General features: G+C 40.0%; 1 protein-coding gene, 1 long non-coding RNA gene and 5 pseudogenes across 3 annotated transcripts; 1 reads left to right on the top strand and 6 right to left on the bottom strand.

Moving 5' to 3' along the window:
* Positions 1–13,569: 13,569 nt before the first annotated feature.
* On the bottom strand, positions 13,570–14,495 carry LOC113036575 (odorant receptor 131-2 pseudogene; annotated as a pseudogene).
* A 3,983-nt stretch (positions 14,496–18,478) lies between these two features.
* LOC113036574 (odorant receptor 131-2 pseudogene) lies at positions 18,479–19,449 on the bottom strand (annotated as a pseudogene).
* A 640-nt stretch (positions 19,450–20,089) lies between these two features.
* LOC113036572 (odorant receptor 131-2 pseudogene) lies at positions 20,090–21,061 on the bottom strand (annotated as a pseudogene).
* Positions 21,062–24,829: 3,768 nt separating this feature from the next.
* Positions 24,830–25,981, bottom strand: LOC113036570 (odorant receptor 131-2 pseudogene; annotated as a pseudogene).
* A 2,251-nt stretch (positions 25,982–28,232) lies between these two features.
* LOC145419980 (uncharacterized) lies at positions 28,233–35,226 on the top strand. The gene is made up of 2 exons (XR_013901255.1): positions 28,233–28,430; positions 30,602–35,226. It is a non-coding gene; the product is annotated as an uncharacterized LOC145419980 (long non-coding RNA).
* Positions 35,227–35,542: 316 nt separating this feature from the next.
* Positions 35,543–38,196, bottom strand: LOC113037026 (odorant receptor 131-2 pseudogene; annotated as a pseudogene). The gene has a single exon (XR_013901254.1). The product of XR_013901254.1 is annotated as an odorant receptor 131-2 pseudogene (transcript).
* A 1,539-nt stretch (positions 38,197–39,735) lies between these two features.
* LOC113036475 (odorant receptor 131-2-like) lies at positions 39,736–42,605 on the bottom strand. Its single transcript, XM_080288587.1, has one exon. It carries the CDS (start codon positions 41,930–41,932, stop codon positions 41,000–41,002), a length of 933 nt encoding a protein of 310 aa, XP_080144713.1. The 5' UTR covers positions 41,933–42,605; the 3' UTR covers positions 39,736–40,999.
* Between the last annotated feature and the right edge of the window lie 8,467 nt (positions 42,606–51,072).

The raw sequence follows: 51,072 nt of genomic DNA, 5'->3' as shown, positions 1-51,072 counted from the left end.
CAGATTGGCCAGTTGGTAGGTTTAAATATAAGTGGCTACCTCAGATCATCAGTAATCCACCCAGCAGAGACTTCATGGTCCCACTGCACACACTGTTTGTACGGTATGTGACTGTCTGTACTCAAGTAAACTACTCCAACACATGCATTTGTGACTAACATGGGTTAAAAAAAAAGTCATTTAAGACACCTTTGGCATAAAGACGGGTAGGTAGATCGGGGTCATTGACCCAGTATTTCAAGTTTCTGTTTTGGACACTTGCAAGACTTGTACTTTCATCCAAAATAAATGGTAAATGGCCTGTATTTGTATAGTGCTTTACTAGTCCCTAAGGACCCCAAAGAGCTTTACACATCCAGTCATCCACCCATTCACACACACATTCACACACTGGTGATGGCAAGCTACATTGTAGTCACAGCCACCCTGGGGCGCACTGACTGAGGTGAGGCTGCCAGACACTGGCGCCACCGGGTCTTCTGTTCTGGTTCTGCTCATTGTGAATGTTACTGCATTGATTTCTTAACTGAAGATAAAAACATTGAGAGTTAATTCTGTAACTGAAAACAGAAGTGATAAATAGTTATATGGTAAAATAATAAATGAAATTATTATTTTAGATGTGCATTATTTATTCAACTGGAATATGACTATATAATTACAAAAAACTTAGTTTTATCATTGTGCATATTTTGCTTAAATGGCATAGATACACTACACTAAAGGATATAAACCAAAAAATTACAAGATCGCAATCGTTTGTAGATATTTGTAAATTGTCCCTTACAAAAAGGGGTGGGTACCGGTATCCGGTGCCATTATGGCAACCGGTAGTAACCAGAACGAAAAAAGCAGCGCACATTTCGGTGCTTTATTTCGGTGCTTTTTTTTCCCCTGAGATGTCATACACTTTGGATTCCAGCCAATCATTTTACCTTTGCAAGCGTAGTAGGCGGGCCCAGGTACATACGTTCTTTTAGAGCAGAGCTACAGATTAAAAATGCCCAAGGCGAAGCAGTCAAAAGTTTGGCTGTACTTCACAGCAAAAGATGCAAACTTAGCAGCCTGCAACAAGTGCTTTAAGGTGATACTGTGCAAAGGAGGTAACACCTCGAATCTGATGAAAAACACCTGCCGATGCATAGCGGGGTTTTTTTAAAAGCCGAGAAATGCGCCGTATTTGATCACTTGCTGCGAGACCTCACACCGTGCACATCTACTGCAGATGTGGTGCCTGTTATCGGACCCGGAGTTAGCAACATCCCCCAAGAACCCGAAGAGGAGAGTCCTGGCCTGTTGCCCTGCCAGTGTAGCAGAAGTGATGACTGGTGATGATGGCAGCAGCAGCTGTTCTTCTCTGGGCGAGTAGCTTAATGTTGTTCGTGTGTAATTTACGTTGAGTAGGCTAACCACGTTATTACATTAATGCATGTAAGGTGAACAAGCAAACACTGTCGTAGTTACATGCAGCTCTCTTCTTGTTTGATGGCAGGTACTCCCTTCACCCTGGCCAAAAAAGCTAAAATGACCAAAGAAAAAGTGGGAAACAGCTAAACATGAGAGGTTTTTGGACAAAGTTTGTGTTTTCCCATTGTTTAAGCACTGCTTCCAGCCCAGAGTGATACCATATATACAGTGTTGGGAAGGTTACTTTTAAAATATATTCCATTACAGAATACATGTCCCAAAATGTATTCTGTAACGTATTCCGTTATGTTACTCAATGACAGTAACGTATTCTGAATACTTTGGATTACTTAATATATTATCATCTTTTTTACAACTACGTGAATATACTATTGCTGTGATTTATTACTGTTACTGAAGGTCCGAACCGTAGTAAAGGGACCTCTGGCTAATACGTCGGGTTCTGTGTAGGGCTGTAGCCGAAAAATAGCTTTACTTTGTTGTGTGGAGAGGCGTTGAAAGGCTGTTCCAACGGAACTTATTGTTTTGGAGGAAAACACGAACACAGCGTACAGTCGAGTCTTAATAGCTTACTTACAACTGGGCTCGTCAGGCACTCTTCTTGGCTGCAGTGGTTATTATTATATTTACATGCTTCCAGCTCCCGTTTCTGCTCGATGACAGCTTGTACTTTTCCACTCCCCTTTTTCTCCCTCCTCGTGCTCACAGACACATAACGTGTATGGCAGTCCATTCTCCCTGCAGCACGGACTACAATGCCCATGATGCTACATTCTTTAGAGCAGTAGCATTCTGTTAGCATTCAGCTTAGCACAACAACAACAACAACAAAAAGACGCTCTCTCACCCAGGAAACACACAGAGAGAGAGCGTCACCCTGTAATCATGGCAACCGTAACGCTGCCGCCTGGAACAACAGAACATAGCTGTCAAACAAAACCCAAACAGTCCTGACCCGCCACAATATGAAACAGGAAAGTACCGCCGTGTAATCCATTTATTTCAACAAAGTAACTGTATTCTAAATACCACATTTTTAAATGGTAACTGTAACGGAATACAGTTACTCATATTTTGTATTTTAAATACGTAACAGCGGTACATGTATTCCGTTACTCCCCAACACTGCATATATGCCCTATAGCTGCAGAAAAGGCTAACGTTGTTATCTTTTTACAAAAAAACAGCTAAACATGAGAGGTTTTTGGACAAAGTGTGTGTTCTTCATTCTTTAAGCACCGGTTCGAGCACCGTTTAAGCACTGGCAGAGTTTCAAAAGTACCAGTTTGGTACTGGTATCGGATAAAACCTAAACAATACCCATCCCTACTTACAAATAGTTTCTGATTTAAAAGTCAGATGCAAAAGGGTTTCCTCTTTTTACAATATAAAAAGAGGAAACGGGCATGATCTTTTGGCCAGGATCTTTTTTTACGTCAGCCAGCTCGGTTCCCATCAGGCGCCGTTCTGTGGAAGTGGCCCCCACAATGGGAGTAAATACCTGGCTGGAACATTCTGTCAGGTTGGAGGGCAAGAAAAAGACCCAAAACACAGGGCTTCCTGGTTAGCAACAGCAAATTTATTTATGCTTGGACACATCTTTTGTAAATACAATATTCAGTTTCACTGTTATGCTGATGACACCCAGCTTTATCTGTCTACTAAACCTATTTTTGCTTTCCCTCTGTCCTCTCTCACCCTCTGTTTAGCTGAACATCATGGTTCAATAGTACTAAACTCAATAGTAACAAATCAGAGCTTCTCCAGGTAAATTAGCAGATGTTGGTTCTCTGAGAAAGGCAATCTCCAAACTGTATTATGTGCTTCTTCAGGCAAGGAAGCATATTAAATGGGAAGGGTATAACAAACAAAAGCTGAGAGAGGATTTGTAATTTTCATTGGTACTCAGCAAGTTCAATATCTTGGAGAGACCACTGCTGGAAGAACATTATTAGATTTTTCAAAACCCCTCATCAAACTAGATATAAAAATGGGACAGTGGAATGCTGGAGAAGATGTGTATCACAAGTGGCACATCATTACCATATCTTTTGGGATTGCCCTAACTTAAAAAATTACTGGCTGGCGATTCATAAAACTCTGTGTGAGGTCTTAAATATAAAATTTGATATTAATTTTGTAAATTTGTACTTGGAACTGGTTGCTGGTTCGGTCCGGGGAGGGAACACATAGCTCTTACAAGCACTATTAGCGGCCAGCTAAAAATTAATAACCAGAAAGTGGCAAAATCCAACTCCGCCAACACTTGAGGATTGGTTTCATGTGATTTTTGAGATATTTAAAATGGAAAAATCGACATTCTCCATAAAAATTTGAAAAGACCAATTCTACAAAATATGGAATAAATGGACTTGCTTGTCCCCCCTCCACCCTGAATTTAGATAATACCAGCCCTGAATTGGTGTATCTCCCATGCACTGTACAATGTCAGGTCAACCCTCTACTTCACAATATGTATTAATTGTACTTTATGTAAATAAGTTAAACATGCTGCACTTTGTATACACTGTCAAGCCACCGAGTTCACTTTTTGTTATTTGAATGAAAAACAAAAGGACTAAGAAAAAATTCTTTTTTTTTGACTAAATAATATCAATGCCCTTTATTGTAACATGTTCTTTTTCAATAAAAATATAATTTAAAAAAGAAGGGGCTTTTTATTATTATTATTATTATTATTAGTAGTAGTAGTAGTAGTAGTAGTGGTAGTAGTAGTAGTACAGTGAGCAAAGAACAGTGAAGTTTCAAAAATGTGATCCCTTCCATGGCAACTCCCGACTCTGTTCAGTGTTCTTGATCTGTGGTGTGTGAGGTGAAATCCAAAACACAATATTTACAGCTGTGCACTGCTCCTGCCAGCCCTCTCCTTCCCAGGTTCCTCACAAAACAAGACACGACGATTAGTTAAATTTTTTTCTTAGGCAAGGGATAAAGACAGACTCACCCTGGAGCTGGGGCTGTACTCATTATGTCACCCAATGAGCCAGCATTGACGAAGTTCAGCCTCTCTGTCAAGTAGTAGGCTAGATGATGAAGATCATCAGCAGAGGCCGGTGAATCTTGATTGGCTTTAGCGCAGAACCTCCAAAGGCCTGGTATGACTCATACACTGGCACACAGACCACACACACACATACCCACATAAAAGGAAGCAGGGGAGCGGGAGAGAACATAACAAAATGGCAGGTCAACCAGAAAGAACTGATGGACCATTACAAAACCCTTATTCTGAAAGTTCAGAAAAAGTGGTTGAATGTTGAATGTAACCAACTGCCATAGTTACTGCCAGAGAAAAAAACTATATCCTGTTGATTTAGATTTTTATAAACTCCTACCCTGATAAGTCTGTGAAAAATAAATGTGCTGATTTTTTTTCCCTACGTATTGCATCTTTTAGGTATTTATTGCACAAAATAAGTAAAAGTTTGTCTTCTATGTTTCAGATCCTAATTCTTTTTTTTCTAATTATTCTGTTATATTGGGACAAATATGTAATAAAAATCATGCCTCATGCCACGGCATTCCAGTGGATTTGTTGCATTAGCCAAGTAAAACTCAAGATCGCAACCCTGAAATGTTGACATGATGTGACGGGACACCTGCAGTGTTTAGTCCATTTAAATTGAAAACTGGTTCATTTTTCCCATTGCTTAGAGATGCTGGGAAATGATCTTCCAGGCAACTCAATATAACCCCATGGCAGGGCATATGGGATATGACAAAACTGTGGAGCAAAGAATGGCACAATTTTATTGGCCTGGCCTCTGCGCAGATATGTGTCGATGGTCCGCATTCAGCCGCATTGTCAACTGGTTAACCAGCCAGCCATTCCAAAAGCTCCTTTGTGTGAGTTACCATTAATTGATGTCCCATTTGGCCACATATGCATGGACCTCATCGGTCCATTTCACCAGAGTGCACATGGATATAACTTTTTATTAGTTCTGGTGGATTAGCAATGCTATACCCTGAAGCAGTGCTGTTGCGCTTCATTTCTGCAAAGGTTGTGGCGCAGGCTCTGTTTCATGCCATCTTCCAAGTTGGCATCCCAAAAGAGATACTGACTGACAAGGCCACATTGTTCATGTCTTGCAAACTGTATGAATGTACAGCTGTATTAATTATTGGTGCAACGGTTAAATCTAAAAGAAAAGTGTCTGGACTTCTTTAAGTTCCTTGAAGACGTTTCACACCTCATCTGAGCAGCTTCTTCAGTTCTTCAGAACTAAGAACACAGCAGACATCTCAGTGATTACAAACATTTACGTGACTCAGTTGCATGTGGAAGACCCACAGAAACTTTTGATGGCTTTAGACAAGAGGTTGTCTGTAACTGATTAAAAAAAGATTAGAAGATGGAAAAGTATGCTGCCTTTGTTTTGTAAGGCAATGAGTATTAGTGATGGTAAATTTGATTCTTTTTACTGAATCGAGTGTTAATGAGTCACTCACCAAAGTGAATCGGGTTTTTTGAGTCATTTGATTCACTGAGTCAGTTGACCAGAGAGTGCAAAAATTTTACATTTTCACTCAAACTTAATTTGTTTCCCTTTTCATGTAAATCCCACTGCTAAGATGAATGATTAAAAAAACAACAACAGCAACTATTTTATAGAGAAAAAAGAGCAAAAACATTTCTAAAATTAAGCAATTTCCTATCAAAATTGCTTAATAAACATTTATTTTGTTTATTTATATTTCATTAGTATTTTCCTTAAGTGTGTCAAATATATATTTTCTCATCTAAATGTCCACTGCGCTGTGAGCCAGGGGGCAGTAATGCGCCTTAACATTGGTTGCCAACCAAGAAGAAGAAGAAGAAGCTGTGAGCCGGGGGGGGGGGGGGGGTGAGTGAGTGATTCGTTAGCTCGCTCGATGATTCAACACAGGAGGGGAGGGGGTTAGTGAGTCCTGAGTGATTCGTTCGCTCAGTCTTTGATTCAGTACAGGAGGGAGGGGGTTAGTGAGTCCTGAGTGATTCGTTCGCTCAGTCTTTGATTCAGCACAGGAGGGAGGGGGTTAGTGAGTCCTGAGTGATTCGTTCGCTCACTCTATGATTCAGCACAGGAGGGAGGGGGTGAGTGAGTGAGTGATTCGTTCACTCTATGATTCAGCACAGGAGGGAGGGGGTGAGCGAGTCCTGAGTGATTCGCTTATGCTTACGATTCAGCACAGGAAGCGAGGGGGTGTGTCACTACCCGATCCGTACCGGAAACCCGATCGGTACCCCGCATGCGCAAATCTTACGTCACTTCCTCTCTTTGCCAACATTGCGACATTCAATATATTTGACTGATACGGTTAGCGCCCAGTTAGCTCCTAGCATTTCTCAACAGCTCTGCCTCCTTTTCGACTGCCCGGGACATTTAAACAATGGATAATCCGTATACAAAGAAATTCATGCTTTTCTCCTCAACAGAGAGCATCCCCCGATTGAGCAACAGCGCCGTAAAATAAGAAGAATGGCGCCTAATTACAGAGTTAATAATGCAGACTTTGTAATATCTCACGTGTAGATTCATCAGCCAGATGAAGTGTTTACTGACAATTGACAGTGATAGCGCACATCATCATCACTATTCCAACAATCCTCTCCTCACAGACAAGCATAAACACACTCGACTATCGCTAAATCAAATTTAACACACGTTTGTAATGACGCTAATTCAGTTTACAATAGGGTTTATTCGCTCGGTCAGCAGGTGGCGGTATCCTCGTACACTGGGGAGTAAACTGCCATTAAACGAACAGAAGAAGAAAAAAAAAACATCTGCACATGCGCGGTACGGATCGGGTAGACCCGATTTGTACGGTCAGACTTTACACATGCGCAGTAAGGATCGGAGAGTCCTGATCCGTAACTTTCTTTTTATTTTTCGTTTTTGTCTACATTGTACTGAAATGCTTCATTATTGCAAACATTTTAAGATATACTTGTTATTCTTAACATCTTAACAGATACTCTGACCCATAACTATCGTAAAACGCTACGAACGGAAGTAGAGACCTTTCGCGCATGCGGGGTACCGATCGGGTTTCCGGTACGGATCGGGTAGTGACAGGGTGAGTAGCTCAAATGTGTTGTTAGCATGTTAGCAGCGCAATGCTACTCTGAACCGAGGAGCTATTTTCTTGATGTGAGCTTCTACTCAGGGTTTTTTCTTCCAGTTCAGAGGGACATGCTTTTGTTATGAAACTGGCTGTTATTCCCCCCCACAATTTTAATTATAAGCTAGATATATTTCTACTAATGGAATTATTTTGCTAACAGCAACAGGGATGAGTCAGTGAGTCAGTTGGGCTTGTGAATCATGATTCACGAGTCAGTAAAGTGATTCTCGAGTATTGAACGATTCGTTCACGAATCGAACATCACTAATGAGTATGGAGAAAAGCATTAGGTGCAGAAAATGAAATTATTTTTTCGGGAGCCACTCTTCATGTGTTCTTCAGGTGGCCGCTCCCTGTGATTCTGCATTTATGTTGGTCACTCGAATATATGTCACACTATGTTTACTTTGTTAAACGCTGCAAAATGCGCAAATGCTCCCTGACCAGCACCTTTGCACTGTGCTTTGCTCAGGGCAACAGGAAAATGTTTTTGCGTGGTAGAAGCTGTAGAAAAGAATGGATTTCAGAGAACAGTTTTCTGAGACTAAAATAAACACAGAAAAGAGGAAAAAATGCAAACACTGCTGATCTCATAGTTATATGTATACTCATTCAATGACATACTTTAATAATAATGATGGCTTTCTTATTGCGTTTAAATGATATTTATAAGTTTGCATTTACATGCAGAAATAGCATGTCCCTCTATAAACCACCACTTTATATACATAACATATATTTTTTATTTATATTTGTACATTTTATATATTTTTTCTCTTAATACTGTTCATTAGTATGTAGTGCTGCAGATTTGTGCAACTGTGCTGTCCCCTCTCCTCTTCACCCTGTACACCTCTGACGTCTGCAGTAACTCTGAATCATGCCATATTCAGATGTTTGCGGACGAAACAGCCATCATGGGGTGTATCTGGGATGACCAGGAAGAGGAGTAGTCTGGTGAGGAACTTTGTCACATGGAGTCACACAAACCACCTGCAAAAAAAAATCAAAATTCAAAAATCAAAATTCTAATTTTATTTGTCACGTACACAGTCATACACAGTACGATATGTAGTGAAATGCTTGGACAACTGCTCGTGACCTAAAGAAAACAAAAAAGGAAAAGGCTATGAATAAGATAGGAAATAAATATGAAAAATTTAAAAGGGTAAATTTAACTAGGAAGGAATAAAATATAAATTAAGGTTAAAAATGAAATAACTGTACAACACAAATTAGAATGAAGGGTAAATTTAACTGGGAAGAATAAGATAAAATATATAAATTAAAGTTGAAAATAAAATAACTGTACAACAAAATACACAATACACAATATAGAACTATATAAGAATGTATGAAGAAATCTAAATCTAAATAAATATATACACAATAACAGCAGCTGTACAAGTATTAACCGGAAATGAAGAATATAGTGACCAGTGTTGTGCAAAACCAATGTCCAGAATGTCCAGTGTGTGTGTAAGAACCATATGTGTGGGTCAGTACTGTGTGGTGGTGTGATTGAGAGACCGTATCGCCTGCGGGAAGAAGCTCCTCCTCAGTCTCTCTGTGTTGGTCTTCAGGGAGCGGAATTGCTTTCCTGACCTCAACAGAGAGAACAGTCTGTTGTTGGGATGGCTGAAGTCCTTCACGATCTTCCTGGCCTTGGTCCAGCACCGCCTGCTGTAGATTGAGTGCAGGTCAGGGAGCTCGGAGCGGATGGTGCGCTCAGCTGACCGCACAACCCTCTGTAGAGCTAGTCTGTCCTGCATGGTGCTGTTCCCGAACCAGGTTAAGATGTTTCCCGCCAGGATGCTCTCTATGGTGCACGAGTAAAAGTTCCTGAGCACCTTGGAGGGCAGTTGGAAGTCTCTCAAGCGTCTGAGGTGGTAGAGACGCTGTCGGGCCTTTTTCACCACGGTGTTGATGTGACAGGACCATGACAGGTCCTGCGTGATGTGAACTCCGAGGTATTTGAAGCTGTCCACTCTCTCCACTGGGCACTCGTTGATGACGGGGGTCTGGTAGTTCCTCTCCTGCTTAGTGCTGAAGTCCACTATCAGCTCCTTTGTCTTACTGACTTACTCAACACCTCGAAGACCAAGGAACTGGTTGTGGACTTCAGGAGGTCCAGACCAGTTCCACTGCCAGTTCGGATAGAGGGAGAGGAGGTGGTCAACACATAAGTACCTCGGGTTGCGGGTGGACAACAAACTGGACTGCTCATGCAATACACAGCACCTGTATAAAAAAAAGGTTAAGGCAGACTGTACTTCCTCAGGAGACTGAGGTTCTTCAACATCTGCAGGAAGCTCCTGAGGATGTTTTACCAGGTTGCCGGAGTACTGCTCTATGCTATGGGGGAGCAGCACAGCAAAGAAGGACGTGTCCAGGCTGGAAAAACTAATCAGGAAGGCTGGCTCTGTGGTTGGCATGAAGCTGGACGCTCTGGTGACAATAGGAGGACACTAAAGAAACTGTTGGACATTATGGACAATGCTGGGCATCCTCTGCACATGGACAGTCTGTTCAGTGACAGGTTGCTTTTCCCAAAGTCAAGGACCAACAGACTTTTTTTTTTTTAACATTTATTTATTGGTTTTAACCGGTTTTACATGGTGCACTGTGAATATTACAAAAAAAATAAAGTAAAATTAAAAAATAAATAAATAAATAAAAAACAAAACCACAACAACAACAGAAACAACATAGTAATAGAAACAAAAACAAAGAAAACCATAACAGAAGGGAAGGACAGATATACAAATCAAGTTAGAGTCTCAGGCTGTTAAGTCCACAGTGTATACGTTGCAGTTCTCCAGAAAGTTGTAGAATTTTGACCATATAGCCCAAAACTTGTCCAGTTTATTTCTTAATGTATAAGTTATTTTCTCCATAGATAGTATAGATGTCAGTCCATTAAGCCATTGCGATAGTCCACATATTTTTTGATTTTTCCAACACAGCAATACAGCGCTTGGCTTCCAAAAGTCCAATCGTTAACAGAGGTCTATTGTTTGCAGCAGGTATAAAATTATTTGGGTATATATTTAAAATACATATTTTAGGATGAAGTGGAATCACATCACCAATAATTTGACTCAACAGATTTATTAGCTTTTCCCAAAAGATTTTCACATGTGGACACTCCCATATACAGTGGGGCAAAAAAGTATTTAGTCAGCCACCGATTGTGCAAGTTCCCCCACCTAAAATGATGACAGAGGTCAGTAATTTGCACCAGAGGTACACTTCAACTGTGAGAGACAGAATGTGAAAGAAAAATCCATGAATCCACATGGTAGGATTTGTAAAGAATTTATTCGTAAATCAGGGTGGAAAATAAGTATTTGGTCAATAACAGAAATACAACTCAATACTTTGTAACATAACCTTTGTTGGCAATAACAGAGGTCAAACGTTTACTATAGGTCTTTACCAGGTTTGCACACACAGTAGCTGGTATTTTGGCCCATTCCTCCATGCAGATCTTCTCAAGAGCAGTGATGTTTTGGGGCTGTCGCCGAGCAACACGGACTTTCAACTCCCGCCACAGATTTTCTATGGGGTTGAGGTCTGGAGACTGGCTAGGCCACTCCAGGACTTTCAAATGCTTCTTACGGAGCCACTCCTTTGTTGCCCGGGCGGTGTGTTTTGGATCATTGTCATGTTGGAAGACCCAGCCTCGTTTCATCTTCAAAGTTCTCACTGATGGAAGGAGGTTTTGGCTCAAAATCTCACGATACATGGCCCCATTCATTCTGTCCTTAACACGGATCAGTCGTCCTGTCCCCTTGGCAGAAAAACAGCCCCATAGCATGATGTTTCCACCCCCATGCTTCACAGTAGGTATGGTGTTCTTGGGATGCAACTCAGTATTCTTCTTCCTCCAAACACGACGAGTTGAGTTTATACCAAAAAGTTCTACTTTGGTTTCATCTGACCACATGACATTCTCCCAATCCTCTGCTGTATCATCCATGTGCTCTCTGGCAAACTTCAGACGGGCCTGGACATGCACTGGCTTCAGCAGCGGAACACGTCTGGCACTGCGGGATTTGATTCCCTGCCGTTGTAGTGTGTTACTGATGGTGACCTTTGTTACTTTGGTCCCAGCTCTCTGCAGGTCATTCACCAGGTCCCCCCGTGTGGTTCTGGGATCTTTGCTCACCGTTCTCATGATCATTCTGACCCCACGGGATGAGATCTTGCGTGGAGCCCCAGATCGAGGGAGATTATCAGTGGTCTTATATGTCTTCCATTTTCTGATGATTGCTCCCACAGTTGATTTTTTCACACCAAGCTGCTTGCCTATTGTAGATTCACTCTTCCCAGTCTGGTGCAGGTCTACAATACTTTTCCTGGTGTCCTTCGAAAGCTCTTTGGTCTTGGCCATGGCGGAGTTTGGAGTCTGACTGTTTGAGGCTGTGGACAGGTGTCTTTTATACAGATGATGAGTTCAAACAGGTGCCATTCATACAGGTAACGAGTGGGGGACAGAAAAGCTTCTTACAGAAGACGTTACAGGTCTGTGAGAGCCAGAGATTTTCCTTGTTTGAGGTGACCAAATACTTATTTTCCACCCTAATTTATGAATAAATTCTTTACAAATCCTACCATGTGGATTCATGGATTTTTTTTTCACATTCTGTCTCTCACAGTTGAAGTGTACCTCTGGTGCAAATTACTGACCTCTGTCATCATTTTAAGTGGGGGAACTTGCACAATCGGTGGCTGACTAAATACTTTTTTGCCCCACTGTACAGTGAAATAAAGTGCCCCTGTCCACTCCACACTTAATACAGGTGTCTGGGATGTTTGAATTAAAATAATGCATTTTTGACGGAGTAAGATATTGTCTTGTTAACCATTTATATTGAAGTAGTCGAGATTGCACATTAACTGTCTGACTCTGGGCCAAGGAGCATGATTTATACCACTCATCATCAGATATATCCATTTGCAAGTCATTCCTCCAAGCCTCTAAAATAGACTGTGTTGATTCTTTGGAATTTTCCATAACAGACTTAAAAACTCCTTTGTCCCACATGCCATCAAACTGTTTAACTCCTCGCTGGAGGGGAGAGGGAGGGTAAACGGGTACAAAGGAGGGTGGGAACAACTAATCTTTAGTGCCTTTTTCATTGTGCAGTATTTATATATATATTATATATTATATATATTTTTATATCCAACGGTGCAATTGACTAGCAATAGTTGAAAGCTGAAATGTGCAATTCCCTGGTATTCTTATTCCTATTTATTCTTATTTATCCTTATTGTATACTCTGTATATGTGTATGTATGGTATATTTCTGTTCACATTCCGCAACTTCTGTCGGTGCTGTGCTACTGGAAACTGAATTTCCTGGAGGAACCCAACTGAGGGATGAATAAAGTTTCATCTAATTTAATCTAATCCAATCTAATCTAATAATCAGTACCAAAGCTGTTTTCAAAATAACATTATTCCATCTTCATCATTCTTCCCCATTCACATAACAGCAATAAAATAAAAGTAGTATTTGTTGTCATATATCATTTGTTTGTCACATAATCCTGATTAATAATTATATTTTTAGGTCTTGTCATGTTGCACATACTCAATCATTTATAAATTTCAGTTAAATTATGTTGCAACAATTCATAACAGATAAAGCTAAATCAATCAAGTTGCAACATTATAAAAACTCATCTCCTATCAGGAAAAAAAAACTATCTTGGACAAATTGTGTAGATACACTTAACATTTATTTAAATTTCGTTCTCTCATTTTAAACTTATGTGTACACTCTACCTGAAAAGTGACATGTAACTACAAACGGAGAGTTGTTTTTAAATGTATAACAATATAGCATCACTGAACATATACAGGAAAGCAAGTTGCAAAACTACTAATAATTTAAAATTAATCATTATTTACATAAGATTACTCCTGCATATTGAAGCAGTCATTTCCTGTATGGTCTGAGGAAATATGAATGGCAGCATTTATATTTCTGATGTAACTCAAATTATGTTTATTTTGAACAGGATGAAGTAGGCATAAGATTTTTTAGTACAAGAAAAATTTTTTTATCCCTGAGGCCATAGATCAGAGGACTCAGGCACCTTGGAGCAATATTAAACACAATGTAGTTAGAATATCTGACATTTTTAAATAACCTGACATCAATCTGAAGTACTGCAGTTTCAATGAATGGGCACCACAGCTGAATGAGACAGAGCAACAACTGGAAAGCATGAAGGATCACTGTTTTGAGTCCTTTATGTGTCAACTTCTTTTTCTCTCCTGATGCAGCTTTGGCCACTTTCATTATTTGAACATATGAGTATGCAATAGTGATGCCCATAATCAAGAAATAACATTGATACACAGCTGATCGAACATGATCCTGCCATCTGTAAAGAGTAAATGCCTCTACATTACATATCATGGATTGCTTGTAGAACTTAAGTGAGGCAGAAGCAAAGAACATGGACAGAATAATTATACAAGGACCAGAGCTGACACCATGAATGATCAGGATACAGTACATAGTGCTGCGTGTGGAGCAGAGCTGTCCATGATGCAGGGGCATACAAATGGCCACATAGCGCTCCAGAGTCATTGCTGTCAGAGTAACTGGTGTGACAATGAAGTAAAGAAGTACAACAACAGAGATAGTTATACACAACCACACTGACATTGTAATTTCAAAATAGGTCAATATAAGCAAAACATTTGACACCAATAACAAAACACTGTCTGACAGCAGTGTTACAAAAAACAAGATGTAACGTGCAGATGTGTGAAAGGATTCCTTTTTAATAAAGATCACAATGAGCAACATGTTGATGCAAAGAAAAATTATTACCAGGATCTGTGCGATAATGACCCGGTCATCGACTGGTCGCTGCAAAAAAACATAATTCACTGAGTTGTTACCTGCCATAGAGAAGAAACATGTGTTTGAAGTACTTCTAAGAGTTCATTAAAGTTTTGTTAATAAATGTAAGATTTTCCTTTTAAAAATCAAAGTTCAAAATCAAATCCAGTGGAGAAACCTTCCATTCTGTTCCAGAGCCAAATGTCTTCTCCTGTGTTCCCTGCAGTTTTCTGAGATATGACTGCATCATTAATTTGAAGCTTACAGCAACTAAGAATAACAATAACACATGAAACTTCTTTCTACTGTGTTGTCATCGTCCCCTAGCACCCATTCTCCTCAGCATCGATGCCTCTAAGTAGGTAATTGATGGTATACTCAGGAGACTTTGTAGTAAACTCAACATAACTGACCTAAAAGAATTGAAAAGTTGTTGTTTGCTGAGGAGGCAATCACCTGTAGTTAGTGCAACAAGTGAGACTACATCCCATTATTTTGGCTCTATGTCTTAAAAACTCCTAAAGTGATGTGACTGTGACAGGTACTAGGTCTGTTTGTGAGGTATTCAGTTAAGTGAAAACTGTCCTTTCTTTACTAAGCATTGTCTCTTAATTTTCCATAAATGAGAAAGTTAAAAATAGCAGAGTTTTGTATTTTTTTTCGGCCTTTGATTATATCAAACTGTATAGAGACAAGTGCATAACACATGTAAGAAAGACTTGAAAAACATCAGACATTTATATCCTAAAACTGATCACACATAGATTGACCAGTTGGTAGGTTTACTGATGCTAGGTGTATTTTAAAGATATGTGGCTACTTCAGCTCATCTGTAACCCACCCAGCAGAGACCTCATGGTCCCATTCGTGGCTAATATAGGTAAAATAATTTGCTAATAACTTACAATTCAAAACGGAGAAGAGAAGTCAGATGCAAAATGTATTGTTTTTTCTTCAGGTATTTTTCCTCATTATTCTCTCTTTTAAGTGCACATATCAATTTTTGTTGTATTTTGTCTTGCTAAAGCAGTTAATGAAAAGTGGGTAACTGTCACAGCTGGAAGCCAGAATGTGGAGTGGACCCAAAAAACAAATTCGAGCCAAGAAACAGAACTTTGACGTGAACAAGGGTTTTATTTACGGTGGCATGAAGGTACAAGAGGATAAGAACATGAACTGTGAAATACAGTGAATGTGAACTAAGAACAAACTGTGACATACTAGGAAACATGAATGAAGTGGAGACTAGGAAGACAAGCTTTGAGTAAACTGTGAGATGCTATGAACTAGCATGGTGTTACTGGGATTATTAAATATGTGTATATGGGTGAATGCCTTTATTGATGAAACTTCATTCATTATAAACCTGGTGTCCTATAAACAGTGTTGGGGAGTAACGGAATACATGTACCGCCGTTACGTATTTAAAATACAAAATATGACTAACTGTATTCCGTTACGGTTACCGTTTAAAAAGGTGGTATTCAGAATACAGTTACTTTGTTGAAATAAATGGATTACACTGCGGTACTTTCCTGTTTCATTTTGTCGCGGGTCAGGACTGTTTGGGTTTTGTTTGACAGCTACGTTCTGTTGTTCCAGGCGGCAGCGTTACGGTTGCCATGGTTACAGGGCAACGCTCTCTCTCTCTCTCTGCGACTGTGTGTTTCCTGGGTGAGAGAGCGCCTTTTCGTTGTTGTTGTTGTTGTGCTAAGCTAACAGACAGAATGCTACAAGCATAGCTCTAAAGAATGTAGCATCATGGGCAGTGTAGTCCGTGTTGCAGGGAGAATGGACTGCCATACACGTTATGGGTCTGTGAGCGCGAGGAGGGAGAAAAAGGGGAGTGGAAAGGTACGAGTTGTCATCGAGGAAAAACGGGAGCTGGAAGCATGTAAATATAATAATAACCACTTCAGCCAAGAAGAGTGCCTGACGAGCCCAGTTGTAAGTAAGCTATTAAGACTCGACTGTACACCGTGTTCGTGTTTTCCTCCGAAAACAATAAGTTCCGTTGGAGCAGTCTTTCAATTCCTCTCTCTGTCTCTCGCAAAAAAAGTTGACCCACACAACAAAGTAAAGCTATTTTTCGGCTACAAGCCGACAGGGACCCCGCTGTATTAGTCAGAGGTCCCTTTACTACAGTTCGGAGTCGCGGACCTTCAGTAATAGTAATAAATCACACAGCAATAGTACATTCACGTTGTTGTAAAAAGCATGATAATATATTAAGTAATCCAAAGTATTCAGAATACGTTACTGTCATTGAGTAACGTAACGGAATACGTTACAGAATACATTTTGGGGCATGTATTCTGTAATCTGTAATGGAATACATTTTAAAAGTAACCTTCCCAACACTGCCTATAAACCTGCATGTTTTTCAGTTAAAACCATTACTATGAACTTTATTATAGCATATCATATTAGTTATTAACTTCTGTCTCTCTTCCACAGCATGTCTTTCATCCTGTTTTCCTTCTGTCACCCCAACTGGTCGCAGCAGATCGCTGCCCCTCCCTGACCATGGTTCTGCTGCAGGTTTCTTCCTGTTAACAGGGAGTTTTTCCTCCCCACTGTCGCCAAAGTGCTTGCGCATAGGGGGTCATATGATTGTTGGGTTTTTCTCTGTACCTATGAAGCGCCTTGAGGTGACTTTTGTTGTGATTTGGCGCTATATAAATAAAATTGAATTGAATTATTATTTTAGGCAAAGAGTAAAACATCTGTGCTATAGCTTTAAGAGAACCATCATTATTAGCAAAGGCTGATATTAGCTTGGTATAATATCAAGTTAAATGGTAAAGCTGCAGTTTTACTGTAAATCAGTCAAAATCCATCCACTTCTGCTTATCCTTTTTCAATTCAATTCAATTTTATTTATATAGCGCCAAATCACAACAGCAGTCGCCTCAAGGCGCTTTATATTGCACAATAATAGATAGAGAGAAAAACCCAACAATCATATGACCCCCTATGAGCAAGCACGTTGGCGACAGTGGGAAGGAAAAACTCCCTTTTAACAGGAAGAAACCTCCGGCAGAACCAGGCTCAGGGAGGGGCGGCAATCTGCTGTGACCGGTTGGTGTGAGAGAAGGAAGACAGGATAAAGACGTGATGTGGAAGAGAGACAGAGATTAATAACAGGTATGATTCAATGCAGAGAGGTCTATTAACACATAGTGAGTGAGAAAGGTGACTGGAAAGGAAAAACTCAGTGCATCATGGGAATCCCCCGGCAGCCTACGTCTATTGCAGCACAACTAAGGGAGGATTCAGGGTCACCTGGTCCAGCCCTAACTATATGCTTTAGCAAAAAGGAAAGTTTTGAGCCTAATCTTAAAAGGCTCAAAACCAAAAATACAAAATCAAACCAAAACGTGAGAACTGAAAATACTGGGTCAAACTGATCCAGAACCGTGATACTTATTGCTGTGAGGCAACAGTGCTGGCAACAGTGCTAACCACCGTGCAACCATGCTGCCTTCAGTCAACACCAAAATCAGTTTTATTTTATTTTTAAACTCAGATTATTAAATACAACAAGTAAACTAATACTTTACTGAATAATTACTGAAAAACACAAATGATAATTGGTTAATTAATTAAAAAAAAGCTGGCTTAAGGGAAAGAACCACCACAGAGGCTATAGCTATCTGAGCATCTAATCGTAGTTGTGAACATATTGAGCGATAAATCTGATTTTCCTTTCTGTAACTGAAAATAAATAATTATATCATAAAATAGTAAATTAAAAGATAAAAATATTATTTTAAAAAGTGTGCATTGTTATGAACATAGATGTGGGCATTGTGTGTTACTGATTCAACTGGAATATGGCTATATAGTTAGAAAAGACTACCAGATCACGTCCTTATTTAGATAGTTTTAAATTCATTCATTTATTTAAAAGGGTAAATTGTCCCTGACAAATAGTTTCTGATTGAAAAGTCAAATGCATAAAGGTTTCCTCTTTTTACAGTAAAACAACACATGACATACACAACAGCTAAACACAAAACCACCTCTTCAAATAGTGGGAAGATAAAGATTAATAAATAATCAATAGGATCAAAATGAATGAATGCTTTGTTAAACAATGAATGTAAACATTATAATTATAATTGATATAGCATGTCAAATTAGGTTTCTTTTGAACATGATGAAGTAAGCAAAAGATTTAAGTGAAAAAAATAATTTTTCATCCCTGAGTCCATAAATGAGAGGACTCAGACACCTTGGAACAATACTAAATAATAAATAATTAAAATATCTGAAATTTCAAAATAAATTAAAATGAATCTGAAGGACTGTGTTTTCTATAAATGGGGTAGGCAGCTAGATGAGACAGAGGATCAGCTAGAAAGTATGAAGGATCACTGTTTTGAGGCCTTTGTGTATTGACTTCTTATCCTCTCCTGATGCAGCTTTGGCCACTTTCATTATTTGAACATATGAGAAAATAATAATAATCCTCATAATCAAGAAATAAAACTGATGTATTGCTGATTGAACTTGATCCTGCCACCTGTAAAGAATAAACAACTCAACAGTGCAAATCACATATTTTCTGTAGAAGTTAAGTGAGGCAGAAGCAAAGAACGTGGATGGAATAATTATGCATGGTCCAGAGCTGAGAACATGAATGATCAGGATACAGTACATAGTGCTGCGTGTGGACCACAGCTGTCCATGACGCAGGGGCATGCAAATGGCCACATAGCGCTCCAGAGTCATTGCTGTCAGAGTAACTGGTGTGACAATAGTATGCAGAAGCGCAAAAATAGTGATGATTATACACAACCACACTTGTACTGCAAAATGAAAATAGGTTAAGATTACCAGGATAGTAATGTTATAGAAAATAAGATGTAGCGTGCAGATGTGTGAAAGGATTCTTTTTTTTTTTTTTTTTTAGAAAAGTCAGGATGAGCAACATGTTGATAAAAAGACAAATTGTTAGAAGAATCTGCACAAAGTTTTTGCGAGATCTCGCAAAAAAGATCTTGCAAAGGTTCATCTTAGTTTTTTTTCTGCTATGTCCCTTGCGGGGCTCCGTAGGATTATGATCAGTACCATAGAAGTTTGTCAAAATAACATTATTCCATCTTCATCATTCTTCCCCATTCACATAACAGCAATAAAATAAAAGTAGTATTTGTTTTCATATATCATTTGTTTGTCACATAATCCTGACTTTCAATGATATTTTTTAGGTCTTGTCATGTTGCACATACTTAATCATTTATAAATTTCAGTTGAATTATTTTGCAACAATTCATAACAGATAAAGCTAAATCAATCAAGCTGCAACATCATAAAAACTCTACAATTCATTCTGAGAAAGTGAATCATCTTCTATTAGGAAAAAAATCCCTGGGACAAATTGTGTAGATACACTTAACATTTATTTAAATTTTATTTTCTCATTTTAAACGTATGTGTAAACTGCACCGGAAAAGTGACATGTAACTGCAGAGTTTTGTTTAAATGCATAACAATATAGCATCACTGAACATATACAGGAAAGCAAGTTGCAAAACTACGATTAATTCAAAATTAATCATTATTTACATAAAATTACTGTTGCATATTTAAACAGTCATTTCCTGTATGGTCTGAGGAAATATGAATGGCAGCATTTATATTTCTGATGTAACTCAAATTATGTTTATTTTGAACAGGATGAAGTAGGCATAAGACTTTTCAGTACAAGAAAAAAATTTTCATCCCTGAGGCCATAGATCAGAGGACTCAGGCACCTTGGAGCAATACTAAACATAATGTAGTTAGAATATCTGACATCTATAAATAACCTTAAATCAATCTGAAGCACTGCAGTTTCAATGAATGGGCACCACAGCTGAATGAGACAGAGCAACAACTGGAAAGCATGAAGGATCACTGTTTTGAGTCCTTTATGTGTCAACTTCTTTTTATCTCCTGATGCTGCTTTGGCCACTTTCATTATTTGAACATATGAGTATGCAATAGTGATGCCCATAATCAAGAAATAACATTGAAACACAGCTGATCGAACATGATCCTGCCATCTGTAAAGAGTAAATGTCTCTACACTACATATCATGGATTGCTTGTAGAAGTTAAGTGAGGCAGAAGCAAAGAACATGGACGGAATAATTATGCATGGTCCAGAGCTGAGAACATGAATGATCAGGATACAGTACATAGTGCTGTGTGTGGACCACAGCTGTCCATGACGCAGGGGCATACAAATGGCCACATAGCGCTCCAGAGTCATTGCTGTCAGAGTAACTGGTGTGACAAAAGTATACATAAGCACAAAAATAGTGATGATTATACACAACCACACTTGTATTCTAAATTCAAAATAGGTTAAGATTACCAGGATATCACTCACAAATAACAAAATGCTGTCCGACAGTAATGTTACAGAAAATAAGATGTAGCGTGCAGATGTGTGAAACGATTCTTTTTTTATAAAAGTCAGGATGAGCAACATGTTAATACAAAGAAATATTATTACCAGAATCTGCACAATAATCATCCGGTCATTAGGTCGCTGCAAAAAAACATTATTCACTGAGTTGTTATCTGCCATATAGAATTGAAGCACTTCTCAGAGTTGACAAAGTGTCATTATTAAATGAATTTTAAAAAACCAAAAATTAAGAGCAGTAAAGAAATCTTCTACTGTCTTCTGTAGCCAAATATCTTCTGCTGGACTGCTGGAGTTGTCTGACGGATGACTGTGCATCATTATTTTAATGGTTACAGCCTTCGAGAACAACGATCACACAAAACCTTGCTACGCAGTGTCGTCAGCTTCCTTTCACACCCATTCCCCTCGATGCCACAATACTATTGATAGATGGAGCAGTCAAGAGAGTTTTTTTTTCTTGTTGCCTGTCCCGTTCCATACTTTAGTAATCAGAATTGTTTTCTGAAGGCCAGGAAAGATGCCCAACGGATTTATTTTTTCAAGTGGAGAAAATATGGCAATGCCATATTGGTCCACTTGATTGGTCCATATTATTATTCTTTATTTTATTTTATTTTATTTTATTTTATGTTAAGTTATGACAAATTGGACAGACATTTAAACAGTAAAGGAGAAAGAGAAAGAAAGAAAGGGAGAAAGAAAAACGGGTGGAAAGGGGGACTGTAGGAGCAGACTGAGAAAATCTGTTGTATCACCTGTTAAAAGAAGAAAAAAGAAAACAAACAACCAGAGAACAACACAATACAGAGATCAAAGCAACAACCTAGATACATGTAAGTAACACTAAATGCTAAATATTGAATGTTATTGAGCAGCACGCAAGATTGACAACGCTCAATATGCTTTAAGGTAGCAGCCAAGGAAGATATATTTTGTGTCTGTGAGCACCCGTGTGTACACCTGTGTGTGTGAGCGCACTTGAGTTCAAAAGGTTTATCCATGTAACGACCTGCTAGAGCAGTGGTGCGGGGAGGGAGGGCAATGGCTCTGCAATGGCGGTATGAAAAAAACTGAATGCTTTCACGCTGCTACCATAATGAACATGTTTTTGGACTGGGCTTTCACACAAACACAAAACAGAGGTTGAAGCATCGCCAAATATGTTTCCAAACCAACTTCCTTGCCAGCCAAAAAATAGAACACATAATGAAGCATATCTTGCCTTTGGCTTCACCTGCACAACACCTGTCGTGCCAAGGTAGGTATCCCCGACAGGATTTGTTTCCTCTTTGTCCTTGTAAAACAAAGGGGGGCCTAGCAACAAAAGTTTGGGAACCACTGTGCTAGAGGGTGTAGGGAGCCATAGCCCTGCCCCCCAGAGCATGAAGCAGACATGGAGGAGACCCAGGACCGAACATCCACAGGTCTCCCAGAGTGCGAAAGCCTAAAGATGACCACCGGAGAGGCAACTGCGCCACCTTCCCGGAAAGAGCTGAGGAGAGCACCAGATGTGAGGTCACCCTGCAGCCACAGTGCAGAAGCCAAGGTGCAGAAGCTACAGGGAACTACTGTGACGAGCCTGCAGCCTCTGCCAGCAGCCAGTCGTGCCAGAGCGGACCGAGCCCCGGTCCCATAGGCATGAGGTCCGAGGGCACCCAACCTCCCGGAAGGGGCCCGACCTGGCCACAGGTGCCAGGCCCTGCCAAGCTGCCGCTGGGAGTACATCAGGTACATACCTGAGCACTCAGCCCCGGACACCGAGAACCACCAACGCACCGACAGCTGAGGACATCAGCCACCAGCAGGGAGTGTGGTGGGGGGAGATAGGCCTCCACACCTAGGGGGGCCTGAGATGTTCCCAGAGAGGCGGCGTCATGTTGCTGCTTGCTGTTCTAAAGTGCATTTATTAAATATGTGTATGTATATATTAGAGATGGACCGATCTGATATTACGTATCGGTATCAGTCCGATACTGACGTAAATTACTGGATCGGATATCGGAGAGAAATAAAAAACATAATCGATCCATTAAATATCAAAAAAGCACCTCACAAAACTTGAGACATGGCGTAACTCGGCTCATAACCGTAGCACGTAGGAGCAGTATGCGTCAAGTGATAGAGTGGCTGTGTGTATTTGTAGCCTCGCTACCAATCTGGCATTTCATCCCCGAGGAAGTTATCCCAGAGAGAAAGCAAGTGTGTAACTTCATCTCTGAATGTTTGTAAAGCATTCCCGCGTTAAGCTTAACAACCAATATTTGGAGCAACTGCCTCTTCTCCCTCCCTCTCCTGCTGCTGCTTCAATCATGAAACTGATCAATGATCAGCTGATCGGCTTCTCTGTCACGAGTCCGTCTCTCTTGTTTGTTTATCGCCCACTTCGCGCCAGATAGAGGAAACCAGCGGCTGAACAACAGCAGCACGTTTAAGCTTAATAATCTGTTGTTAGAATTTATTTAATATTACTTTCTAAACCAGGATCCTTTTCTAGGTAGCTGACGGCTGGTAACTGTGCAGGGGCGGATCTAGAAAAGTTTAGCTAGGAGGGCCAAGAGGGCATAAACAGGGAAAAGGAGGGCACAATTTTTTTTTTTGCTGGGAGTTTTAGAACCCTATTAGTTAGGTTGCTTACTCTTTAAAATACCAGAATAGGTAGGATGGAGTAGGTTTAAGTTTATTAGATTGATCAGTATTGCTGAACTATGAAATATTTTGGGCGCAGTAAATTTTTTGCATACAGGTTTAAAAGAATAGCTTCAGTGTTTTGGGGTTTTTTTTGTTTGTTTTTTTACTTGAGTATGAACTTAGACAAAAAGCAGCAAGATATTTAAAAAACAGTTTTATTTGATTAAAAAACACACTATATCGGATTCATATCGGTATTGGGAGATATCCAAATTTATGATATCAGTATCGGTCATAAAAAAGTGATATTGTGCCATCTCTAGTATATATATACACACACACACAGCTGTCCATGACGCAGGGGCATACAAATGGCCACATAGCGCTCCAGAGTCATTGCTGTCAGAGTAACTGGTGTGACAATAGTATGCAGAAGCGCAAAAATAGTGATGATTATACACAACCACACTTGTATTGCAAATTGAAAATAGGTTAAGATTACCAGATTATCACTCACAAATAACAAAATGTTGTCCGACAGTAATGTTACAGAAAATAAGATGTAGCGTGCAGATGTGTGAAAGGATTCTTTAAAAAAAAAATAAAAGTCAGGATGAGCAACATGTTGATAAAAAGATAAATTATTAGCAGAATCTGCATAAAGTTTTTGCGAGATCTCTCAAAAAAGATCTTGCAAAAGTTCATCTTAGTTTTTTTTTCTGCTATGTCCCTTGCGGGGCTCCGTAGGATTATGATCAGTACCATAGAAGTTTGTCAAAATAACATTATTCCATCTTCATCATTCTTCCCCATTCACATAACAGCAATAAAATAAAAGTAGTATTTGTTTTCATATATCATTTGTTTGTCATATAATCCTGACTTTCAATGATATTTTTTAGGTCTTGTCATGTTGCACATACTTAATCATTTATAAATTTCAGTTGAATTATTTTGCAACAATTCATAACAGATAAAGCTAAATCAATCAAGCTGCAACATCATAAAAACTCTACAATTCATTCTGAGAAAGTGAATCATCTTCTAATAGGAAAAGAAATTCTCTTGGACAAATTGTGTAGATACACTTAACATTTATTTAAATTTTATTTTCTTATTTTAAACGTATGTGTAAACTGCACCGGAAAAGTGACATGTAACTGCAGAGTTTTGTTTAAATGCATAAAAATATAGCATCACTGAACATATACAGGAAAGCAAGTTGCAAAACTAGTAATAATTTAAAATTAATCATTATTTACATAAAATTACTCCTGCATATTGAAGCAGTCATTTCCTGTATGGTCTGAGGAAATATGAATGGCAGCATTTATATTTCTGATGTAACTCAAATTATGTTTATTTTGAACAGGATGAAGTAGGCATAAGACTTTTCAGTACAAGAAAAAAATGTTCATCCCTGAGGCCATAGATCAGAGGACTCAGGCACCTTGGAGCAATACTAAACATAATGTAGTTAGAATATCTGACATCTATAAATAACCTGAATTCAATCTGAAGTACTGCAGTTTCAATGAATGGGCACCACAGCTGAATGAGACAGAGCAACAACTGGAAAGCATGAAGGATCACTGTTTTGAGTCCTTTATGTGTCAACTTCTTTTTCTCTCCTGATGCAGCTTTGGCCACTTTCATTATTTGAACATATGAGTATGCAATAGTGATGCCCATAATCAAGAAATAACATTGATACACAGCTGATCGAACATGATCCTGCCATCTGTAAAGAGTAAATGTCTCTACACTACATATCATGGATTGCTTGTAGAAGTTAAGTGAGGCAGAAGCAAAGAACATGGACAGAATAATTATACAAGGGCCAGAGCTGAGAACATGAATGATCAGGATACAGTACATAGTGCTGTGTGTGGACCACAGCTGTCCATGACGCAGGGGCATACAAATGGCCACATAGCGCTCCAGAGTCATTGCTGTCAGAGTAACTGGTGTGACAAAAGTATACATAAGCACAAAAATAGTGCTGATTATACACAACCACACTTGTATTGTAAATTGATAATAGGTTAAGATTACCAGGATATCACTCACAAATAACAAAATGCTGTCCGACAGTAATGTTACAGAAAATAAGATGTAGCGTGCAGATGTGTGAAACGATTCTTTTTTTATAAAAGTCAGGATGAGCAACATGTTAATACAAAGAAATATTATTACCAGAATCTGCACAATAATCATCCGGTCATTAGGTCGCTGCAAAAAAACATTATTCACTGAGTTGTTATCTGCCATATAGAATTGAAGCACTTCTCAGAGTTGACAAAGTGTCATTATTAAATGAATTTTAAAAAACAAAACAAAAATTAAGAGCAGTAAAGAAATCTTCTACTGTCTTCTGTAGCCAAATATCTTCTGCTGGACTGCTGAAGTTGTCTGACAGATGACTCATTATTTTAAAGGTTGCAGCCTTCGAGAATAACAATCACACAAAACCTTGCTACGCAGTGTCGTCAGCTTCCTTTTACACACATTCCCCTCGATGCCACAATAGTATTGATAGATGGAGCACTCAGAGTTTTTTTTTTCTTGTTGCCTGTCCCGTTCCATACTTTAGTAATCAGAATTGTTTTCTGAAGGCCAGGAAAGATGCCCAACGGATTTATTTTTTCAAGTGGAGAAAATATGGCAATGCCATATTGGTCCACTTGATTGATCTATATTATTATTGTTTATTTTATTTTATGTTAAGTTATTACAATTGGACAGACCATTAGACAGTAAAGGAGAAAGAGAAAGAAAGAAAGAAAGGGAGAAAGAAAAACGGGTGGAAAGGGGGACTGTAGGAGCAGACTGAGAAAATCTGTTGTATCACCTGTTAAAAGAAGAAAAAAGAAAACAAACAACCAGAGAACAACACAATACAGAGATCAAAGCAACAACCTAGATACATGTAAGTAACACTAAATGCTAAATATTAAATGTTACTGAGCAGCACGCAAGACTGACAGCGCACATTATGCGCACGATATGCTAGCAGTGTCCAAGAATGCTTGGACACTGCTAGCATAATGAACATGTTTTTGGACTGGGCTCCCACACAAACACAAAGCAGAGGTTGAAGCATTGCCAAATATGTTTCCAAACCAACTTCCTTGCCAGCCAAAATCTAGAACACATAATGAAACATATCTTGCGTTTGGCTTCACCTGCACAACACCTGTCATGCCAAGGTAGGTATCCCCGACAGGATTTGTTTCCTCTTTGTCCTTGGAAAAAACAAAGGGGGGCCTAGCAACAAAAGTTTGGGAACCACTATGCTAGAGAGCGTAGGGAGCCATAGCCCTGCACCCCAGAGCATGAAGCAGACATGGAGGGTACCAGGACCGAACATCCACAGGCCTCCCAGAGTGCGAAAGCCTAAAGACGACCACCGGAGAAGCAACCGCGCCACCTTCCTGGAAAGAGCTGAGGAGAGCACCAGATGTGGGGTCACCCTGCAGCCTGTAGGAATGTTTAGCTTATTTTAGAGTTTAGAAATGTGTTAACATAGAATGTAGAATTATTGTAGAGACACTGACACTGCCCTTAATGTAATAAAGGCCTGATTGTGTCATGAACTTAGGAGTAGAGTATAGGAGACCCTCCCTAGTTGAACTGTGAAAGTAAAACAGAGAGGAGTTAATGCTGAGTGGAAATTCCCCAGAGAATGTTTGGGTGGGGGTCTCAACATTTGTAACTGGAGAACTGTGGTCTGGAAGGGAGATGGGTTTTTTATGACCTCTAGGGAGTTACCTACACCCACAGTGTTTTAACTGTCACGAACACACATCCACACCACACTCACTCATGTGCACTCACATAGGCATTCATGTGCTCGTGCACATAGACACAGACACAGAGTTTGCAGCACACCGTGGGGGGTTTTATGATGGGGTCGCCTCTATAAAGCTGGCTGTAACTAACAAAGGGGTGAAGATTTTGCAGAGGGACACACCGGCCTCGTCTTCCCTTCTAGAAGTGGATGCTTAAATGAAGATGAATAAAGGTTTTGTGAAATAACTACTGAGTTCCGGTGCCGTCTCTGGATGCCTTGACGAATAAAAGAACAGGGGTAAAACTGATTTCACAACAAGCCACAGTGCAGAAGCTACAGGGATCTGCGGTGATGAGCCCGCAGGCTCTGCCAGCAGCCAGTCGTGCCAGAGCGGACCGAGCCCCGGTCCCAGAGGCACTAGGTCTGAGGGCACCCAACCTCCCGAAGGGACCCGACCCGGCCACGGGTGATAGGCCCCGTCAAGCTTCCGCTGGGAGTGCATCAGGTACATACCTGAGCGCTCAGCCCCGGACACCGAGAACCAACAACGTACCGACAGCTGAGGATATCATCCACCAGTAGGGAGTGTGGTGGGTGGAGACAGGCCTCCACACCTAGGGGGCCTGAGATGTTCCCAGAGAGGCGGTGTCATGTTGCTGCTTGCTGTTCTAAAGTGCATTTAAAACACGGGAGGGGCATGGTGCTTCCTGCCAGAAAGCAGTAGGTGTCAGCACGTCCCCTCCTGAGAACCCTCAATTTCTACATGTATTTAAAATTGAGAAGTGGACACCGGCCCCAGAGGTTAGGTTGGATATACAAACTGTACTCTGGATACCGTACTCCCAAAGCCCTATACTGTATGTATGTGTGGCACCCCTGTGAGGGAATGACCACATTAATATTATTTTGTGTAAAACATCCATGTAACGGGACATTTTTCATTACTATATGTATTTATTTTCAGTTTCTTTAAAAGTCCAAGTAACAGGGATTCATTTTATGTTAGAAAGCAGTGAGGGCGGAACTTTGGTGGTTGCTCCGGGGTTTCGGGGTGCAGTAAGTGGAGTCCACCTTCCGCTGCTTCCTCAGACACGTTCTGGAGGAAAGCAGAGATGCATCGTGTCTTCCTTACTCTGCTCTTCACCTGCTTTTACAGGTCGGTAAATGGTGCTCGCACCGAAAATGTTGTTTATTGTTACCATGGTTACCCACGTAAATGTGAATGAGAGAGTCCGCCCGAGTTATTTATATGTAAACACGGGAGAAACCAGAGGGGTGTTCCGCGCAGCCGCACTGCGAGCCCGCTCGTTAGGTGGAGCGCTCGTGAAGCAGAGTCCGTGCGCTCCTATGCTCTGTGCAAACGTGTTGTAATGCTCCAATCAAATCAGTTCTGTGAGATGTGAATGTTAATAGTTATGTTAAAGTGACTGAGTAGATTAGCTAGTGTAACACAAGCACTCTGAGCAACTCTGTGTAGCTAAATATATGGATCTCATTTTTCTCCAAAACAAAACTCAGATAAAAAAAATCACGTAATTCTTTGTTTTTACATTAAGCAGGTCCCAATCAGCCCAAATAGCGAAGAGAAATTAAAAATGCATGCCATGAAAGAGTTTGCGTCCCAGGAGGTTAAATCTTTAAATACACAGTATGTACCTAAATTATGGTAAGATGATGTGGTAGTTCCAGCTCTAACTATAAGCTTTATAAAAATGGAGACTTTTGAGCCTAACCTTGAAAGTAGAAGGGGGGTCTCTCTCCCAAATCTAAACTGGTCCTGATTTTGCAGAAGAGGGGCCTGAGAGTTTAAGGCTTTGCCTCTCATATAACTTTTGAATATCCTAGGAGCCACAAGTAAGCCAGCAGTATATGGGAAGAGCATTGTGCTCTTTTGGGATGATGTGGTACTGTCATGGTCAGGCATGCCTTCCCAGGGTTCATCAGCTGGACTATTGTTTTTGTTGTTGTTCTCTCTCTCTCGCTCTCCCACCCCTCTCTGCCTGGGTGGAACTTGTTATGGGTTCCTGCCTTGGCCCAACACATGTGCGAGTCATCGACTCCAGCGGTACCCAACCTTTTTTCGCATTACAGACCGGTTTATATCTGACAATATTATCAGGGACTGACCTTTAAGGTGTTGCTGATAAATAAAACCAAATAAAATCAGTACCGGTACCAAAAAAAGATTTATTCATAACACACACCCAGGGAAATCAAGTCAACGATAAAAACAATTAATAAAAAATAATGCTAAAAACTGATTAAACCTCTGAGAACCATACATTTCACACCTGAGCCTCAACTCTCGCAGCGCGGTACTAAATGACTCACGGACTGGGCCCAGGGGTTAATCTCCAGCTGATCTACTCCACTGCTGCTTATTATCTCCCTGTTCCTGCAATGAATTGGTGCTACTAGGGCTGCACGATTTTGCATAAAATGAGAATCACGATTTTTTGGCTTAGAATTGAGATCACGATTCTCTCACGATTTTCTTTTCCAATATAAATATTTATTGCACTTATTAACTGCACATCAACTTCGTAACAGTTGAGACTGAACATAAAAACAATAAATAAACATAAAAACAACAAATGTCTCACGTTTTGTTGTTGCCGCAAAATGTTGTACTGCTTGAAATTCCGTCTCCACCGTTGCTCGACACTGCATGTATAGAGCAGGTAGTGCAACAATAGAAAAATAGTTGCGGGACGGCACTGTGTAGCGTTTGTTGAGGGTGTTGATCATTTTCCTAAATCCCTCGTTTTGCACAGTGTTGATGGGAGCCATATCTTTGGTCAGGTGATAAGTAATAGCCTCCGTAATTTCTTTGTGCCTGCGGGAGTTAGACGGGTATAGGGAAGCGCTGTATAAGGTTCCCGTTATTGATGTTTGGGTGGTTGACCGGGACGGATTTCCTCCTGTCACTTTCTCGTCATCCCTGACGTGCTCTCCTTTGTTTTTTCCCTGCCAATTTTAGCAGCCAGCTTCTGTATTACGTGGTACAAGGCTCCGCCCTTGTCATTTGTTGAGCAGGAAGAGTGAGCGCTTGTTTTCATGTAGATTATGTCCCGGATCAAAATGCAGTACAATCGTCGTCGTCTTTTTTTTTTTTTTTTTTTTTTTAAATCGTTGTCATTTGGAAATGAGATTTCACATAAGTATGAATCGAGATCGTGATTTTCTAACGATTAATCGTGCAGCCCTAGGTGCTACTCATCGCTGGATTGTTGTACTACTCTCATCAGTGTAGTCCTGGCTCCAACTAAGCTCTTTTCTTCCATCAGTGTTGTCTTCAGTCTAACCTGTGGTTCTCTTTGCGAATAGACCTCCTGGATCCATCCCTCTTCTTCCCTGGAAGTGAACGTGAGTGAGTTTGTGAGGGACCAGCAGATCACAGTGTGTGGCTGACCTACCCTGTTTCCCTGGATTCCCTGGAGCCCCATCCGCTTGCACAGTTCCTCTCCAGATAAGCAGTTAGCTGTTTCACACATAGTCTTTCTAGATTTTTTGAGATATAGAAAGTTACCAAAAGGCAGAATGAGGAATGTCATTCAGCAAATACTTATCAAAATATTAGCCCATTTGGATTCCAAAGTATGAGTGCAGTGTTGTCTGTTAGTCAGAAAAAAAGTAAAACAGTAAGTAAAAGATTGTGATGTATGTGAACGAGAGATGGTGTAAATTGGGGTACATCAGTGTTAAGGAGTAGTGCTATACACGAGCTGTGGCGCTGTTAACGGTTAGCATCCGACCGTATTACCTGCTGCGGGAATTCTCGCAAGTCATCGCAATAACTGTTTACATTCTGCAAGCGGCAGATGCGGCAGTAGCATGCGAGACAATTCACACAGTAGTGTCCCAGCTGGAGACATCACACCCCCAAGCTTTCCTTTTCATCCTTGGGGATTTTAATCATGTTTCCTTGTCCTCAACTCTTCCTACTTTCACCCAGTATGTGGGTTGTTTTACCAGAGAAAACAAAACACCGGACTTACTGTATGCAAATATGCAAATACCAAGGGTCCATATAGATCATCACCCCTCTCCCCACTAGGTCGCTCAGACCATAACCTGGTCGATCTGGTTCCCTCATACATAAGGTGGTGTGTAAATAACCCCCCACCTCTTCAGAGGTAAAGAGGTGAGCATGGCACTGAAAGACTGCTTCCAAACTACAGACTGGGAGGTAATATGCAGCCCACTTTTCTGCTGGAGCAGAAAAGGAGGGGTTTCAGATCTGGAGACAGAGAGGAAATGAGGAGAGTCCAGAGGAGCTAACGAGAGAGATAAGGAGGGGAAAGGACAGCTACAGGAGGAGCATCTCCAGCAGAGCAACACCAGAGGTGTGTGGAGAGGACTGAACACCATCACAGTGAGCAGAGGGGGTCCAGAGCCTGAGGACCTGGATAGTCAGGTTTGGGCTAATAGATTTAACCAATGTTAGTGAAGTTGCCCCCCCGCCCCCTCCCCCACCTTCTTCAAATCTAACAAAAGTGGTATCAAACATTTGTGCTATGTTTGTGCTGCAAAAATTTTCGTTTGTGCCGCTTTCATTTTAAAGATATTAATAAACATTTCTAGAGGTCATCAGAGGTCAACCAGCCCCCCCGCATTGATGGAATCAAACAAAATTGATGTCAGTCAACTGTGCTATGTTTGGGTTGTGCTGCAAAGATTGTCGTTTGTGCTGCTTCTGTCTTAAAGATATCAATGAAAATGTAAAGGTCAAAAGGTCAACCAGCTCCCCCACATCACCCAAATCAAACAAAATTGATGTCAAAACCTTCAACCACTACTGCCTCCTCTGCCCATGCCAGTCACCAGGAGCCACCCACCCACACCCTATACTACAGCCTCTCCATCACATCTGACCAGGTGCGGAGTCAGTTGAGGGAGATGTAATCTAGGAAGGCCAGGGGTCTGGATGAATTCAGCTCCAGACCTCTGAGGGACTGTGCAGATCAACTTTGTGAGGTTATTACATACATCTTTAACCTGAGTCTCAGTCTGGAGAGAGTCCCCATTCTGTGGAAGACCTCCTGCGTGGTGCCAGTGCCAAAGACAATGCACCCCAAGGAGCTGAACCGCTTCAGACCTTTTGCACTGACTTGACACCTAATGAAGGCCATTGAGAGGATCATACTTCACCACCTTCGCCCACTAGTTGGAAGAGACCTAGACCCACTGTAGTTTGCCTACCAGCCGAACATCGGAGTGCATGATGCTGTCATCTACCTGCTGCTTCTCTCATCTGGAGAGTCCCAGGTGTACTGTGAGAATGATGGGGGTTTTTTTATTTCTCCGGTGCCTTCAACACCATCCAACCCTCAGTTCTAAGGGGGAAGCTGCAGGGAGCGGGAATGGACCATCAGCTGCCCTCATGGATAATAATAATAATAATAATAATAATAACAACAATAATAATGGAATGCATTTATATAGCGCTTTTCTAGGCACCCAAAGTGCTTTACAATTCCATTATTCATTCATTTTCACATTCACACACTGGTGGAGGCAAGCTACAGTTGTAGCCACAGCTGCCCTGGGGCAGACTGACAGATGCGAGGCTGCTATATCGCGCCACTGGCCCCTCTGGCTAACACCAGTAGGAGGTAGGGTAAAGTGTCTTGCCCAAGGACACAACGACCAGGGCAGAGAGAGCAGGAGGATCTAACCAGCAACCTTCCGGTTACAGATGAGCTTCCCAATCCCCTGAGCCACGGTCGCCCCCGATTGTTGATTACTTACCAGTTGACCCCAGTATGTGAGGCTGAGGGACTGTGTGTCTGAGGTGGTAGTCTGTAGCATGGAGGTCTCACAAGGAACAGTACTTGCACCTTTCCTCTTCACCCTTTTATCCTTATAACATGGACACTTGCCATCTCCAGAAGTTCTCAGACAACACCGCCATTGTGAGTCAGGTGTCAGTGGGAAACGAAGTGGAATACAGGGGGGTCATGAATTACTTTTTTAGCTAGTGCGAACAGAACCATCTTCGCATCAATGCCAGCAGGACGGAGCTGCTGATTGATTTCAGCAAGAAGCCACCCCCTATTACACCAGTGAACATCCAGGGTTTGGACACTGAAACAGTAGGGGAGTACAAATACCTGGGTGTTCACCTTGGTAACAAACTGGACTGGTCCACAAACAAAAATGCACTCTATCTACAAAAAGGATCTAAGTCAGGGGTCGGCAACCTTTAGTCCTTATAGTGCGGCTCCGCGTGGTTTGGGAAAATTAATTAGAAGTATTTAGTGTATTTTATTTATGTTAGTTTTTTTTTTTTTTACTTTTAGTTCTAAATTGTAAGATTATTGTGATATTGAAATATAAAAATTTAATTCTATTTTATTATTTTTTCATCGCTCACAATAAGCGTCACATTCGCGGAAGCCGGTATACTCGCTGAAACTCCATACATTTATCGAGACTTTCAACCCCAGGTAGGCCAATTATGGATCTTCGGATCCACATTATGCCAGCAGCTGTTCTCCACCGTGAACTATGTTAAAAACAAACACCGCTCACGCATCACAGATGACAGCTTACAGTCCTGGGTAAAGATGAAAGTGACTTCGTACAGCCCTGATTTGCAGACGCTGTGCGCTTAATATGGGATATGCGCAGAGGTTCAAGAGCAGAAGTCCCATTGTAAACATACCACGGCAGACCCGACGATGTTTGCATGAACATGCTTTTCAGCATCTCTTTATTGACCGGTTTTCACACACGGTTGCTGACTCATACAGCCGGCTGAAGCTTTTCAGCTCACAGCCTGGCATACACCAACAACAGCATAGATAGCAAAGACGTTAAGGTGGCGAGGCGTGATTGCGGGTGCCGCTAAAGTGCGTCCACCTCCCCTGCAGTGCAGACAACGCCCCTCCACACACCTTAACCTGGCAAAATACATATTTCGGCAGAATTTTGCAAATATCTATTTTTGATTTTTTTTTAGCAGCATAGTGCTTTTTTTCCAATTATTTTTTAAAAGCCAGGTCAAGGCTCCAAAAGCCCAATGGCGATATAAGGGTGGCGGCTCACAACAGTTTTTGTTTGCTACATGGATCATTTTAGTTCAGCTGGGTGTCTTTCCTTTTGTTATATTTCTTTACGAGTTCAAAATGTGTTAATTACATAAATAAAATGTAACTTTCTCTGTAGCACTTCATGGATTTCATAAGCAACACATCTTAGTTGTTCACGCAAAGCATAAAGGTAAAAAACTAATATATACAGTGTTATCTTCATTTTAGATGTCAAAAAGTATTTGCGGCTCCCAGTGTTTTGTTTTGCATGGAAACCAGGTCCAAATGGCTCTTTGGGTTTTAAAGGTTGCTGACCCCTGGTCTAAGTCATCTCCACCTGCTATGGCGGCTGAGATCTTTTGGGGTGAACAGGACTCTGCTAAGGAAGTTTTATGACACTGTGGTGGCATCTGCTATTTTTTATGCTGTGGTCTGCTGGAGTGGTGGAATGGCAGAGAGGGACAGGGGGAAACTTAACAAACTGGTCAAGAGGGCCAGCTCTGTCCTGGACTGTCCGCTGAAGTCCATCGAGCAGGTTGGGGAGGAGAGGATGTTGTCTAAGCTAAGATCCATCATGGACAATACCTCCCATCCCCTGCATGAACCTGTATGAGCACTGAGCAGCTCGTTCAGCAGTAGACTTTTACACCCACAGTGTAGGAAGGAGTGCTACTGCAGGTCATTCTTACCAGCAGCTGTCAGACTCTATAACACAGTTGAACTTTTTTTTTTTTTTATCTCTGTACAATTTGTATACATATTTCTGTGCATTGTTACGTGCATATATGAACTTCAGTTGCTTATGTATATAGGACCGCATTGTGTCTTCCTTCTACATTTTATATTCCCTTTAGATCTGTGTAACACCCAAATTTCTCATTCGTGAGATAATAAAGGTTGATTCTATTATATTCTAAATATTTTTTTATTGTTTAAAGAAGCTACAATCACAAGTACAACATGTTTTGTTTACAAACAAATGTTATTATCTGAGCTGCATTTTCAATTCAGTCCAGTTGTATTTATATAGTGCAAAATCACCACAAAAGACTACAATAACACAAAGCAAGCTGCCTGTTATCGAAATTTTTTTAAATAAGAACAATAGAAAGGTGAAAAGGGTCATATTATGCATCAGTTTAATATAAGACCAGCAGAGTGAACAGAATGTCTGTTTTTATCAGTAAAACTCTGACCATCCCTGGAAATCTGTGGATCATTAGAACATAATAAATCAAAAAGCTGTTGAATGTTTCTTATATAAGCCACAGAGAGCGTAGTATTTCAGTGCATTAACAAACATCTCATCCCTGAGGCCATAAATTAGAGGACTCAAACATCTTGGAGCAAGAATAAAGGCTATGTAATTAAAGTACCTCACATTGATAAATAACATAAAATCAATCTGCAGGACAGCAGCCTCTATAAATGGACACCAGAGTTGAATAAGACACAGCAGCAGCTGGAAACCATGAAGAACCACTGTACTCAGCCCCTTCCATGTCGACTTCTTATTCTCTCCTGATGCAGCTTTGGCCACTTTCATTATTTGCACATATGAGAAAACAATAGTGATGGACATAATCAGGAAAAACAGCTGACTTATAGCTGACCTAAGATGTCCCTGCCATCTGTGAAAAATGAACATTTCAACAGCACAAATTCTGCTCTGGGTATAGAAGCTGGTGATTGCTGAAGCAAAGAAAATAGAAAGAATAACAATGCAGGGAACAGAGCTCAGACCATGAATGATCAGGATGAAGTGCAGAGCTCTCTGTGTTCGGCACAGTTCTGCATGACGGAGGGGAACGCAAATGGCCACGTAACGCTCCAGGGTCATTGCTGTCAGAGTAACTGGTGTGACAAATGTGTACACAGACAAAACAATATATATAATAACACACAACCACACTTGTATGGTGAAACTAAAATAACTCAAAATGAGCAAGACATTAGTTATTAGCAAAAAAAGTGAATCAGACAACAGTGCAATGGCAAATAAGATGTAACGCATAGTTGTGTAAAAAATATCCTTCATAAAAAATGTTGTGATTAGCAAAAGGTTGATGCAAAGAAACATCGAGATAAGTAACTGGACTATGATGACCCGATTATTGATGTTGTTTATTGCCAGCTGACCACCAATTACTGAGTTATTTAATGCCATATATTTATTAGTTTTAGGCAAATAGTTTTAAATCTTCATATATGGGGAGATCTTAAGAACTTATCTACATATATGAATGCATGTCTGGTTTCTAAATTCTAAAATAAAATCTCACACAAAGTATCTTATCCAAAGTTAAAATAAATTCAAATTTAACAGCCTCACAGTAAAAATAAGTGGAATATATATTGAGTTAAACATTAACAGTGCATGTTGATATGACATGACATATATCTATAATACCTAAAGATAACAAGTCACAAGACATCAGAGAGTCATTTTACCAATGCATCCCTGCGGTAAATAGAACATGTCTGAGGTGTGTGCTGTCATAATCTGATTTTTATAGCTGAAACTATAACACAAGAGGGAATGTCACGACAGGAAGATGTCACCAAAGGAAATGCATTTGGGAAACATTTTGTACAATAGATCGATTCAAGTATACACAACTACTGCATGTAATTGGTCTCTAGATTTGTCCATCAACTCTTACCTGTCTCCTTAGAAACAATTTATTGTTTGAAATCACAATACCCCACAGCTATCATAGTCTAAACTAATAAAAGAAAGCAGCACTGCCACTATAAATATATAAAGCATTTCTTGTGCCTGTCCCAAATGTCCCAGATAACGGCAATCAGTTCTTTGAAAGAAAAAAAAAATGCTGAAAAAATGCTGCTGGCTGTTCAGTACTTGACTGGAGCTGTGTGGAGCTACACAGACCTTTTTTTTTTTCAATGAAATACAGTCACAAGATTCAGATTTCGCATGATTCCCGACTTATAAGATCAGAAGTACTGCTAGTTTGGTCGTAAGTAACAGTTCTCTGGGCTTTCTGAAGGACTTTCATTTTTTTCTTTGGATACTCAATTCCTTTTCACTCATTTTTATTCCAACACTTGTACCTGACCTACTTAACACTGACCTGTGAATCATTCAGTAATTAAAAAAAAAAAAAGCAAACACATAAGTTTCTTTTGCCCAATCTTCAATCAAAGACAGTATCTCATTTAAGAATCTTTGTTGAGGTTCAGTAAAGTATGCTTATAGCACTTTCATCTTACCTCCACTTGGCACTGTGGATATCTGTCTTTGCTTACTACCCTCACACTTTTATGATGCTTTTTGCAGAGACATCATAAATCTTTGTTAACAATATAACATTCACTTCAACAAGAAAAAAAAATGGAAGACTAAATATGTGAATTTTAGCATACAGAAAATTAATCTTGTTTTCAAACAGGATATAATGTCTGACCTGCATTTTGTAAAAACCTCAAAAAAGAAAGTCAAACAAAGGCAGCAAACGGAGTGAGTAAACAATATGGTTGCAGATAATATGGGTTCAAACTGGCCTACTTACTGAAAATTAAAAACAGCAGTTAGGTCACTCTGTATGGTGTCCACTGAAATAACTGGTGCTCCTAACTAAATTTATCATCTTGTTGTTTATTCAAATCATGTGCACAAAAACTGAGTCCTTTTTTCATAACATATCAATAACGCTTTACTTGCACAGCATGTACTGAGAAAAAATAGATTGCCTTTACACTAGCTGTGATGGAAATTCTTGAACAGTTTGTAAGGTTATGAAGTCATTGTTTCCAAATGCTTTTACCTTAGTTGTGATAGAAATGTTTGATGAAAATTGCACAAGTGCTAACTCCCGTGCACTTTGTTTATAGGCCACGCAGAGGAGTAGAAGATGCCACAGTAAATTCGGCTTACTTGTTAAACAAGTTTCGGTCACGAATTTTCATTTTATTAAAATAGCTGAGCTGATATGCTACAAATGGTTCACCACAAGGCAAAATGAGGAATATAGTGGAACAAATCAGAATACAAGTCCATTTGGTGCCAAAGTATCAGTGCTTTGTTGCCTGTTCGCCAGAAAATGTACAGCCAATTTCATGGCATTTGACTGATGTCACACAAAGTTCGATAAAACATTTCAAACAGAAATGAACATTGCACTATTAATCATTCTGACACAAATTCTATATGAGCAGCAGGAATTATTTTTTCGGACATTTTTTCATTGTAACAACTAAATGGGTTTTTTGTTTGTTTGTTTACAGAAGTTAGAAACCCAAGTACAATATGTTTTATTTGCACACAAATGTTGCTCAATCAAATGAAGAAAAAGGTCAGTTATTATGCACCAGTTTAATATAAGGCCAGAAAAGTGAACTGAATGTCCAGTTTTATCAGTACAACTCCGACCATCCCTATAAATGTCTTAATATGTCTATTAGAATATATTAACCAGAATGAACAAGCTGTTGAATGTTTCTTATAAGCCACAGAGAGCATAGTATTTCAGTGCATTAACAAACATCTCATCCCTGAGGCCGTAAATTAGACGACTCGCACATCTTGGAGCAAGAGTAAAAGTTATGTAATTAAAGTACTTCACATTGGCAAATAACATAAAATCAATCTGGAGGATGGCTGCCTCTATAAATGGATACCATAGCTGGATAAGACACAACAGCAGCTGGAAACCATGAAGAACCACTGTACTGAGCCCTTTCCATGTTGACCTCTTCACGGATTCAACCAACTAGATGGGCTAAAGGAACAAGTGCATTTTTTTTCAAGGTTTGAGCTAATACCTGAAAAGTGTGGTCACCCTCAGATTTAACATAATTTAACAGTTAACAGATCCTGAGCTGATGACTGCACAGGCCTGCTGCGGATCTGAGCAGGTCTGCTATGTACACAAGAGCCTGCCCATGTAAAGCTTCATATGTCATTAATAAAATATTAAAATATTTTTCTGACTTTGATGGAACCCTAGTGATAGGAAGTAAGAATAATGCCTGGCTGCTTCCCTTTGGACCAGTTGTAGATAGGCTAAAGAGGACAGAGAAAGGCATGTGAAAAATGAGATACAATAATCAACACTGAAGAAATGAATTGATTCATTTTTAATAAACAGGACTGGTGGAACTGGGTGAAAGCTAAATGCTGGTTCTTAGTTGAACCTGCCACAGTAATGACTGACCTCCTGACAGAAGCTGACAGTGTCAATCACAAGACGTTCAGCTTTGCCAGGATTGAGATTGAGAGAATATGAAGACATCCAATATAAGTAACATTTCAATATTGCCTGTTAGTCAGAAATGTAAAGTCACTTTAAGTGAATTAGACTGAGGCTACACGGAGTTAAATAAAGCAATGGACAGTGGACATGTATGGCAATAATTTATTTTCAGTACATTTTTTACCGTAACAATTAAATGTCTTTTGTTCGAAGCAGTTACAATTATGAGTACAATAAGTTTTACAATAAGTAAATAATTAAAATTTATTTTTTTACAACAACTTAACTGCTCCTAATCCACACTGTTGCCAAACTAAAATCAATTTAAGCATAAAAGGGTCAGATACTATACATCAGTTTAAGTATAAGACCAGCAGAGTGAATGGAATACCCAGCTTTATCAGTACCACTTTCAAACACTGGAAATCTATGAGTAGCAGATTATTACATGAAGGAACCTTTTAAAAAACAAAAAACAAGCGCATCCATGCTCACAGGTGTACACACAGGTGATCACACCCACAAACTACACCCTTTATGGCTCCTACCTCAAAGCACACTGTGTTCTGTTGATCTTATGTGCTGCACAAATTCAAATTCAAATTCAAATTTTTATTTGTCACGTACACAGTCATACACAGTACGATATGTAGTGAAATGCTTGGACAACTGCTCGTGACCTAAAGAGAACAAAAAAGGAAAAGGCTATGAATAAGATAGGAAATAAATATGAAAAATTAAAAAGGGTAAATTTAACTAGGAAGGAATAAAATATAAATTAAGGTTAAAAATGAAATAACTGTACAACACAAATTAGAATGAAGGGTAAATTTAACTGGGAAGAATAAGATAAAGATAAATATATAAATTAAAGTTGAAAATAAAATAACTGTACAACAAAATACACAATACACAATATAGAACTATATAAGAATGTATGAAGAAATCTAAATATAAATAAATATATACACAATAACAGCAGCTGTACAAGTATTATTTGGTTTAACATTTAGTATTTACTGTCATATTCCCATATATCATTGTGATGTTGTTTATTCTATTACTCTTGTTCTCTTCTGCTTGCTTTCTTTTTTCTTTCTCAGCAGGTGATCCAGGTGATTGATATATGCATTTTTTTTTCTCTGCCCGTTCTGTTGGTTTTTGTCTTTTGCCCTTCTCCCCCGTCCCTCTTCTCAGCTGTTTCTCTTTCCCTCTTTCTTTCTCCCCTTCTTTCCCCCAGTCAAGTCTGTCCCGTATTCAGTAAGTGAAAATAAAATAAACAATAAAAGGTGAATCAAATGGACCATTACGGCAAGGCTGGGATGGTCAGTTTGGTAAAGTAAATCCGTTGGGCATCTTTCTTTGCCTTTAGACAACAATTCTGATGGCAAAAGAGCCAAACGGGACAGGCAAAAAAAAAAAAAAAAAAGGAAATCTATGAGTATTTCTATTGGAATACATTAGAACATAATAAATCAAAAAGCTGTTGAATGTTTCTTATATAAGCCACAGAGAGCGTAGTATTTCAGTGCATTAACAAACATCTCATCCCTGAGGCCATAAATTAGAGGACTCAAACATCTTGGAGCAAGAATAAAGGTTATGTAATTAAAGTACCTCACATTGATAAATAACATAAAATCAATCTGCAGGACAGCAGCCTCTATAAATGGACACCAGAGCTGAAAAAGACACAGCAGCAGCTGGAAACCATGAAGAACCACTGTACTCAGCCCCTTCCATGTCGACTTCTTATTCTCTCCTGATGCAGCTTTGGCCACTTTCATTATTTGCACATATGAGAAAACAATAGTGATGGACATAATCAAGAAATAAAGCTGACTTATAGCTGACCTAAGATGATCCTGCCATCTGTGAAAAATGAACATTTCAACAGCACAAATTCTGCTCTGGGTATAAAAGCTGGTGATTGCTGAAGCAAAGAAAATAGAAAGAATAACAATGCAGGGAACAGAGCTCAGACCATGAATGATCAGGATGAAGTGCAGAGCTCTCTGTGTTCGGCACAGTTCTGCATGACGGAGGGGAACGCAAATGGCCACGTAACGCTCCAGGGTCATTGCTGTCAGAGTAACTGGTGTGACAAATGTGTACACAGACAAAACAATATATATAATAACACACAACCACACTTGTATGGTGAAACTAAAATAATTCAAAATGAGCAAGACATTGGTCATTAACAAAAAAAGCGAATCAGACGACAGTGCAATGGCAAATAAGATGTAACGCATAGTTGTGTAAAAAATATCCTTCATAAAAAATGTTGTGATTAGCAAAAAGTTGATGCAAAGAAACACAGAGATTAATACCTGGACTATGATGACCCGATTATTGATGTTGTTTATTGCCAACTGACCACCAATTACTGAGTTATTTGTTGCCATGTATTTCTAACTTTTAGGCAAATATTCTTTTGTTTTATATCTTCAAAATGTGGAGAGGCCCAAAATTCTAAGAACTTATCTACATATATTATTATATATCTGGTTAAAGATTCTAAAAACAAATTCCCCCCACACACTATCTAAACCAAAGTTTAAATGATGTCAACCTAAACAGCCTCACAGCTACAAGTGTATCTATTGAGTTAAGTATTCACGGTGCTTGTTGATAATATAATGACATATATCTATAATACCCAAAGATAACAACAAGTCACAAGACATCAGAGAGTCATTTTACCAAACCATCCCTGCGGTAAGTAAAACACATCTGAGGTGTGTGCTGTCACAAGCTGATTTTTATAGCTGAAACTGTAACACAAGAGGGAATGTCACGAAAGGAAGATGTCACCAAAGGAAATGCATTTGGGAAACATTTTGTACAATAGATCGATTCAAGTATACACAACTACTGCATGTAATTGGTCTCTAGATTTGTCCATCAACTCTTACCTGTCTCCTTAGAAACAATTTATTGTTTGAAATCACAATACCCCACAGCTATCATAGTCTAAACTAATAAAAGAAAGCAGCACTGCCACTATAAATATATAAAGCATTTCTTGTGCCTGTCCCAAATGTCCCAGATAACGGCAATCAGTTCTTTGAAAGAAAAAAAAAAGGAAAAGCATTTGGGAAACATTTTGTACAACAGATCGATTCAAGTACTAAAATATAAAACTACTGCACATATCAGGTGTCCAGGTTTGACCATCAACTCTTATCTGTCAACACAAATTATTATTATTGTTTGGCAACACAACACCTCACACATAAAATTGAAGAGAACAATGCTACCTGAATGTGCAAAGCATTTCTTTTGTGTGTCCTGTGTGAATCCATTCTTCGAATAGAATTAGTCAAAAATAATTTACTTCTTAAATTGTTCAGCACCTGACTGCAGCGGCTTTTAATTAAATTTAGTCCAAATAATTTCCTCAATGAATAGTTAATTCTCTGATTTACTTAGTTTTTTTTAATTGGTTTGGTACTATTTTCACAACTAAAGTGTGCATTTTCAAATCTCTCAGTACAAAACTCACATTTGATCACATTTATAACACCACTAGTCATTCTTTCAAATCTGATGTCATGAGTTCATTGTATTTGCACATATTTTCATTCCACTTAATCATTGTTGCAGAACATATGATCATTGTGATATATTCTGAGAACATTTGCTTTACTCACCCAAACAAAACAGTAAGATCTTTTTTCAACGTAGTACTTTTACCAATCATTTCATTCAGGAGCAAATAATACAAGGTAAGCGTTTCAAATTGTCCTCGGTGATGAATGAGTGTAACTGAACTGTAAAACTTTACACAGCAAATATTACACTTATGTTCAGGCATAACCAAAAAAAAAAAAAAAAAAAAAAAAAAAAAAATATATATATATATATATATATATATATATATATATATATATATATATATATATATATATATATATATATACACACACATATACACATATACACACACACACACGAAAAAGGGAGAAAAAACAACAAGTCATTTACATAAGCACAATATATTTTTTATTTTATCTTTATCACTTTTATACAATTAATCAAGCCGGTCATTAACATTGGGCCATAAGTTTTCATCAACATCCCAGTGGATGTCTTCGTTGTTCAGGCACCGTGGGAAAAATCTCCTGGCAAGACGAATCCAGGCTTGACATTGCTCAGCAGTTATATCACCACAAGCTCCACACATGGCTTGAAGAAGGGAGACATGCTCATGGGGATGGCGATCATACACCTTCCACCTCCATGTAGAGAAGAATTTCTCAATTGGGTTGAGGAAAGGGGAATATGGTGTGTTTGAAACCATTCCTGAACCTGCTGTGCATGGTGGAAGCTGACATTGTCCCACACAACTAGGGCTGAACGATATATCGCATTTGCGATAATATCGCGACATGATCAAGTGCAATTTTCTAACCGCAAAGGCTGCGATTATACTCTGGACATGTCCAAATTCATGGGCTGCATCCTCCTGAGGCCGCATTTGTAGACCGATTACGTCACAGCGACGCGCCGAAGGCTGTCCAAATTACTACCATATCCCAGAATTCATAGCGCGGCCCAGCCAAACTCCAGTTTCCAACAATGGCGGCCGCTACTAAGTTTTAAAATTACTCATACTAATCTTTCTGGGTCACAAAATAAACTTTTAAAATATTTTCAGGCGAGAAAGTAGTTGTGTAAACATCGAATATCTGCTCGGTTTATCAAGATATCCCATATTTGCAAAAGTGCTTCGACATTTTCAGAGGCGTCTGCTACCCACCAGCTCGACAGCTAGCCGGGAGCTCGAGGGTTACTGATGCGGCCGAGAACGGCACAACTCCCGGCACATCATTTTCAGATCACCGCGGAGTTTCGCTGCTCGGGTTAAACGTAATATATAAGTCACTTAGACAACCTAAAAATGTTATTGTTGGGCTTTTTTCAGTGTTTTGTTTGTTCGTGAGTAAATCGGTTTGGCTGAGATTAAAGTTATTAGATTAGATAAAATAAAACTTTATTAATCCCCCGGGTGGGTTCCTCCTTGGTTTTCACACAGCTGACTAAACGTCAAACAGAAAACTTATTAAACAGAAGTATGAGACAGTCGAGAATTTACACCAGTGTCTGGTTATATTTTAGATAGCAAGAAGCAGACGGCCGAGTTTATTAAACTCCACCGAGACAGCGGTGACGCTAATCAGAACTAGCCTTCTGATTAGCTAATCAGAAGGCTAGACCGTCCAATTTCACGCCTTTAAATTTTAAAGGCGTGTTTGTGTGTGTGTTTATACAATTGCTATTATGTTTGCACTTTATGTGTAATGTTACTGACTGCAGAGATCAGTAAGATGTGTGTATTTTTTATTTATTAGTTTTATTTATTTAATATTATTTTTTAATTGAATGACTGTCTAGTAGTTCACAGATGTCGAAAAACTGAGTGTGGTAAAGCCACTGATTTTGTTTATGTATATTTCTGCAATCTGCACATTGTACTGACTTTCATTTTAATGTTTACACCAGGGTTCCTTGTCAGCACTTTATGCTCAGATGTTTGTAAGCTAAAAATAAACTATTGTGTATGTTCAAATATACTGTTGTGATTGAAGAAGTTAAATAAAAATGTCAGTCATCAATTCATGCATCACCTCATGTCATCATAACAGAGGTCTGTCTTCCAGGAAAGAACAGTTTAAAATTAATGTAATATAGTATTGGCCATACTATATGATGTATTGCTTGTCTTTGTTTAATAATACAGAAGACAAAGACCTTAAAAAATAATCGCATATCGCATCGCAATCGCAATATTGGGGCAAAAAATCGCAATTAGGTTATTTTCCATAATCGTTCAGCCCTACACACAACAACATAGACGATGTCTTCTCCCTGACAGGCCTGCTCCAGTTCATTTAAAAAAAACTATCAGGTGTTCAGTGTTGTATGACCCTAGAACTGGTCTACAGCCTACCACACCATCTTCAGATATAGCTGCACACATGAGATGTTCCCCCCACGTTGTCCAGGGACGTGGATGGTAGCCCAATAAGGTTACGTCCTCTGTGTCTAGTTTTTGCTAGATTGAAAGCGGCCTCATCAACAAAAATATACTTGTGATGATTCACAGCAGCGTCCAGCTCCATCACCCTCTGTTACAGTTTAGTGTTGTACCTGAATATATTCTGAACGCAGTTGTTTCACCTGGACATTGTTCCTCTCAAAAGGAACTTACAAATGACCAGACAACAATCAGTCAAGTTGAAAATCCATGGACATAATGAATGATTCATTGATTAAACATTAAGATCGGTTGAATTAAATGACAGAAAAATGTATTAAACTGAATAATAAGAGATGCAAATCAAAAATTTTATAGTGACAACATTATGAAAGGCAGTAACTGTGAACGAAACATTTATTTAGATGAAACACTTATTTTGTGTAGTGAAAATGATATTTTGTCATTATGTGTATTGTACTAACACAATTGAAAATATGCTGAAATGTTTGAAAAAGGTGCACTTTTGATGATCTGTTGTGATATAAGTACTAAGAGTTTTGAAAATGTACCAATTGCTTGTGAAAACTGCGCCAAACCAATAAAAAAAAACTGTAACACTAACCTATCAGTCACAAAAGTAACTAATGGAGCGTAAGATTGATAACATTGTGGAGAAGCTCACGGCTCTCCAACAGGAGATCAAGAGACCAGTGTCAGACTGCTAGAACAGCTTTGAAATTCATATGAGTTGTTTGCACTAACGTAAAAACCACCATCATTTCATGCGGCTACCACTTTGGCGTCAGCTGTGGTCTCAAGGCTGGAGCTGAACAAAAACATCCTGATAACAGACTGTGCATAGACTGTTCTTCCTATCCTACACAAGGCCACCGGGATTGGCTGGAAGACTGTTTACTTAGTCTGGCAGGGCGAAGGACACTGTCTCAGCTAAACTCTGGACACACATACACACACATATACATACATATGCAGCTATCCTTCCCTGGATCCAACGCCTCCTGCCATGTTTACCTCCCCGCCAATGGAGACAGCGGCTCAGCTGGAAGTGCAAAATTGCAGCGTCTGCGAGCACTGTGTGCATTGGCGTCATAGAGGTCCCTTTGCTACGGTTCGGAGCCGCGGACCTGTTTTATATATGCGTGGAATAGTTTTCTATACGAGATCGCTGCGAAAAGTGCAGCCTTACCTAATCTCCACCCTACTGTTACTCATTTTATATTAAGATTTAAAAATCTAGTTGGTATTGGTATGGCGAGTAGCCTTCAGTAATAGTAATAAATCACACAGCAACAGTACATTCATGTAGTTGTAAAAAGCATGATAATATATTAAGTGATCCAAAGTATTCAGAATAGGTTACTCTCATTAGGTAACGTAATGGAATAGATTACAAAATACATTATGGGGCATGTATTCTGTAATCTGTAGTGGAATACATTTTGCAGTGGTTAGCACTATTGCCTCACAGCAAGAAGGTACTGTGTATTTCTATGTGGATTTTGTGTGTTCTCCCAGTGTTTGTGTGGGTTCATACTCTGGGTACCACAGTCCAAAGTCTGGCAACTTGTCCAAGGTGTACCCAGCCTCTGATCCCCACTGGGTCCTTATCAGGGTTGCAGAGGGCTGATAAGGATAAGTGGAATGGATAAACTGAATTACAATCAGTCAATTTCAGTTAGTGGCACAGTCTGAGGAATGAATAAATGGTAAAGTGCAAGCTGCATCCAGGACAGAGACAGTTGCATTATGATGCTAGAACCCAAAGTGACTTTAGTTTTGTGAATGTTGACCCCAGCCCAGCAGTCAGACCCTGAACTTCAACATACAGGGAGTGCAGAATTATTAGGCAAATGAGTATTCTGTCCACATCATCCTCTTCATGCATGTTGTCCTACTCCAAGCTGTATAGGCTTGAAAGCCTACTACCAATTAAGTAAATGGCCTGTATTTATATAGCGCTTTACTAGTCCCTAAGGACCCCAAAGCGCTTTACATATCCAGTCATCCACCCATTCACACACTGGTGATGGCAAGCTACATTGTAGCCACAGCCACCCTGGGGCGCACTGACAGAGGCGAGGCTGCCGGACACTGGCGCCACCGGGCCCTCTGACCACCACCAGTAGGCAACGGGTGAAGTGTCTTGCCCAAGGACACAACGACCGAGACTGTCCAAGCCGGGGCTCGAACCGGCAACCTTCCGATTACAAGGCGAACGCCCAACTCTTGAGCCACGATCGCCCCATGGCTTAAGCATATTAGGTGATGTGCATCTCTGTAATGAGAAGGGGTGTGGTCTAATGACATCAACACCCTATAGCAGGTGTGCATAATTATTAGGCAACTTCCTTTCCTTTGGCAAAATGGGTCAAAAGAAGGACTTGACAGGCTCAGAAAAGTCAAAAATAGTGAGATATCTTGCAGAGGGATGCAGCGGTCTCAAGGGCAGTGGGGAGCTTGGGGAGAGCAACAAAGTGGGCAGCTTTAGAAAAACGGTCGACCATGGTGAGGATGACTGTGTTACCTGATGATGGCGGAAGACCAGTGACAAAGTCAACTGCAATGTGGGACCAGGGGCGGCTTGGCGTAGGTAAGGGATGAAGTAGGCCGGCAGCGGGCTGGTTGACAGGTTTATTCTGGGCACAGGTTGGACAGGCGGCGATGAATTCTTGGACGTCCTTGGCCAGTGTAGGCCACCAGGCGAACCGCTTGATGAAGGTGACGGTGCGATGAATGCCCGGATGACAGGTGAGTTTTCCGCCGTGGGCCCATTGTAGCACTCGTGAGCGAACGGACGTGGGAACAAAGAGCAATCCCGGGGGACCAGTCCCCGGATCCGGTTCTGCCCGCTGGGCCTCCCGTATGGCAGACTCGATCTCCCACGACAGGGCTCCGATAACGCATGTGGGAGGGAGAATGGGAGCCTCACGTTTGGGGTCCTCTGAGGTAGTGAATAGACGGGAAAGGGCATCGGGTTTCACGTTCCGAGAGCCGGGCCTGTAGGTGATGGTGAAGCAGAATCTGGTAAAGAACAGAGCCCACCTGGCTTGTCGGGCATTTAGTCGTTTAGCCGACCGGATGTATTCGAGGTTCTTGTGGTCAGTCCATACCACAAAGGGTTCTGTTGCGCCCTCTAGCCAGTGGCGCCACTCCTCCAGGGCGAGTTTGATTGCCAACAGCTCCCTGTCCCCGATGTCGTAGTTCTGCTCTGCAGACGACGGGAGAAGTAAGCACAAGGGTGGAGCTTACCCTCTACAGGGAGTGCAGAATTATTAGGCAAATGAGTATTTTGTCCACATCACCCTCTTCATGCATGTTGTCTTACTCCAAGCTGTATAGGCTCGAAAGCCTACTACCAATTAAGCATATTAGGTGATGTGCAACTCTGTAATGAGAAGGGGTGTGGTCTAATGACATCAACACCCTATAGCAGGTGTGCATAATTATTAGGCAACTTCCTTTCCTTTGGCAAAATGGGTCAAAAGAAGGACTTGACAGGCTCAGAAAAGTCAAAAATAGTGAGATATCTTGCAGAGGGATGCAGCAGTCTCAAAATTGCAAAGCTTCTGAAGCGTGATCATCGAACAATCAAGCGTTTCATTCAAAATAGTCAACAGGGTCGCAAGAAGCATGTGGAAAAACCAAGGCGCAAAATAACTGCCCATGAACTGAGAAAAGTCAAGCGTGCAGCTGCCAAGATGCCACTTGCCACCAGTTTGGCCATATTTCAGAGCTGCAACATCACTGGAGTGCCCAAAAGCACAAGGTGTGCAATACTCAGAGACATGGCCAAGGTAAGAAAGGCTGAAAGACGACCACCACTGAACAAGACACACAAGCTGAAACGTCAAGACTGGGCCAAGAAATATCTCAAGACTGGTTTTTCTAAGGTTTTATGGACTGATGAAATGAGAGTGAGTCTTGATGGGCCAGATGGATGGGCCCGTGGCTGGATTGGTAAAGGGCAGAGAGCTCCAGTCCGACACAGACGCCAGCAAGGTGGAGGTGGAGTACTGGTTTGGGCTGGTATCATCAAAGATGAGCTTGTGGGGCCTTTTCGGGTTGAGGATGGAGTCAAGCTCAACTCCCAGTCCTACTGCCAGTTTCTGGAAGATACCTTCTTCAAGCAGTGGTACAGGAAGAAGTCTGCATCCTTCAAGAAAAACATGATTTTCATGCAGGACAATGCTCCATCACACGCGTCCAAGTACTCCACAGCGTGGCTGGCAAGAAAGGGTATAAAAGAAGAAAAACTAATGACATGGCCTCCTTGTTCACCTGATCTGAACCCCATTGAGAACCTGTGGTCCATCATCAAATGTGAGATTCACAAGGAGGGAAAACAGTACACCTCTCTGAACAGTGTCTGGGAGGCTGTGGTTGCTGCTGCACGCAATGTTGATGGTGAACAGATCAAAACACTGACAGAATCCATGGATGGCAGGCTTTTGAGTGTCCTTGCAAAGAAAGGTGGCTATATTGGTCGCTGATTTGTTTTTGTTTTGTTTTTGAATGTCAGAAATGTATATTTGTGAATGTGGAGATGTTATATTGGTTTCACTGGTAAAAATAAATAATTGAAATGGGTATATATTTGTTTTTTGTTAAGTTGCCTAATAATTATGCACAGTAATAGTCACCTGCACACACAGATATCCCCCTAAAGTAGCTAAAACTAAAAACAAACCAAAAACTACTTCCAAAAACATTCAGCTTTGATATTAATGAATTTTTTGGGTTCATTGAGAACATGGTTGTTGTTCAATAATAACATTATTCCTCAAAAATACAACTTGCCTAATAATTCTGCACTCCCTGTATAACAAACTGATGAGTAGCCAGGCTGCAGCCTACACTGAAAAAAAGGCCATGTTAGATTTACTTGATTCAATAGTGGACATTGGTTGCACACAAATGTTTTGCTTTGGCAGAAACTTAAACAATTGTGTTCAATCAACACAACTTTTTCATATTCAATAAACATGCGCATTTTGTGTTCATAAAACGCGATTGAAGCATAACAATTTGATAGTTTGATCATTTGTTTTTCCCCCAATACAATAGACATTTCGCAAAGGAAAGAAAGGTAAAGAAAAATACATTTCAATATTCACCTGTTCTGATTCAGTTACATATCGAAAAGCAACTGGAAGCTACGTTCACACTGCAGGTCTTAATGCTCAATTCCGATTTTTTTGATCAAATCCGATTTTTTTGTCTGCGTGGTCACACTACAAATAAAATGCGACAGCAAAGGCGCTAGTGTGAACGCTCAAAGCGGCCCGCATGCGCAAAAGACTTCACACACAACGCGCTCTGTTTAGACCCAGAGCAAACAGTATTGTTTGACAGATGGCCCTTAATATAAAGACTTCGGACTTTACGTTTCCCAATTTTTACTTTAAGTTATTTTGTTATTTACATAATAATGTAAATAACCTAATAATGATCCTTATTGCTGTTTTAGAGAGGAGCGGTGCTTCAAAGGATAGTTGCAGATTTCTGTCAGAATCTGCAGATTATACAGTACAAATAAAATGT

Source organism: Astatotilapia calliptera, chromosome 14, assembly GCF_964374335.1.
Source record: "Astatotilapia calliptera chromosome 14, fAstCal68.1, whole genome shotgun sequence".
NCBI lineage: Eukaryota > Metazoa > Chordata > Actinopteri > Cichliformes > Cichlidae > Astatotilapia > Astatotilapia calliptera.
This window is presented reverse-complemented; position numbering and strand designations above follow the sequence as displayed.

Excerpts from the sequence above, each read along its gene's own strand:
- LOC113036475 (XM_080288587.1), bottom strand. The coding sequence starts at position 41,932 with ATGGCAACAAATAACTCAGTAATTGGTGGTCAGTTGGCAATAAACAAC.